The following is a 55,955-nucleotide window of genomic DNA, read 5'->3' as shown; positions in this document are numbered from 1 at the left end:
CAATGCTACGTAATACTTTTGGAGTTAAAAAATAAAATATTTTGTTGACTTTACTCATACCAATAAAACGTGTATTTAATTATCATATTAAAAATATCCAACCCTTTTTTAAATTTTATTTCAATTATTTTACGGATATATTTTTAAACTTACCAAGAGCTCTGAGGGCCCCTAAGCTCTAGGGGCCCCAGGGCACTGCCCTGATTTGCCCGATAATAGCTACGCCACGTGACCTTGACGGCGAGAATACAAAATAAAACGACGGTAGTTCCAAACAGTCCATCTGCGATTATTATATAATGTTTTGAACGCGGTGTGAGTGTATGTGTACCGTAATGTATGTATAGATTGTAGGTAGTAGGTATGCTGTTATAAATGTATATAATATAATATTATGGGGAACATAATCATATAAGACGTGTTTGTTCGTGTACTCGGGTACTTCGGTAATAAATTAAAAACGGGAAATATAGTAAATACTAAATATTATGTTACACTGTTGTCAATGTTGTCATATAACAATATGGTAATAAAGAAACAAATATCGTTTACAAACCATGAATAAATATTACCATAAAAGAATAATAAGAACTTAAACCATATGAATTATAATAAATATGTTATTATAATAATTTTAATACAATTTTATAAAAAATGGTAATATCACTGAACTCTATACAATACAGAGATAAAATAAAATACAATAAAGTAAGAATCAAATACATTGTAAACATTAAAACATTATTATAATTTATAAGCCGAAGACAAATCTTTTACTTGAAAATATTTTTTTGACAATCGATGTATTAAATGTATTCACATAAAATACTATATTATAAAATTCACGATTTTGGGCAAGGTATAACATGAATAAACGGATACTATAATGATGTCACACACTCACACCCCGTAAAATTGTCATAGTATAAATTATAATATTATACGTTCGTTCACCACGTTACAACATAATAATAATAATAAATTAATAATATTGAAAGGCTATTCATGGGTGGACAGTGGACACATAATATGACACACGTCACTCGCGCATCTGAATGTGCTTGAGTAACGGAAACGCGACGTATAGTGAAGCGTTTGGAGCCGAACAAGAAACCTTCTGAAACAATTATTGGAGTATGCATACTCCGTGTATTGGTGTTCATAAGTAAAAAATAATTTTATTGTCAATAAACTGAATAAATAATAAATAATAATAAAAATATTATTAATTTATCGTTATGACTTTAGCATAAAAGTGTTTAACGTCGATTTTTTTTAAAAATCATGGATAAGGTAACTCGTATTATGTTGATAATGTCAATGTATGAACTATGAAACATTTATTGTTCGTGGTGAGATGGGGTTTGAACGTTTTTTCTGACTGCTGTAGAAGATTCTGAAGATTTTGTAACCAAATCATAACGATGCAATAAATTTTACCTATAAAAATATATATATAAATCGATATTTTCATGTGAAATTCATTATATAGGTAGTAACATGTTTTATACCTATATACTTGATGAACACAATGTTTAGGACGTAACACGATTGCACACCTTATATCTTTTTTCTTTGAGCAAACACAAACATTTAAATAAATATCAATTCCAAAAATTTACCAACATTAATAATAACGTAATACACTAATACGTATTCGTAAAATTATTACGACAATAATAATACTTAATAAAATAATACGTAGTCAAAAAATTTTTATAATACACTACAGTAATTACGCGTCTAAAAAAGGAATAATATGCAGATATTCGTCTATAAAAATAAATAAAGAATAAACGACGGTAATAATAATAATTAATAATTTAAAAAAATAGTCAAGACAATCAAATTCTTATAACTTTTTACCACAAAAACGTGGTCCTATAGTGTATAAGCATAATAATAGTCATTTAAAGAGATTTCATTATTTTTATATTTTTTCCAAATATTTATTATACATGCAATATTTTCTTCTTGCTCTTTACGAGGCTTGTTAATATTTTGTTGTTTTATACTATATATTTTTAAGTAAGATTCACTTTGAATATCCAACAAAATATGTAAAACTCGGTGAATTGACGGATGAGTTGTATAAAACTGAGCATTACAGTGGCTATGAAAAGATTCTGGGCCATTGGTTGTTCTTGCCTCTGTTGAAAGTTCAATGACCCATAAAATCGAAGGAAAAGCAGCATCAGGTGATACATAATTGTTCAGCAAATAATCAGTGAATTCAAAATTATCAATAGGGCTATTTTCAATTAAATACACAAAAGCATCTTCTACATCTTCCGAGGGTAAAAATCCAAGTGCAAAAAATTGTTTTAACCAAACACCTAGTTCAGATTTTGGATTATAGCTTTTTAATAAATTATTGTCACTTTGAAGTTTTCTGAACCAAAATTGGCCTAAATGAAATTTGCAGGCCATAATTTTGCAGTTTGGGAAAAAAATTGTTATATTTAAATGTTTGTGTTTGCTCAAAGAAAAAAGGTAAAAAGTGCGCAATCGTGTTGCACCTCAAATTTTAATTAAAGTGAATCATATACCAGCTGATAATATTCCGGGCAATATGGAAAATTACCTGCCTATTATACGCGACCGCATTCATGAATAATATCGATCGACGGTACTTATTTATAAATTCTCATAACACATAGATTTAGTGAATGTATTTACACAATATGACGTATAATACAGTTTGTTGCGAAGTAAGGAGAAAGGAAATGTTATCTCTCGATATTATGTTTATAATAATAATGAAACACCATGACGTGGAGACTGCAATATATATACCTAATATATATTTTGCATTTAAATTTATAACGAGAGAATCGCGACTAAAACTGAAACTAAACAAACACCGATGACATAAACCATTACGACGGCGAGACCGCGGTTTACAGATATTATAGCGACATCATACATTATTCCAATATAATCGTTCTATACACATTTAACATTTTCTACACACTTGTATTATCATATGGCACGGCTGTGTTGTGTTTAACCAAATATTTTCGTTAATATCATTGTGTGTACACTATGCGCCAACACATAACTATTAACTATTATTACTATATTGTAATAATATAGTGTATTGGAGACTGGCGTGATTTCGGTTTTTTAATATTTCTTATTTCACATAATATTATATATAATATATAATATAATCATGTGTAATAAACTTGTTATCGACTATATCGACGCAGTGATGAACTTTGTACCTGTAGTTACCGCAACGCCTCACAGTCGTAATAACCATTAGGATGAACACCTAAAAACATCAATCCACCAAAATTTGAGCAACTATAACTTTCTAACGGTTAAATGAAAAATAATAATTTTAATGTTAAAATTTATAAAAAAAAAATAGCCCTACTATTTTTTAAGACATTTTAAATATAGGTTGCCATTTGAAAATCAAAATTTGAAAGTAATTTCACTATTAAATATAAAGGTGAAAACAATCAAAATGTTACATAGTTTTAGAAAAGCACGAAACAAAAAATTTCGAAAAAAAAATTGAAAAAAGTCAGCACTTTTTGAAATAATGAGTGTTTAAATGTGTAATGATAAAAGAATCGCCTTGTATATAGTTCTGGATAACATTAACATATTATTCGGTATACTGGACGTCTGGACTGGTAACATCGGTATGTTTATTTTATTTGTGAAAACATAAATATTATTTTTATTCATAATTCTTTATTGAAGGAATATGGTCAAAATTTATTTTTGGGCAAAATAGACAGTGGAGGAAAACGGTATTATATTTTTGGAGGAAAATGACTACGGCCGTTTAAACAATAGACCGTTATTTTCTTCAGTTTAGTGGTTTAAGATAAAATGTCTACAATCAATATTCAATTGAACTTCAATTTAGAACTGACATAGTAATCAGTGATATTTCTACCAATTCTACTATAGATACCTACTTTAGCGTTTCTCAAATGTTATTAATAAGGCGATACAGTTATTGTCTTAAAGGTACGGTTTCCCTGCAGCGTCATCACGTGGAAAAAAGTGCAATATGATTGGGCAGAAGGAAAGTAGAATTAAAATTTTTGGGCTAATGGGGTCTTGCCCAAATTATCTAATTAATCTTTATATCCTTATGACCTTATATCATAGCTATCCCAGGGCAACCTATCTTTGAATAACAATTTGTTAATTAATTAATTATTATCTAACCTATTGTTAGTAATTGTTTGGTTTTTGTAATTAAATGAACTATAAACTGCAGTCTCACACTACTTTTCTATACATAATTGAATATTTTTACTTCTTTATATGGATTAACTTGTAGGTGCCTCAAGCCCTTAACCCTCCACCATTTATTTAATACAATAAGTTTATATGTAATTTTAATATTTTTGATTAATTTTTTTGGAAGGTGCATTTGCAGCACTCAATTTTTTTTCATATGTCACATTTTTACTTTTACCAGCTATTTAACTATCCAATATGACCTATAGATCCCTAAAGCACATAATATATGGACTTTGAATAATCATTTATCAAAGAATTTAATATTGTTAATAATTTTTTTGGTTTAAAAATCAGATTTCACTGAAAAATTAATAGCAATATTAAAGATAGTAAAATTAACTTTATAAACTCACAAATAATCCACTATGGGTATACCTTATTTTCATGACATATTCCATTACCAATAATACATATTACCGAGTCGGTTGCCATGAAATAACAGTTGTAGAGGAAGATATAGATATCAGTATGTGGTAGAATCAGGTATGATAATTAAATCCTGGAGCATATCATAACAACTTATATTAATTATTAATGATAATAATTAATAAAAACATAATAATAGTATGTTTAGTTTTTGTCAATTGATTTTAATATAAATTATTATTTATTATTTTAAATATGTACTTAAAATGTGAACAACAATATTATAATTAAATACAATGTACAAATTTAAATGCAATACAATTCTTGATGACCTAATCCCATAAATAGTCAATATTTTATTGAATTAATTTTTTGTTAAAGTATGTTGCACTGTTCTAAAATAGGTAACAATAACATAAAAGTCATAATTTATGGTGTTTTACAAAAAAATGAAGTTTAAATATAATAACATAAAAATAAATATCAGAATCTCTAAACAATCTAAACACAAAATGTCAAATAAATAATAATAAATATTTAAAAATATATCACAAAGTAGTTTTAAATAAATTATAAAATAATTGCTTGATTAGCATATCGTTTTGGTAATAAAAAATAAAAAAGTGAACAGCCAAATTACAATAAATGGGAATCAAATTTATCATAAGCATCAATGGGTTTTTTTTTAATAATATGTAAACATTTTCATATCACATACATATTAATAATTGAACACAAAATTCAGATAATAAATAATAAATAATCATATACCAAAAGCAATAACTATATCAAGTCTCAGTGTATATTATAATATAATCACAGCTACATGCCAATATCATTTTAAAATTAGTACTTTTTTTACTCCAAATAAACTTAAGTAGATTATTGATAAACAATATAAATTAATATACATACATTTATTTATACTAATAATAACAATATTTTCCCTTCTCTTGAAAATGTTAGAAAAATTTATTTTTGAAATTTGTGGTATGTAGCCATTAATTAATAACAAGATTTAATTAATTAAACCACTTATTTTAAAATTAATTAAGTACATATCCAAATAAAAATAAAAAATCAATAATCATAATTTTTATAGATAGTTATAAATTAATTATAAACTGATTTATATAATATAATATATTATTTATAAATACTTAAAATAAATTAAGATCTCATCAATTAAATTATGCTATAAAGAAGTCAGTTACATTTTTTTTTTTATACATTACAATGTACCACAACACAGTCTAAATACCGAGATAATTAGTTTAAACTTTCCCATCATTGGTAAGTAAAGCGTAATGTCATGTTTTCTTCTTACTACAGCTTAAAGGGTTATAAACACGTTCACAGAGAGCCCTTAGTATATTACCAGGCACTTTTTGATGTTGACATATTAATTCTTCAATTGCACTTGCCACCTAGAACAAAAAATTAAAATTAAAAATAAATTACAATAAAAAATGTCTCCTATCAGACCATAAAAAAGGATATGATTTAGGTACACATAAATATATATTTTTTAAGCCATTTACAATTATTTAAAATGTTTTAATAATAATAAAAATATTGTTTTTTACAAGTATTACCTTTTTTTGTAAGTCTTCGGCTGATAAATCTGGATCATATGGAATTGGTTTACCAATATGAGTTCTTAGTTTGACGGGAAACCCTCCATATATTGGTACTATAGGCAACCTGGTCCATAAATATATGCGCAACCAGAATCGACGACCAATACCAATACAACGAAAAGCTTCACGAATATTTTGTGTGAATATTGGTATAATAGGCTAAAGCAAAATAACATATATTAATTTAAGAGATATCATATTATATTATGGCAATTACATGAAAACTTACTACTTTAGCATCTATAGCTACTTTAGCAAAACCAAATCGCTTTTTCCACATAAGTCTGTAATACCTGTCACCAAATTGAGCTTCATAAACACCACCAGGCGAGATTGCTAAAAGATTGTTTTCTTTTAGTATGTCTGAACAAGTTTGTACTGTACCAGGTATAACTTTTAATGGTTCAGATATTATTGACCAGCCTAAACATACATTGATAAAATAAAACAAAAGTTTTAAATGGTTTTAATTTTCAGTAAGTCGTATGGGTTGAAATTACATATTCTATTACGCAGGATAAAAATTTTCTTTGATTAAATATAATATAATTTTCTTTAATATTTATTGATTTTTAAATTAAATATAAATATTGTGAATTACATTTTATTATTATTATTATTATTATTTAATGACACGTAAATAGAAGCTAGGTAAAATTCTATGTATACACAGAATGATATTTTTGTAATTTTGTAGAATAGAAATTTATCGACATGCTCATTTATGATTTGTAAATTACTATTAAAATGTGTTTTATAGAAGGTATATAAAAGACATAATTAATTTGTTTAATAATTTTACTTTCTTTAAATGTTTTTGCAAAACTTTTTGAGATTTTGCATTTATAAATTAGTTAAGTAACTTTCTCTGTATACTTGTGTACATAATTTGTCACTATGTGCATATGACTAAGTCAGAATAAAACAATTTTGATTCAGAAAATCAGTAAGTGGTTATCCTAGTCCAGAAAAAACTTAAATGACGCAACTGATAAATCTTTCTACAAGGAAGTATTCAATCTGATTTTATTTTCAATATCTTAGTTCATACTTTGTATATTTCAATACCAGTCTTACTTATAGTTATTTTTTTAACAGATTGTACAACAAAAACAATAATAATAATAATAATAATAATTATTATTACCTGGTAATTTAAACAGAAAATGATCAGCTACAGTATGAACTAATTTTGCCTTGATCAAATATATTCTAGAAATCATGTAATATAGATCTATAGGAATAGCGCCATGATAATATACTAACAAAGCGGGACTATCAATAGGCACATTTTCAAGGCCATTTACTTCATATCCTAAAAAAAATAAAATAAACATTTTAATTAATAATGACAAAAGATGTTAACTTCAAAATAAATTACCATGCCAAATCCAACCATGGGCATCCCATAATGCAGCTACAGTTTTCAATGCACCATCCCAAAAATTATTTTCATATGCATTTATAAGTCTTTCCCTACAATAATACAATATCATGTATGGTTAAATAATTAATAATATTATTATCTGAAAATAAATAGATTTGATGATTTTACAAGTGGCATTTTTAAATAACTTTTACTTTTTAGTCATTATTTTTAAGACTAATTTTGTATTCCAATAAAAATTAGCTGATAAATTAATATACAAAATAAAATCAGTTGGATTATTTTGTTTAAAATTTGATATATTAAAAATGTGCTATGCTAAATACTATGATATATATATATATATTTATAATTGTTTTTAGAATAATGTATCTTACAAGACAATATATTATATTTATTTATATTAACAAAAGGCAAGCTATTTAACTTTGAACAATTGATTAGTAATAAATTTAATTTTAATTTCAACAAATTTAAAATTAAATAAGAAACTTTAACTGACATACATCATTAATAAAATAGTAATTTTTAGTTTCAATATTTTTCTATGAAACACTTAGAAAAACAAATATTAACCTGTGTAATATTTGTTAGTAACATTGACCTTATACTAGGTATAACTTAGTATAAGGTACCTATATGGCTATATGATAATAAATCAGTATTTATAACATTCATAACTAATATTCAACATAACATCTTACCAATTACTTACCACACCTATAATAACTAATGCCATGAATTACTATTTAATGACTAATGCCATTGTAAACATTGTATAATCATCAATATGATTGTATTTAAATTCACGACCAGTAATTTACTATATTGAATATTGATAAAATGTATTATATACTAATATTATACAAAATGACAAGATATGATTTACATTAGCTGACAACTTTAAATAAGTAAATTTTCAAGGGATTCTGTAAGTATATAGATATTTAAAACCATAAAATAATATGTATTTTAGTACCTATTACATATTAAATCCATATTAGATAGTATATTTTCTTATACAATTATAAAAACTTCATTTTATGATTTTTCAAGGATGTATTATAATAATAAATGTAAATAATTGGATATCACTCATAGCATGTAATTATTATGGATTTCCAGAACCAAAGAGCAATAATTTATAAATATTAATTACGGTCCACAAGTACAACCTAATCAGGTGAATCATTACACAATCATAGAAATTCTTGGATATTTTCCCTGAATATTATTTGATCTATAACCTTATAGTCAACATTGATATTTTTAAATTTTACCTAATACAAAACTTTTCTTTACTTGTTGGGTATTAAATGTACAATTTACTAACTATTTTATAATAATAGGTATCAATTAAATAATTTAGATATAATTTATTAAAAAACTTATTAATAAGGCAAGTTCACATGTTATAAAAACAACATGATCTAAGAATAGTAATAGTATGAATGTGGTGCAACTGAAAGTCAGCCAAGTTGCAGTAGCCAATTATGAGCATTTTAAACTTTCTACAAGTACATTCAGGCCACTGTTTTTCTCATTGCTCTCATATACAGCAAAAAAAATAAGCTTTACACTCCAAATTAAAATACCGGCACATGGTTAAAAAAAAAAAAAAAAATGTGATTTTGTAAAAAATTTTAATTATGCTGTTATTACCACTAATATAGTTACATATTTAACAGACAATAAATTTAATTTAAAAAAAAAATTTTATTTGGCAAACAATAAATTACTATAAACTGGAGCAAGCATATTATTAAAAACTTGCAACATACAAAATATTAATATTTATTTTAATCAATTGACTACACTTGACTAATTTAATTAAAATAAGACACCTGTTACTTTTACTGTTGATTAATGATTATTTAAGAATGTTTAATTCTATAAAAGTACAAGTTTATATAATTTAATATAAATTAAATCATGTGAACTGATATAGTTATAAAATGTTACCACTGTAGATCAAGTACATATATCTACTTACTTCAAATATATAATATTTAAGTCCTAATACTTCTTTTATTATTTTAATATAACATTCCTATAATGTATACTAAGGTCGTCTATCAATTTAAGCTTTTAAATACATATATTTGTACCTGTGAAGTCTATAGACGTAGAGTATAACACCAGTTATGTAAAATAATAGTACGATGGTGAGTGGCAACAGGAACGTCACAATGAGTGGCCAAAGCAGCCATGTCATCCAAAGCCACAAATCAACATCCACCCCAATGTAGCCGACTGTAATGTTCAAACGGAAATAAAATAAACATAACATAAACAGAAAACATTATGCTCCTCAATTATGGGACACATACCCGTAATTGAAGCAGTGTAGTTGTAGGCGTTGCTGAACAGCGTCAACATCGTTTACTTGCCGTCAAGTGAAAGATACCAAGTAGAACAGTTCGGTGCTATGATTTGTACAGTGCGTACGTGTATGGTAGAGGGTTTATGGGTCGCACCTCACGCCGTGTTTAGCGCTAGACATGTCTGAAGAAAACTGACCTTAGGGCACATACTACAACGCACCAACAGGTTACGGGTATGTGGTTTATTTTTTATGTTACCCGTTCCTTCAAATATTACATACATACAAATGCGCTGACGGAGCAACAACGGAACTCCGTCGCAATCAAATTCGTGAAACGGTATCAAAAGTGCGTCCGTCGACAAGTTTTTTTACAGAAGATTTTTTTTTTGTTTTCTGCTATTCTGCTTACTTTTGTTTCATTCTTCTTCGATCACCACCGCCGCCGAAAACGGATTTATTGTTGCGACGACACGATTATTGTTTTCCGGCGGCGTCGCACGTTACGAGTACGATGCCACTGAAATGTCGACTGACGAGGGTAGAGGACCAGACAGTCGCTCACGAGTGGCAAGTGGCAACGGCAATCAGCAAACGAAATACGAATACAACAACCAAGTAGATAACGAACGACCGTCGACCGAGTGCACACCGAAGAGCGCACTACGCACGATCACGCTGATAAGGCGATGAAGAAATTGGGTAGGGGTGAAAGTCGTCTTTGAAGTATTACGATAAATTTTACAACTGGACAAAACAACTATATACCTACTAAAAACAGGTGAGATAGCGTTGCGTCGTACACGTACTACGCGCGTAACTGCGACGGGTACGTTCGTCTTCGACGCTTCTGCGCTTACTTTGCCCTCAATGAGAACAGTTTGTCTTGATAATATTTGCACCACTTATGAGTTATGGACACCCACTATATCTCCCTATAGTAATCCACCACTACACTGTGATAGTGTACTGCACTCGGTGCACTCGCCCGAAGCCACTCGGCCGTACGTTGCGGCGTGCACACTGCACACAAATAAAAGACAATTTTCTACAATCGTGCAAACTGCAATGCAATGTATAATGTGTAAGCCGTATTGATTGTGTGTACGTGAGGCGTAGTAAAGTATAGATTATTAGTGTAATGTGCCATGAGTATCCCCAATGGCTAATGAGTGATGTGGTAGACATTTCCCTGTACATTCGATTTTCAACCTCCACTGATCGCTATGTTGCGCAAGCTCATACCAATAAGTATATAGGTAGTCAGTCGAGTGTATCTGTTCACCGTTGTCGCTTATCGATCGTAATTCGTTGGAATCGCAGATTAGTCTGAGATTACCGAATAACTACTTGGTTATTTACTATATTTTATTTAAATTTTTCATTTGTCTATATTAATCGATAGAACTCGATTTAATTAATAATTCTTAGATGTTAGCTAATGTCGAAATGCGTTATAAAATGTTTCAATCTTCATCTTTTCTAGAAGAACAATAATCTAGTCTACATTTTCGGGGGCAAACTAAAAACATCATAGTACTTTTTTTAATCATTTGTAAAAACGACAACAATAGGAAAAAAGGTAAATTTTAATATTTTGTTAGTTTGTTTAAATTTGAAAACGAACTATTGCATATATGTAAATTACATTTTAAATGTATAGGTTAGCATTTTCTATATTTGGTATGATTTTGACTATTTTGGGATATAAATAAACATTTGAAATGATATTGTAAAATATAGACATGATTTTTTTTTATAAACGTTACTTAAAGTTTAAAATTTGTACAACTATTGAAAAGATGCTAATTATTTCATTAAAAATTTATAAAATGTTCAATTTTTTCAGCTAAGGCTTAAACATTTGAATTCAATATTCCTTATAAGAAATTTTTATTTAAACCCAAGAATCTTAAAAATGTATAAGCAGACATTTTGTTTTTATAGACATTTATTACAGACTTACAGTTCAAATGTTGGCGAACTGGATATATAAACAAAAAATAACAAAGAAAGAGAGATTTGAGTATGAGTGTAATTGATTTAAAGAAAATAATTCAGCAAAATAGACTTTATACTGATAAATACTCATTCTCTCATAAGCTGTTAAAAGTTCTATTTTCATCGTCGATTTTACGCTTTTTAGTAGACATTTTTGTTAATTACTAAACAAGAAAATAATAATTTTTACAATAAGTGCAAATGTTATAATTATAGGTATTTAATGGTTTTAAGTTTATACTTGAATGAAAGCTCTTTGGCGTGGATAAATAATAATATTATAATAAATACCTACTATGTTTTCGTCAAAAATTTATCCAACTAAATACTAATAATAAATAATAAATATAAAATATAATATTTTAATAATAATAAAATAAATTACTATAATAGTCGATATAACCAAACTACCAAACATTATATTACAATATTAGGTAATCAGTGGCGTATCCAGAGGGTCACTATAGGCTATACCCCACCCTTATTGGTAGTATTTGCTAGGTACTTTTTTTTTTAAAAAGATTTAGGTATGTTTTTTATTCATATACATGAACACACTAATTTATAAACTTAGAATTAAGTATAGAATAAATCAGGGTCGCATTTAGAGGGGAAGCACTAGCTATAGCTGGCCCGGGTGCCAGTATTTTTGGAGGGGGCGCCAAAATGTTATGGTCAGAAATGTGAATTATTAAAATTTTATAATTAAAATCATTTTAATAACAGTATTTTATAGTATAATATTTAGTATTACCTATGCTATTTGAAATTTAAACAACCAATGTATTTATAACAATATAGACTATAACTATAAGCGATTTAGAATTATAATTATACCTAATAATAGTTCCAAAATTTGTTGTGGTTACTGGTTATGTCAATTAGTGGCGTATTAACGGGGGAGGGGGTCTGTAGATGTCAAAAGAAGTTTTTCCGTGTATAAAAATTAACTATCAAGTAATCGTCGTAGATTCACGTTTGAAACCATCAAGAAATATCTTATTGTGCAGTGTAATTTTCAAAGTATTATTTGAAAACAAGAATATTAGAAAGATAATTTTCTAATATATAATATAAATTCTAATAAAATAAATATTTAATTTTACCACATATTTGTTATATGTACCTAATTTCTTTTGGGGCCATATCTTAGTGTATATACAGTTATTTTTAGGTACATATTTTAGAACATATTTAGGTATTTTTTAGAGCTACAAGTCCCTAAGCCTAATTAATAATTATATCATAATATATATAAACAACTGTAACAGAAAATAATAATAATTTGATAAATTATTACTCTAAAATGTCGATATTTTGTTAAAGTATTAAGGAAAAACTATTAAACACTAATAACAAATTTAATAGTAGATAAAACGTATCTCAAATTCTTTTGTATAATTTTTTGAATTATGGCGGTTCCTACCATAATCTATGACTATCATAATATTCCGGGACATTATAGATTGAATTAGAACTAATTGACGTTGGATCAACTATTTATTCGAATCGCGATGTAGAGGAGATCTTCACCTGTTTAATTAAATTTGAGTGTAAAAACATTATTTGTATTTGTGTGTTGGTTTTTTACGATAGCTCAATTTTTTAGTAAGTTATGCGTGTATAACATAGCGTAAATTAAAAATGCTCATAACAATCATAACTCACTTAAAATCTGAATAATTGTAAAAAACCAACATACACAGATAATGTTCTTACCATCAAGTTTCATAATAGGTCGGATTCACTCTAATTTTTAAACTAACGGGTTTGCTAAACGTGATCAGCTACTGTGCGTAAATTTGCTATGTTGCGCACTTGTGAGACGGAAAAAACACAATATGCGGCCATGCGGGTGAGACGCCGTGGACCAATTGTTAAAATTATGACGGGGACCAATTGTCCACATACGACGTTTTTTCGTGGGGACCAATTGTCCTAGACCCGTTTATAATATTATTGTTTACATTATTTATATTTAAAATTTAAACCGACTATGGTCTACTGTTACTATATTGGTGAGGACAGAATACGGACCTTAGAAAAGTATAAAAATAAAACTATTACATAACTGCAAGTTTATACAAGCTTATACAAATTCACAAAATTGAAACCGTTAAAAGTAAACACATTTATAGTATTGTATTACTGAAATAATTCAGCTATTATCGCATATTTTACACCGTCGTGATCGCGTTAAATCGTTTTTCTAACGCCGTTGATTTCGAATTTCACGTTGTTTCTTCAGGAGAAGATCACACGTCACCGGAAGAAATAATAAATGTGAAGAATATTCGTCTCATTGACCAGTGGGTCGACCGTCGACGAGTCGTTAACAATAATAATTTTTCATTCTCGCTACCATGGAAGCGGATGCTGTGTGCCGGTCCGTTCTCAATGAGATCGAGGAGTGTTTGTCACAAATCAAACGAATGCCTTTGCCACCGTTTCCTGTTTACGAGAGTGAGTTTCAATTATTTCTGATACCTATATCGTCTAAGTATCTATTATTAAAGGTGTTAGCCATTAGGTAATAAGTTTCATAATCATTTATTTTTATGGTAAGGTACTTAAAAAGTATTATAGTCACTGGTCCAATCAGTGTGCACATTATTGATGATTTCAAATTTAAATTAGCTGTTAGCTCTATCATAAACTCAGGTTATTTAAATAAAATGAAAATACTTATTTACATTGAATCTAATTGTCAAAGTCAAGTAGAGTATTGTTATTACCTATAATCCCATCCAGTAGCGTAACTACCCTCGTCAGCGGCCCAATGCAAAATATATTTTTCGCCCTACCTAATATAAATTTGATTCTTTGACCTTTGTCATTAAAACTTTGATATCATTAAATTATGTTCTTTTTATAAGATTAACCCAATAAAATTATATTACATTGAATATTTTGTTTCAAATTAAATAAAAATGAATTTACAATTACACAAAACCAATATTATTTTATTTGTTAGTTTGTGCCCCGAGGCAACTGCATCTGTTGCTCCTGCGGTAACTACGCCATTGAATCTAGCATTAATATTTGATTTTTTTATCTACCAACATTACTTAAAAATCCATTTTTTATACTATTATTTCAAAGTGATGTACAGAACTTTATTTTTTTAGAGCAATATTACATGCAAATATGTAAAAGACTGTTTAAAGTATGTTTTCCACGCTGTGCCAACACGGAAAACACAACTATTATATAGTTTTAGACATGGTTGGTTTCTAGACGTATAGGTATTGATAATAGTTGTTCTGTTCCACTGTCTGCTATGTCTAGATACTACATACCAAAATGTTTTTGTTTGAATTAAAATATGTGTATGTTATTTTAATCATATCATTGTGACAATTTCGGTATTTATATTGCTTATAATATTGAAATATAACTGTCCACTATGTGCTCATAGTTTATTAACTCATTAAATATATTGACTATTATAAATGTATTTTAATTTTATAACTTTTTATAGATACTAATAAAGCTGCTGCTTGTATCAATTACCGTTTAAAAGAATTTGATTCTGTTGCATATTATCTTTCTGAAGCTCATGGAGGTGGAATTCGTTCAAAACTATCATTGATAATGAATCCAGAGTAAGTTCATCAACATTGTTCTATTATTTTTTTATTTAAAAGATTTCAAAATATACATTCTTGCGTGAGTCAATAATTAATAATTATAAATATGATTTTAAATTATTTGATTATTTATTAAGTTCTGTGCCAATAAGTATTTTTTTTATTTTATTACAGTACTCCTAGTAAAAAAGAACTCAATGACTGTCTATCCTTGAACTCAGAATATGTGAATAAAGGATATCATGGTCTTATTGAACGTTTAAAAGAAATGCCATCTGAATGGACATTAATACAAATTACTAAAAACTATAATCCCAAAGATATAGTAACACCTAGGCCTACAGATAAACCTACAGAAGTTGGTGAACTTTTCATATCTAGATATCAGTGTGGTCAAAAATACAAAAATATGTATGTTATATTAAATTTGTTTGGAATTTTTATATGTTTATTTTTATTGATAATTATTTATATCATTTTAAGTAAGCCTTTGACTATAAAAGTAGAAAAGGCCAAATCCAGTTTAGGACAAAAAACTATATTTGAAGTTTTGAAAAAAAGCTTAGAAGATACAAATGACAGACAAAATAAAGATCCAGTAGCTATTCGGAATTTAAGAGATTCTGCTTCGCAGTCAATTAAAGTAAACACACAACTTTATCTAATGAAATATTTCTAAATGAGTTAATAAAATAAATGCTAACTTATTATTTATAATTTTAATTTTAATAATTGTTCCCAATAGAGCATTTCTCAAGAAATTCATACCAGTTGGATAAAACATTGGATTTGTATGTTATTAGGCAACTATATTGATGAAAAACTTTCAGCAGAAGTTTATAGTATTATCGATAATGTCATAGAGTTAGTAATTTCTATCTTAAGAAAATTGTAATTTGTATATTATATACAATTTATTTATATATATAATATAATATTTTCAGAGAAGAAAATATGACTATAAGTGACCGAGGTAGAATGATTTTGTATCAGATAACAAATGCAGTTGTTCAACTTACAGATGTTGAAATAAACAGCATTCTTAAAGAAGTTGGCTGTTCAATAGAAGAAATGAGTAAATTAGAATCTGCTATTAATAAATATAAATTAAATGGTTCACATTTAATGTTGAAAAAGAGACATTCAGTTTTGCTTATATTAGATGAGGTATAGTGTTAGTGTAGGTTAAATAAAATAAATGTATATTTTCTAATTTTCTCATTTCACAGCAATTAGAATGTTTGCCATGGGAAACAATACCATGTTTGAAAAGACATCCAATATCCCGTGTGTCATCTGTACATATTGTGCACAGATTGTATAACAAACATAAGGATTCTATTCAAAACGGATTAATGTAATACAATTAAAAAGTATTTATGATGATATATTTTAACTGTGCAAATAATTTTTAGGAAAATTAAAAATCAAGGATACTATATTTTAAACCCTGATAAAACACTATCTAATGCAGAAAAAAGAATGTCGAGTTTTCTCAAGGAAAGAAATGTAAACTGGCCTGGTATTCAAAGTCAAGAACCTACTTCAGAACAGTTTAGTTCAATACTAAAAAAAAATAACATCCTATTGTAAGTAATCATATTTAAGATTATGTTTTTATTTACTGACCTAATATTTGTATTTAGATATTGTGGCCATGGCAATGGAACACAATACTTGCATAGTTTGGATTTAGACAAATTAGATCTACAATGTATCCCAATGTTGTTTGGATGTTCAAGTGTCAAACACACAGACAAAGGTGGACGGCCTAATTTTGTGGGTGCTTCATATGGATATTTAAAAGCTGGCTGGTAATATATTTCTTAACTACCACCACTTTATTTTTATAAATTCAAAACTGTTTATTTATCTAGTCCCTGTGTCATTGGTATGTTATGGAATGTAACAAGTTTAGATGCTGACAACTTGGCTAGAGCTATGCTTAATGTTTGGCTACCTGGAAATCCTATTAATCTTCAAGGTGATTTAAGAATATAAAATTTAATTATTCAATATTCGCCAAATCGATGTTTATAATATTTTCAAATAAATATATATAAAATTATGTTTACCTATTGGCTATTGGTAGTTGAGAAAAAAATTATTTTATTATTTTAATTAAGTTAATGTTGATAATATTTCAGAGAAATGGCCTAAAGAGTTTTTAGATCAACAGGATTATCATATGGAAAGAGAACTCTTACGCACATTAGCAATTGCTAGAAAAACTACCAAAAGTTTTTTCAACTATGCTGCATTAGTTGCCCGAGGCATACCAGTTATTATGACAGACTGATATTGATAATCCAGAACTAATATAATTTATATTTTAAGTTATTGAGAGACTCAAATTTTTTTATTTATAGTGAAGTTCAAAGTAATTGCCATTAAGTTTATACCTATTTATAGATTTACATAATTATTATAATTTGTTAAACTATATTTTTAAGTAATAAATTGTTTATACATTTTTTTCTCATACTTTGTTGTGTATGTTATAAACTTTATAATTTCATGAAATCTCTATCTTACCAACAATAAACTCATTAAGACCTAACTAATAACCAACTATTTATAAAAGAAAGAATATTATAATCATAGATATTTTATAAATTGTTCAATTACTTAAGATTACAGAAATATTTCAGTACCTAAATTTAATCTATAGAGTTGTAAAGAGAAAATTCTAAATATAACTAAATAATTGGATGAAAATTAAAATCTTAAAAAAATTATCCTATTCTTTTTTGTTAGTATAGTTCAACATTTCTGGAGATTACAATATGCTGATTTCTAAAAAACATAGATAATATAATAATATTACTGATAATAATTCTTAGTTCACTGCTCACTAGTCATTCCTTTTGAGATTTTATGTTTTTGTTCGTAGGTATTATTCCTTCCAATAAATATTTTATGAGTCTCTTATGATTAAAAATTCACTGATACAAATACTATACTAAAGGTATCTAAAGGTATCTATTCAGGGTTTAGCAAGTGAATATACAGAATCTGCATATTCCCAATTGACACCTTGCCTTAAAGACCAGTTTCACCATTGTAAGATGTCGTACAAGGATGATCAGAAGAACCGATTTTCATCAACCACGGTATATTTTTTTGCAGGACAGTGTTTAAGTAAAATTGAACTTTTTTATTTATATTAAAAATGAGTATTAAACATAAATTAAAACTAATACAACTTGCTGTAGCAGTAGTATTAAACAAAATGAAAATCAGAAGATTATATTACTTATAACAATAATTAATAATATGTTCTGCTCTAAATGCACAATGGTACTATACTAAAATACTATAATTATTATAATAATGGTGGAGAAGTAATGACTATACTAATAACTGGAAGATACGAGAGAAACGTCTACTTAAGCAAAATATAAAAAATATGTGTTTACTGTTTAGTACTAATTTTAATATTTAATAATAGATAATATTCAATATACGTATTATAAAATGAATGGTAGTACCTATAGGCTATAGGCACTATATATTTGCTAGTAATTAGGGACTGGGGCTTAATGCAAATACGTGTATTTAACTTTGAAGAACGATTATAGATTAGGTACCTATGTAGGTATCTATTTGACTATTTATAATCGTGCTTAAAACAATAAATTCTCATTGGGAATCTTGGCATAACATAACTCGTGGGTTTGGATTACAATTAATGCAATTGTTACAAGGTCGAATTTTTTTCGCTTACATCCGCAAGACTGCGTGTACTAGTGGCATATTTAAAATTAAATTAATTGTATTATTATTAATTTCATTATTATGATTATTGATTTTTAAATCATTATTTTTACTCGGAGGTTTTATGTTAAGAGAACTCAGACCTGTATTCAAGGTTTAAGGAGTACTGCAAAATATTACATAACTTGAGAAACTCCCGTTGAAATTGCTCTAACCGACAGTTACCGTCATATTACTATAATATGTGTCTTAGCCCTTAGGTACTGATAAAAGTAGACTATACAGATTACAGAATAGATCCAAGAATTCCAGATAATTACATATTTTGTCATTACAATTTTGTAGAAAAATATTGTTTCTTAATATTAATAATTAAGAATATGTGTCTATGTATAAAAAATAATAATATAATAATAAGTAGTTTTTTTTTCATTAAAAGATTAATGAATAACTTAGTATAATATATTATGTTATACCTACCTACTTTACTTATTTTACTTCTTATTTTTTTAAATCTACAGATTAATCATCTATAATAAAATTATATACAAAGTAATAATTTGTGGCGGATGGCGTGGTACAATAAACTATTAGACATACGTTGATTTTATACAAAATCCTTCTATTTTTAGATAATAAATAAATAATTTAATTTCTAAATACACAGAATCATTATTATTATAGCATTTTCGAATAATAATTCTCCTACAGTTTAAACATTTTTATTCCGCCGATGAGACATAATAATAAATTGTAACCATAATATTATAATAATCTATCTATATCTATACTATTATATAAAATTGTAAGGGTTTTTCTACGACCGCGCTAACCGAGAAAACTACTGAACCCGGAACCGATTTGGCTGAAATTTTTTACTGTTATACCCGACACTCTGCTGAAGGTTTTAGTACCATTTTTGTCAATAAAAAAAAAGTATAAAGTTCATAAAAAATTAAAAACAATTGTACCTATATTATATACATATATTGTGCGACACGGAGGCCCGCGGGTTTACAGCTACCTGCAACCTGACCTTTTTGTTCGTCAAATTGTATTATGTTTGATATGAATAATATTGTTCCGAGAATTTTATCGCACGTACACCGACAACATGTATACCCAATATTCGTATTAATCTATAGAAATATATAGTCAAACATTCAAGTACGTTGGCGTAGATCTTCGTACAGTGCTTTTCACATGAACAATTATACGTGGGATTTTCTCGAACTGGGGACCCGTATCATTTTATTATTTGAATTTCAACAGGAGATAAAACAAAAAACTTCATATACTCAGGAGTCTTATAAAATTTTTTATCAACCATAAATTACTCAGCATTTTTTTTTTATCTGTATTTATTTTTAGTAAAAATATATTTATCATTTATACCGCTAGAAAAATTTCAATCCGTTTTCATTAACCGTTTTTTATATTTACTTGCCGATCACATTAAACAATAATATTTGAATAAAAAATTCTACATATCACGGTCCGAAGGCAAAATAAACAACCAATCACGGGCGAAGTCGTGACGGGTCGGCTAGTATTATAATATTTATATTCATTGGTATTTGATATCGCTTACATATAATTCTGCCATAATCTTTAAAAAATGGATTTAAACCATAATTTTGTGAAGAAAATTAACTTTTTTTGTTTAAGAAAATGCTTGTATTGCAAGAAAATAAAAATATTCAAAAAAATTAATAAATGCATAAATTGTCATAAGATATGTCACCGTGGGTGCCCAAAGAACTTCTTATAAACAAAACAGAAGAGTAAATCGGAAACATTAGAGCTAACGGAGACAATTACGGTATAAAAAAATTAATTTTTTGAATTTAACACCTTATCTTTATTCTTTATGGTCTTATACTTTTATACTTTGTGACTGTAAAGAAAGGAGAGTTTTACGTATGCATTTTTTGTCTTTTAAAAGATATAGCGGAAGTTTTTATGGAATAATGTATACTTTGAGTGATTGCTACACAAATCAACAAAAAATAATGCATTATTCCACGTTCTTAACAACAATTTAGATACAATTACTAAGCTTTATCTAAAAGTACTATAATTTTTTTTGTAAAATTATATTTATTGTGATATAATTTTTTATTTTTTGATTGTTGTTGCTGTTTATTTGGTGAATAACAAAGACTGATATTATTGTTTATATTGGTTATAACTTATAAGTTTATAGCACAGAATAATTGGTTATAATCATGATGTAGACTAACTCTATTTGTGAATAAAATCAAATATCGCGTTATCGGATGAGAGCGCATAACTTATTCTTAGAAAAACCAGCGAGGGTGATGACTCTCATCAACATTTGTAGGTATATGTTCAGGAATAAGGATTCGTACAATTTTTCCGTCAAAAACTACTAATTTTTCATCGATCAGTCCGATCGTTGTATTGGTGCGATAACACTTCTGAAAATTAATTTGAATTTAGCGTTAAATATAATTGGGATCGGTCGGGCCACTTTTTCAGTTTTATTTAATAATATATGTTAAACAAATAAACAATGCTACAACATTTAATATTTTTCAAACAATTTAAATAAAATTTGTGGAATTTTAAGGTCAAAATTAAAAAAATGTAGTTCGATCGATCTCAAATAGACTTCATGCCGAATTCATATACATTTTCAGAAATCTTATTGCTTCAATACAATGATCGAACTAATTGAAGTTAAATGGGTAGTTTTTGACGGAAAAATTTGCCAGTATTTAAATAGCCTAAGAGTTTTTTTTACATAAAATATACAACTATAGCTGATCTGTAAATTTATAGTTAAATTTTTTATGAAAAAATACTCAAGTCAACACGTATAAAATATAATGCAAGATAATATTTATCATTTTTTTGTATAATAATTGTGTAAAAATAATATAATAAATATTTATGGTAAGGTAACGCTCTACATAACAGAAATAAGATAAAGCAATAGAGAGAACCCCCTACTAAAAAAGAGATTAACCCTGTAGATCGCGCTCCTAATAAATATACAATACCTGAAAATAATTCAATCATAATATTGTTTAAAGGATATACACGGTGTGGAACAGAATGTACAAGTTATAGACAAGAATAGTGTCGCTCTGGGAGAGAATAAAAATATTTTATTACCAAGCGCAAATGTTGAGTATGTACCGGAAATTGAAATAATACAACAGAAATTGAAAACGTTCAACGAAGTATAGAACGTAACGGAGAAGTTTTAAGCTCAGAAAATTTTATTCTGGAAGAGAATAAAAATACATCATTACCAAGCACAGACGTTCATTATATACTGGTAATTGAACTTATCACAACAGAAATTGAAAACATTAAACGAAGTATATTGAACTTGATCTGAACACAAATAATTTGCAAAAAGTTATGGACGAAAAAAAAAGAAATTTTTTTTACAGTTACTTGAAGGAAAACTATGGATAACCTTGTATTGGATTTTTGAACCTTAAGTATAAATCACAAAAATGTTATGAATTTTCAACTTCAAAATTCCTTGCAAATTTTCGCGATTTTGATATATTTCATAAACATTTGAACTTTAAACGCTTATAAACAAAAATTGTGACTAACGATTTTTGATTTTTTTTTACTACGATAAGTACAGCTTATAATAAACCTAGCTTGTATTACATTTTAAAGATTTTTTGGATAGTCAAATTTTTTTTATCAACATTTTAAGAAAAAAAACTTAGAAAAGTCGAAAATTTAAATTGTCAATAAGTAGTTTAAAAAAGGTCAAAATATTTTGAAAATTTAATAGTAAATAGATAACCATAATATAAAAATTTGGTGTAAATTTCAAGTATTTACAATGATTCGTTTTTGAGTTACAGCAAAATCAAAAAAATCAATTTTGTCCAAAAGTGGTTATACGTAAAAATTCCCGTTTTCCGTTATTTTTTCAGGGTTTTTCCCGACGCTTTTGAAAACTACTGGAAATTTTTTACTTTTGAACCCCCAAAGTACCAACTAGATGAATTTTCCTATTCAAAGAGGGACTGAAGTCAAAAATCGATGCATTATTACTACTCCAAAATGTGATAACAGACACAAAAAAAATAAAAATAAAAACACACATCATTGTTAAATCAATACATTCATCACTCCGTTCAGAATCTAAAAATTAAAAAATATTAATTAGAACACGAGTTATTTAATTTGTCAGAATTTTGTGATAAACGACTCTGTTCATGTATCGCCACATTGGAGTGAACCGTTTGCTCAATAGTCAATATACTTACCCCCATTGTGACTATTTAGCTATTAGCACTAATCAGTTAAGTCTATAAAGTGGAAATGTGGAATTTTTTAAGTTTTCAAATTAGGTAGGTATTTTTAGGTAGGTAACATAAAGGCGTGGGGAAAAAGACCGCGAATTTGATTATTTCTTTTTAGATTTTAGTTTATGTTGTTATCAGGTTGTGATTGTATGGCTTCGGTCTTCCTGATAATAATGTTCAATTCACAATTGTAACTCGTTAATACCTAACTATTGTCTATTAATTATTAGTTATAACAGTATTACTATCTATATTATGTCTGTATATTTCGATTATTTTGTTAGTTATAATGTGAAGGTATCTGTTTTTCAACGAACTTAACGAACTCATTATTTGTTAATATTTTTCGTATACTCACCATCCATTTAATAGTTCATCGACTGTGTCGTTTTTAGTTGTTGAATAATATTTAAATAAATCCAATACCAAGGTGTCACCTGTTCGAAAAGTTTCATTCAAATATTCTACATGCTTATGAAGTATGAATGGAATGTTTTTATTCTGAAGTTGGAGTCGGCGACTGAGATATGAACATTGTAGTAATTAATTCCATTGGTATGTAACTCCTTCAAAATGTATTTGTCATGCAATGTTTAATTGCAGTAGTTTAATGTTGTTTAAAGCAGTGTTTCTTAAACTTTTTGAAATCACGGGACACCAAACAATAATATTTTTTTATTCGGAACCCCTATCAAAATTATCTTCAAAAAAGGAGAATACTACTAAATATGACAATAAACGGCAACAATGATAATGTATCTAATATTATACTAAATACAGCAAAATGTAATAAAATTATTTATTTAGGAGGTATTATAACATTCAAAAGTAATATAATATTTGACTTGTATTATAATTATAATAACTATTATTATTATTATAATATTGACTTTTCTTATATTGTATTAGTACAAAATAATATTGACTATATACTATTATTTAATGTACATTTCATAGTGTAGTTAACTAAATGTAATATTAAAATATATTAATATTTTTTATAAATAAATAATAGATTTTTCATAATAATTTTTTTGAATATTTTGAAGAAAAAAAACACTTAAGTTTTGCGTAACCCTTAAGTGATCTTCGTGAAACCCCAGAGTTCCTTGGAGCATCGTTTAAAAAACACTGGTTTAAAGAATATAAAATAGAGTAAAAAAATGTATTGTTATGTAATTCACAGCAAATGCTTAGGACTATGTTTCAGAATATAACATGTTTTTATATAATTATATTGAAGTTATACTTATAAATGTGGTTAAGTTAGGCTGATTTAATTTTAAAAACTGCATGTAGATACCTATATTTTTATGTAAATATTATGCTAACACAATTGATTAAATGTAATATTGAACAATTTTTCATTGCCAATTTATTTTATTCACTATGAATTATACTTTTTATTTTTATTTAATGTTAGATATTTAATTTATACAAAAATATTATGTAACTACCTACAATATTGGTACAGTGTACAATGTACATGTTAAACATTTTTAGAGTTGTAAAAATTATAGAATATTATGTTTCACAAATTTTTATTCAATTTTTTGTTTCAGATTTTTTTGAATAGGAATTGAACTTATATTTACTACAGTGGATTTGTTTTCTACAACAATGCCTCATCATTATGGTCTAGAAATTACTACACAGATTCGGCCTGAAAAGAAGCTGACTAAAGATGCTATGGAAAGATATTTACTTGATCGCAACGACTTGGTTTTAGTTATCCTTCACGCTAAAGTTGCTCAAAAGTCTTATGGCACTGAAAAACGTTTTTTTTGTCCACCTCCATGTGTCTATCTTTTTGGCAAAGGTTGGAAGTTACGTCAACAACAGTTGCTTAGAGAAGGAGTGACTGAAACTAATTCTCAAATGAGTGCATTCATAGGTATTGGCAGTGCAGATCAAGATTTACAACCACTGGATCTTAATAATATTAAACAGTATTGTGCTGCTAAAACTTTATTTATATCTGATTCTGATAAGCGCAAGCACTTTATGCTTATGGTTAGAATGTTCTACAACAATGGATATGACATTGGAACCTTCCACAGTAAACGAATCAAAGTAATATCTAAACCTTCAAAAAAAAAACAATCCTTGAAAAACGCTGATTTATGTATAGCTAGTGGTACAAAAGTAGCACTGTTCAATAGACTTAGATCACAAACAGTGAGCACCCGATATTTACATGTTGAAAATGGAACCTTCCATGCCAGTTCAACAGAGTGGGGAGCTTTTATCATTTACTTATTGGATGATGATGAAAGTGAAAGTGACATGTTCAATGTTCGAGATGGTTACATTCACTATGGCAGTACAGTAAAATTAGTATGCAGTGTTTCTGGAATGGCTTTACCCCGACTAGTAATCAGAAAAGTTGATAAACAAACAGCATTGCTAGAAGCTGATGATCCGGTGTCGCAATTGCACAAATGTGCTTTTTATATGAAAGACACTAATCACATGTATTTATGTTTATCCCAAGAGCGTATAACTAACTTCAATGCCACACCATGTCCAAAAGGGCCAAATAAAGAAATGATCAACGATGGAGCTTGTTGGACCATCATTAGTACAGACAAAGCAGAATACCAATTTTATGAAGGAATGGGACCCGTAAATTCTCCTATAACACCCGTACCAGTAGTGCATGGACTTAACACTAATGGTGGTGGTGATGTGGCCATGTTAGAATTGAGTGGTGAAAATTTTACACCACATCTACAAGTATGGTTTGGAAATGTTGAGTCTGAAACTATGTTTCGTTGTCAAGAGAGTATGATTGCAGTCGTACCAGATATCTCTTCATTTAGAGGAGACTGGTCATGGGTAAAACAGCTAACACAAGTACCAGTTTCATTGGTAAGGAATGATGGGATTATTTATGCTACGGGATTAACTTTTACATATACACCTGAGCCAGGTCCAAGAAACCGTGTAACACCAGCTGACAAAATAATGCGAACATCTACTTCAAAAAATAATTTTTCACTATCACATATCATGAGTTGATTATAAAAAGGGTATTTTTTTAAATAGTATTATTTATTTTACAGCCAACAGGGTATATGACTGATAATTGACTGAATGAAACAACTATACAATGTTTTGACTTTTGATAGTAAAGTAGTAATAATTAGTGGAGATGTTTCAGGTAAATAATTTATTTAAAACTGTATATCTATATCAATTATAGGTTTAATAATGTTTTAAAAACCATTATAGGTTGGGAAAAAATATGTTTGTTCTACCATTAAATAATCTGGTATTGGACAGTTATTAAATGATAAATAAGATTTTAAGTAGTTGGCCCTCATGTAATTGCTGAGTACTTGAAATATCTCTAATAAAAATTAAAATGCCTATTGAGACAAATATACATATTGTAATTTCTTTAAAAAACTATATTTATGTAATAATATTGCTCAAATTTTACTTTGTATTTCAATAATATTTTTATTTGTGTATCAGATTTTCTGAATGCTTAAAAAATAAAAATCACTTATTTTATATAGTTATCTATTTATCACAAATGTATTACAAATTGTTCAAAATGATAATAAGTAAATTTATTGTGAATTGTAAATATATTATATTAGGCAGCCAACTTTATCATTTGTTATTGTTTACCACCAACAAATTAAAGTTTTTAATTTACTAAAATATTATTATGTACACATTTTAAAAAATAATCAAATATTTCTTGTAAAATATTAAAATATATTATATGGGAGTGTATGTGTTTTTTTTATTTTTAGTTAATATTCATAAATAATTAATAATTTATTTTTCCCAGAAATATTAACCTATATTTGTTGTTTTCAGAATATACATGCTGCAAAGACTTAGCTGAATAATATGTAGGTTGTATATTGATGATAAATTGATAACCAGTCGCGTAGCTAGGGGGGGGGGCTAAAGAGGATATAGCCCCCCCATTGGTAGTATTTTTTATATTGTTTTGAAATATTTAAATTTAAATGTGGAAATTGTCTTACAAGTTTTAATTATTTAATATAGTAAATACATTAATGGCAAAATCAACGTTAATATGTGATAATTTATCAGTATTTTTGTTTTGTTGTTGTTATTGATTTTCAATAACTCAAGTTAAAAGTATTTACCCCCCCCCCCCCCTAAAAAATTCTGGCTACGCCATTGCTGATAACATTAGGTATGGGCACGAACTAAGATATACTTATATACGTATATCTTAGTTCATGGTATGGGGTGTTTACTGTTGTTGAACTTATAACTATGTATTTCTAAATGAGACAAAGTCGTATTTGACTTAGGGTACTTGAAGTGAGTTATACGGGCTGCTAGAGTGATCTTATAAAATTTAAAGTATAAAAAATATTCATGTTAATATATTATAAATTCAAAGTATGCTTTTAAAATAATCAAATACCTATCTTAGTTAAAGAATTGCATTTTTAATTCAAATAATAGGTATAAGTCTTACCTATAATTAATTATTATTAGAAACTACACGTTTCATATTTGGGCTTTTGGTGAATTGTGATAGTTACTAATAATAATCTATAGTACTTGTATTGAAAACTGTAAACACATGAATTATGTATGATACTTATGTAGAAGGAATGAGCATAATAAATTGGTTACTATTATTCATTAGTAGTATATAACAATTTGTCTTAAAACGATTATTGTTAATTTGTTCAAAAATTATTAATTATGGTCCGTAGTGGACTTGAAAAATTCCATTTTAGTTTAAATTATTATTTTCTACACAATGAATCTTAACATTTTAAGATCCGTTTTGAGCAATTAAAAGACATTTTAAAATTTCGAAGTTTTTTAATTATTTTATAGGTGTAAATAAAAATATATGCTCAGTAAATAAAATTGAAAATCTAGTACAAGGTTTACGAATCCGGAGAAAATTGTGCTTAATGTAATTTGAAAATATCGAAAATGTATGCACGCATTTTTTATATATACCTACATTAAAAGTTTGAATTTTAATGAATTGGGTATATTTACACGAATAGGTAATTTTAGTTATTTTGTTGTAATTCAAAAAATATTATTTTTAAGTAGGGGTAAGCTTTTCGTACCAAATACTTATATTTATAATTATTTACATATATATATATATATATAGGCACACAATAAAATTTTCAAAATATTTTCATTAGGCATTGATTAAAATGTATAATTTAATCAATGGATTAGGTAATTTTAAACTATTTATATCGATATCATGCAAGTTTTATAGATTATAATCTTGAAACCTTGGATATCATGAACATATTGTCATATTGAACGTAATCACGCTGCTATTATCCTTAAATATACATATACCTACATGCTGATTGCTGATCATTCTTCAATAATCATTTCAATGGTTTTTTCATGTAGATACATACAATATCAAATTTAACTCATAACAAATGTCTAATAATTGATAAGGTTCATTCAATATAAAGTAAGTTCCTTGTATTTTTTATTTCAATTAATGTCTTTTTTTCAACAAAGTTTAGTTAAATACTAAATATAGGTTCATTTTTTTATAAGTAAAAAATAAAATAAGTAATGTCTTATTATATTTATTTATTATCAATTTATTTTCTGTACATTAATGATATTATGATAAATCTTGAAATTTAATATTTAGAATATAATAATAATATAATATTATAAATGGTAATTAAAAATTAACGGTTTATTCTTGAAGCATACTTACAATTTAGGTACCTACAGTAGTTTCCAGTATGTTAACAGAAGTAGATTCTTCTGTTTTATAAATTAAATATTTTTAAAACACATATGAGCTGAAAGGTAATTACTAATTACTTATAAAGTCTTAAAATAAAATTACAATAAAACTGACTTGGTTCAGATGTACAGTCATTTATTGTGGTGACTACGCACGACTGTACGAGGTTATTAATTGAATTAAGTACCTACCTATGACTGTATCAGATTAATTGATCGGCTAATTTACTTTAGAGCACCATTTGTTCACACCCCATTTTTGCATTGTTTTGGCTATAACAAAAAAAAATAAAAACCAAGATTACATTTAATCTTAATTTCTTTATACGTTAATTCAATACATCGAATAATGTATAAATATGTAGACTTTTTTGTACGAATTAATCAAATAAAACTCAAAAACACAGTCGTGGAAGTAAATAATGGCTTAGAAGCAGTTCGGAAAATGGCCATGAACATTACGCTCTTGTGAATCTGTGTTTTTTTAGATGGAACTAATGCACGATTTATTTATTTAATTCTATATTCACAGTGAATTAAATATATGCAATATGCGTAATGACTGTATAGTCTGCAATGCAATTTTTAATAAAATCGATTTGGTTATTTAGCTACGATTAAAAAATATTGCAATCGTTATTTTTGATAAAACGAACGTGGATGCAGGACAATTTGTTTCTTATATCACCAATGGCAAAATTGTTTATAAAAATAGTTTCTCTATATCAATGACTATCAGAATTAAGATCATGACGGTGCTTTTGAGACAGTAGTCAAAAATTATTTTAAATCAGTTTAACGATGACCTAATTCGTGGCTGTATGAATAATTCTCGTCTTTATTGAATATTATTGAAAAACTCTAAATGAAAAAAGTTTTTATTTTTGTAGCTTGTCCTAAGTTCTGAAAAAGTGGTGAAAGGAAGTATTGGTGTTCCCAGCTTAACATCGTTTTTATTTGATTGATTTCCGCAGTTAATATTTTAATAACGAAGCCAGTATCTGCAATTGTTGCGTAATAGTTTTGGACTAATGTATCACACAAGACAACTAATTTTTCTCTTTATGAAATTTATTATTTTCTTTATTAACTCGTTTTCATAAGTGAATACGTACATTTAATGGTTCTATCAATTATAAATTCTTGTTCAATATAGTATTCTTTTGCAAACTCTAAAAAAAGATTTACAATTTTAAGTATTTTCTTTGATAAGTAATGAAATTTTTTTTTTAATCACATCCAATGCCAGGAGCCCGAAATTTTAAGGGCCCCAAATTTAAATAAATTACATTATTTACTGAATATCATAATTTTACATTTTTTTCAATAAAATATTTTAATATCAATCTTGAACGAAAAAATATTTGTTTAATATTCCCCGGTTAACACACAAACGAAATTATATCGTTTTCAAGTAGTGAAAAATACAAAATAGAAAGTAACTTCCCAATAAATAAATACATTAATAACTCAGTTAAAAATCAGTTGTAAATCATATACAAATCAATAAATACATTGTTTGGATTTTTCTACAACTTGAAAATTAAAAAAAAACATACAAGTCTATACTAAACTATAGTCTATATGCGAAATTTTATAATGTAATAATTAATGGAAATTAATTAATTTTAGAATATTTACACTTAGAAGTGTATCTATCGGAACGTTCATTTTCTAACAACAATTTAACTAAAGAACAGCTTAGAAGTATCATGGGTCAGAAACGGTTAAACTCCTTATCATTAATGAGCATTGAACACGAACTACTATTAAGTTTATATTATGAAAATATCATAGAAGAGTTTGCGAATTTAAAAGCTGGGAAGAAACCATTAAAAAGTAGGTACTTAATAATTGACAAATTTATATTAATACTATTTTATATGACAATTATTTTTGTTTTTGTTTAAGAATTACATTTATTTTTTAACCCAAAAACATATTAATTTATGTATTATTTTGACTGCATATTTTAAAATTATAATAAACAATAACAAACAATAATAAGTAACAGAGATTCAAACAAAAATGTATTTTTTATTAAAAAGTTTAATAATTAATCAATTATTAATTAATAATAATAATAATTGATGTGTTAAAAATGTAAATACCTATCATACTTAAGTATTGTAAGGCCTACGAAAAATGTTTGGCCCGAGGCTCCACAAAGCCTTAAGGTGGCTCTTGACAGCTCTAAATTATATTGTAGTACTTAATATTATAATAATAATATTATAATTCGTGGTCTGTATAGTGCATTAATGTGTTGTACTATCATTATACAATCAAAACTGATAGCCAATAGGTACGTGACAATACAACTAAACGACATAAAGCCATTATAAATAATTTGTATAATGATAATTTCACAATTTAGTATTAATTTAATATTTATTGTGGTATTAAAAATTGAAATGTTATAAAACTGCCTAAAAGTAGTTACGTCATAAAATAAAACTATAAATTTGTATAAATTATTAAAACAAATTCTATATCTTCTGTTTTAGCTAGGCCAATGGAGGAGGGTAATAAGTTATTACTAATAACTGTTCACAACACCTACGGTCATTCAAGTAGAAAGATAAATCAAAATCAATATTATACAAATAAATTAAAAATTATGGTTATAAATAGATCCTAAATGATGGGCCATCTCAGTTTAATATACGTTTTTGTATGTAATTATAATTCATCTATTTCAAATTTACTATACTAATTACAGTCAATCGTCCTAAATACTAATTAGGTAAATAGATTTATATCATACACCTATACTAAAATATGGTACTAAAATTTATTTTATTCTATAGTTGAAAATATAAAAAATGTTACAAAAATTATTTACTGTTAAATCCATTTATGGTTTTCTTTAATACTATAAAACAAAAACAAAAATAAGTTATTAAATATAAGTAATCTATAATTTAAAAAAAAATTCTTAGCCTTAAGTTATACTTTATTCTTTATTTTTACCATTCTTTTCAAGTTTCACTAGTTAAAGAATTAAATAAAAAGCGTTAGATATATAAAAATTATTTATTTGTTAATAATGGATTTTATATGGATTAAATTGTTGTGTTAATGATTATTTTAGTTTTTAATTTTTTTAACAAAAATATTTGTATACTACATTTTACATTTTAAATCCTTAGTAATTACTTAACGTGATAAAATGGTATGGTTATTATTTAAAAAAAAATATATTTTTTATAAAAATAAAAGCGTCTCAATATTTTCCTAATCATTGTGTAATAGTAATAAAATGATTATTACAAAAAAGAAACATTATTTTTTTCAATTTTACTTCTTTAAATTCCAAATATGAGGTAGTGATGTAGATATAATTATATACAGTACTGTGGTGAATATTGTTAATTTAATATATGGATATAAATTTCATTCAATGTACTGGTTAGGTAGTTTTTGAGCTTAAAACTGTTACATGCGTTATAGGTTAAACTTGTTTGCTTATATCTATAGATTTGTTACTGAGATCTATAGATATTTACAGTAAAAACACAGTCAGAATAATCTGATCTTTGATTATCAATAATTTGAACCTAATAACGTTCATTAATCAACTAAAATTATAGATAATTTATATTGATTTTCATACTTATATCCATTGTTTTTAAGCAATTTTTGTATGGATTATACTCTATTATAAATAAATACAAACGGTTTATTACATCATTACATAATACTGTTTGTTTATTATTCTATTAAAATGTATTAAATTTTATTTTGTAAACTCATTTATGATTTCTGTACCTTATAATAAATTTGGAAAAAGAATAATAATCCAGTGATTGGGTCAAACATATTTTTTTTCTAAATTAAGTCCTAAGTGATTAGTTCGTTAAAAATATCTAGTTGCTTAGTTCTTATTTTTCAATATTAGATTGTTTCTATTCAATCTCCTTAATTGATTTCGATGTGTATACAAATAAAGTATACAACATTTTGTATTGATTTAGTTAAATCAGCGTAAATATGATTTATTATTTTTTAAGTACTATTATCTTTTATTTATCCAGAGGTATGAATAACATTTTTTCCTTTATTAAATAAGTACAATAATCAAATACGATAATATGCGATATTTTTTATATGAGTAACTACCCCCCCCCCCTCCTAACACTAAATACACTAAGAAATTTATACATATTAATATATTATACATAAATAATATTAATAATCAAACACTAACAACGGATTAAATAAGAACTGTCAGATTCTATGTAATTGATGATTCTATCGATTAATTACAAAATACATTTTATTTATTTAACTATCTAAGACAGCAAATTGAGTTGTAAATTTGTAAAAAATAATCGCATACTAACCATCATATTGTTCAACTATTTGTGCTGTTAAAAATGTGATGTTCATAAAATTACAATTAATCAATATTTTATCAAATTATAATAAACTTTGTTAACACACATTTATAAAATTGAATTTTCATGATAAAATATTATGGCCATGGTCATTAGTTTTTTCTTTTTTGCCAACTGAGCATACTATTTGAACTAATATTTTATACAATTTTATAGGTTTAAAAAAGGTTATTCTTTACATTTGTATTTAGTTCATTTGATTCAAAATATTAAAGTTCTATTATAAATTATTAAATAAATTCTAATTTTTAATAAAATCATAAATTTTTTCTATTATAATTTAAAATCTAATATTCCTGGAAATAATAAAACCATGAAATATAAAGTTAATAAGTAGGTATGTATTCATGTTAATATACTCGGCATTAGTTAGATGTTAGATTTTTATTTTTAGTTAAAAATATTCAATATCAAATAGATCATCTTACTTGTACACTCTAAAAATATTAAAGTATAATTGTAAATAAATCAAATACTAGCTTACTTAGTAAAATAAAAATTTTTTTCATATTTTCATGAATACATTTAGTCATAGTTTCATGCGATTTATTTTATTTTATTTTTAGGTATAATAAAACATTTATTTAATAGCCATGGTGTTATTTTTTAGAATAAATATGATCTTATAACTATGTAATTATGACTTGGAATTGAATGTTTTATGTTATTGTTGATAATTTAATGTTTGAACCAAAGGCGGTTTTATGTTCAATTTATTTTTTAAAAAGTTGACCAATTATTTTTCAATAAATATAGTTTATAGGTACTAAATGTAATCATTATATTTATCATACATTAAGTAAGATGTTATTTTATATTGTTATGAGTTTACCTTGAACATCTATAAATATATAAACGTAATTATTTGATAAGTGTTATAGTCTTATAACTTTTGATTTATGATTTGTAAATTGTTACAAATGTGATGTAGGTACATTTTCATTAATAATAAAATAATCTTTTTTAATACATTTATAATTTGTCTATAGAGAATGTAGTCACTTTTAAGAAACTCACATTAGTAACTCACATAAGTTTCTTACAAATATTTAGATTAATTATAAATATGTATCACTTGGGTGTACTATTTTATTTAAAATATATTTGTATTAATCATACAATGTTTTGTAAATAATTATTATAATTTATAATTCATTTAACTATATGTACATGTTGTGTAATGTATTTTAGTACTATATAGAAATTAGTGTACTTACCAAAAGCACCTGCATATGTATAAACATCAGTATTTAATTATTATATGTATTAAATTAATTAATATACTATGATTGGAATATAGAATCAGTCCTTCATTAGTAATACATATAATATAATATATAATACGTATACATATAATCCTCAAAAGTGTTTTGTAAATTTGATATTTTTAGGAATGATAATTAAATATCAAATATTTTATGAATGTCAGTTGTTTTCTCCATTTAAGTAATTTTGATACCTTATGTATTAAGACAGTATTAACTAATTTTAAAAGTTATATTTTCTACTAAAAGTTTATAAAATAGCTTAAATATTTAAAAAGTGTATTTTGTTTAGAATGAATTTTCCAAAACTTTGAAAGTGGTAGTATAAATGTTACAAATTGCTTAAGTTTTAAAATATGCAAACAATTTCTGACTTGGAGAAAGTTTATAATGTATTAGGCAGAAGGATTATATTACCGATTCCTTTGAATATTGTTTAGTACATATTCTGCTTATCGTCATATTGGGAAAATTGTATTAAAAAAGTAATACTACGATAAAAATAAATACATTTGTGGTCTTACCTGTTATGCTATTCACTATATAAATATATTAAAACATTTTAACGATATGTATATATTTATTAAATGATATTACATAACGTCATGTTTACAAAATAATGGTTATTTTATGTATAGTTATTTATTTTATAATATAATGTATATAAAAATAATATATTAATAGTTTATTATAGGCTTTTATACTAAAAAAAAATTATTAAATGGAGAAATAGCAAATGTAATTAATATGCTATTACTTCTTAAAATGTATATAGTTTGTATTTCTTAAATAATTTATTATAATTTAAAATAAATATAATGCAATAATACCTAATTTAATGATGCAACCTGTAGGCTCTTCTTGTCCTATATAAATATTTGATTTATGGTTATAATGAATGTTATGATTTGGTTTAAAAGTGATAATTAAGATTAATATATATGTAAAAAAAAACCTAGTTGATGAACTAAAAATTGTTTATGAATATTATAAATCACAAACTCATAACACTTTATATTATTTATTAATATATAGTCTTTATTATATAATTATTTAATAAATAATATTATTTAATTAATAATTTTATGAATTTTATATTGACCTACAATTATTTGTATTGATAGAGTACAAAAGATTTAAAACAGCACAGATATTAATGAGTTATGGAAAAATTTTTCTAAGCTTTGAGTATCAAGGAAGATTACTTGACATTTATTTTTCTATACTTGATTTATCACCTTAAATTTAAAAATTATTCTATTAAAAAAATATAAATTAAAAAACTGTCATATTTCGATTTTTGAAGAAGTTATAATTATAATATAAATTATATATATATAAATAAAATGTGGGATAGTCGATATTCAGTAGGGATAATAAAAAATGCAAATCTGTTTTCAGATTTTTATAACTTCATTAGATTAATTGGTACGTTGTCAAAAATACGTCTAAATTTCTATGTTCCACGTTTGTTAGACGAAGTACAATTACAATCATGTTTGCTCATGATTGTTTTTTAAATTCCAAATTTAAAGAAATTAAAAAATACACCATGATTTTGCATTGCAATACAAAACTCTCTTGGTCTATAGATTATGATGACTTAAAATGTATTGTTTTACATAACTTATCATATAAATTGTATGAAAAATCTTTATTTGTCGCATATAAATTAATTAAAATTATTTAAACAAAAATCCAAGTTTGACTTATCAATGATATTTCTTTTAATTTTGATAAATTATAAATGTAATTTAAAAGAAGATTCATGACTTACTTCTTTTCTCTGAAAATATAATTACATTATTGGTATTAATAGTCGTCATACTTATGAAAGATAATTTTAAATTCAGAATGATGTAAAGGATTGGTTTTACAAATGTATAAAGGTATGTTTTTTATTTTAATTATACAATTTATTATTTTCATTGTATTTAGAATTTTTAACCTGTTATTTAAAAATGGATAATAGTGAAAGTGGTTTTTGACCAATAAAAAATTGAAAGTTTAATAATATATTGTTTATAAGATATGTTTTACAGCGGCCTGAACTATATTAAAAATTCATAACCAAAATGTATATAAGTATTATTATTTTTAATTTAATGTACAAATAAAAAAAATAACACAAATTTTAGTTTAACGTAGTTAAAGATATTAATTACAAGTATTAATTGTAGAAACTTAAAACACTTAAACATTATGTAAAAATAATTATTGTAATGCATATATATATATATTTAGATTAATGGTTAACTAGTTAATTATGCTCTTAACCTAGTCACACAATTCTATGAATTCTATGGTATATGTTAGTAAATAATAATATATTTGGAGTTTGGACATTTTAAACGTAAAAAATTTGAATTTTTATGTACGAATGTATATACTATATCTCACTTAGTAAATTACAGTATTCTAATGGAGTCCTAAATTCCTCTGTAAAAAATTTAATTTTAATAAGATGAGTTGCCTTTTATGTCTGATAAATTTTAAGAAAAAACATACAATATAAAAATAATAAAATGTCTATATTATATACTTTTAATAACCCTAAGAATAAGTACTAAGTTTAAAGTATAATGCATACTTCCACATTTTATTTGTATTAAATCATCGTAAAATTCGCTTATAAAATCTAAAAGAATAATTTTTGATAATTAGTTTTGATAAATATTGTTCATTGAAACTTTTATGTCACTATACAATATACATAAATATTTTATAAATTCAAGGTTACATGAAATACGTACACCTATTGTTTTTACAGCCGTTAACGGCATTAACTGAGGAATTATATTGATTAGTACGTGGTTGTAATGATGCATTACTTATACTCATTGCAATCACTCCAGCACACGATTCGTTATCCTTAATTTTATCATTATGTTACTTATTAAATTATAAATAGTTTACTTTTTTACTATATTGTATCGATTTTATAGGTTTTATATGGAAGAAAATTTAGTATGACCTAGTTCGCTGTTTCATATTTTATAAAGGGATTTATTTATTTATTCAGAAAAACTGATGGCGTAACTTAAAAATTTATAAAATGTAAAAATTGTAATAATTGTAAATTCTAAGTGTAAATGTAAAGCAACTATGTGTCTCTAATGAGCAACTTATTGTTATATTACTATCATTCGCAGTTCTCTTAACCGCCCATAATTATTGGTCATTGTAAAAATACGAACAGATTTCGATATTTTCAAAATCAAAATAAAGTCATATATTTAAAAATAAAATATTCATTCACATTTCTTTTTCATTATTTTCTAGGTTACATTAATTGCTTATGTACCAACAGCCGTTAACTAAGGAGTTGTGTTGACTAATGCATGGTTCACTATGGTTGTGATGATTCATTACTTATCAATTATCATTATTGCAATCACTTCAGCACTCGATTCGTTATCGTTAATTTTATCATTATGATTTATGTTACTTATTAAATTATAAATATTTTACATTTTACTCTTTTGTATCGATTTTATAGGTTTTATAAAAATATGTATGGGAGAAAACTTAGTATCATCTAGTTTGTTGTTTCATCAAGGGTTTTTTTTTAAACTAGACAAATACTTGATAAAAAAAAAAATTAAAATACTTACCCGGATCGGCTTGGACGGAACTAGTAGATGTATCTTATAGGAAAATATAGAAATACATTGAAAATGTATTAATTAGTATACATTGGATTATTATAGATTTAAGTACTTATAGGGATAAGTAATCCTCATTGACATTACTTCAATACTCGATTCATTATCGTTAATTTTATCAATATGTTATTTATTAGTTATTAAAATATAAATATTTTAAATTTTTACTCTTTAGTATCGACTTTATACTGTTTATTGGTTTAAAAAAAATATGTATTGAGTATGATCTAGTTCAATGATTCAAGAAGAAGTTTTTGAACTAGATAAATACATGATGAAAAACGAGTATAATTACCTTCAGTGGAAGTATTATTTTTTTCTTTTGCATATGTCATATAATTATCACGATTCTCTGGAAAAGTAATTTTTCTTATGACTACAACTAATACACCAACCCGCCGTTAATAGGTACGTATTACAATATACAGATATATAGAACACATAATATAAATTATTTAATGTATCCAACATCCATTTATTTGAAATTTACAAATAAAGGCCATGAGAAAATGTGATAAAAATAAGTATGCAATTACCAGTGGAAGCACTGACGCAAAATCACTGAGAAATTACTTTTTAAAGTATAGATTTATATATATTATTATACAATATACTTTAACTGTCAAATTATTTTCAGTTTTATTTAGAAAATGTACATTCAATCATTTAATATTAAAACCACTTTGAAAAAATGGCTTTTAAGATATATTTAAATATAGAATACTTATCAGTTATCAGTGTTATCACACTACACATATTCCTTACCAAATGACATTGCAAAAACGTAATTTCTAAATCCAAACGTTTCTATACATAATAATTAATTATATTAAACATTTATTATTTGCTTATGTTGAACACTATTATTTCTATAATGATTACATTTAATACTAATTAGTAATCGGAGACAATCATTATAAACTAATTTTTCCTTACTTACAGGGTTGCATACAAATATAATTAAAAATATATTTACCATCAAACCCAATACGTGCAAGTTCAGCTATTAGAAATGTTGCAATATTAAAATTATTTAATTGACAGACATAAATTTAATTAAAAAATGAACTAAATTAATGTGCGTAATGTATTATATTTTGACCGTATAAAGATATTATATTATTATTATATACATTTTTCAGTCACTGCGAAGATACAGTGTGCAGTCTATATTGTTGTGCAACAATACTAAAATCAGTGCAATTTGCAATATTCCCCATGGCCTATGTAATGCAGTTATTCTATGGTTAAATTTATATTTTTATAAAAATAAAGTGTATTATTTAATAATAATATGAAATCCCTTACTTAAGCACACTAAAAAAAAAAAATGTTTATTAATCAAATATATATTATGACAATGTCATAATAATTGTCAGGGAATAATAATGTTGATGATTAAATATGATAATAAATTAAGAAGTTTATTGTAAAGTTATTTAAAAGAGAGCCCTTTATTTTTATTTGAGATAATCTCTGAAACCAATACACTCGATTTATATGAAGTATTTCGTCAATTTTTTGAAAAGAACATCGATCAGTTTGTCCTTTATTCACTGTGTTAAATATGTCGGACTTTCCACAAAATATAAAGTATAATATGATTTAATGAGTGAACTCAGTGGTTCACGTTTATTTGTATGCATTTGATTAATTTATTTTTCATACCATTAAATATCATTATGAAACAATTATGTTTCTTGTTGTAGGTATATTTTATATACAATACGTTTACACTTACTACTATGTATTAAAAAACAAAAATTAATGATAATAATTGAATTTTGTATATAATTATTTGATGGTTAACATATTTGTATCCATAATTATCTGGCTGGATAAGATGCCTGACGGATTTGAAAATAATTACTCGTAAAATTCTAATATTCTAATATTTTTATCATTGGTTTTTGAATTTGTTTAATGATGACAATAGGTATTATAGGTATATCCATAGCTAATTAAATAACAACATATTATGACTAAATCAATTTGTAAAATTCATATTTCGTATTTATTTATTATACTAAATTATAAAAATTACATTTATTATATGTCAACTATTCATATTTTATATAAATTAATGTATAATATGTTCAATAAATAATTAAAATAAAATAGAATATTATAACATTCAGATAAAATATAATTCCTCAAATTTATGTAAATGTGAAACAAATTGGGTAGTAATTATTGTGTAATAAAACGTAATTTTCACGAAATGAAACGATTGGTATCATTAAACGTGTGCGATTAATGTTGGAATAGGATATAGTGAAATTTAAGGTTACTTTTATGTACAGAATATTCCAGAATTTACATAAATTATAAAAACTAAGTTAAAAAATATTGTGAGTTACTATAAGTAATATAAGCAAACAATTTAGTTCTATATACTTTATTTATATATATTTTTTTAAATTTAATCACTCAATCTGTTTATAAATATTTCAAACAATAATGAATACCATCGATTCTAAATTAATATAATTTTGGTTTTAATTTAGATATAAAACGATTGTTATTACCTTTACCGAAGACATTATTGCAGCTTATAAAAAATATTACAATTGCTGTTATTAAAATTTTATAAGAAATCATTGTTAATATTCTGATAACTAAAACAAAACTAGTAGTAAATTTGTACAACAGACTATGATTGTTTTAATAATCGGTTATACATAGAACTCTTGTTTGTTTATTATCAACTAATCAAACAGTTAGTGTATATGTACAACTACATAAATACCTAAAGGTGCTGGCAAGTTGAGTCAGTTAGTCTAAAAATAAAGATGACATTCGTGGGTTAATGCTTGAATCGATTAATTTATTGATAAGGACGCAAAATTTACTATAGTGAATTTGTAAATCATAAATTTTTCTGATGCAAAATATACATAATATTTGTACATTTGTATCGACTATGAAAGAAAATATACTCTCTACAACATTTACCAATACAACATGTATACAATCTACAGCCTCTATACATGTTGACTCTATTCAAATTATTATATATTATTATAATAACACACGACTATTAATTCGACTATTATGGTGGAAATTCGAAGCGGACGAGCTCCTCAGCCACGGAAAACTTATCTTTAAGGAATATGAAATTTTACTCGGATAACTAATACTATTGTTATAAAGTTTTCCCAACCACATTACAGTATACCTAAGTAGACTTATGTTTAACATTTGTGTACAGCTGTTATTATGTTATCGTCTATAATGTTTTTTTGTATTATGTGAAATGAACTAAATATTCTACAACAGAAATTAAATATTATTAGATACGAGACTTAGAAACGAAAACAAGAAGTGTCATAAAAATGATCAAAATTCAATAATACAAACATCTCATAATTATATGCTGAAAACCTTTTATTAAAAACCATTTTAAGTGCATTTTATAGTATAACTTTTGGCGTTTTTGCATTTAAAGTACAATTATAATATGGATAGTATTCGTTGTTTTTTAAATCGTTTTTTTTTTTTATTCAAGTTAGAATTATTATAGTTCAAACAAGTAATGTTAGCATAAATATATATATATATAGATCCATTCGTTCATTTCAACCATAGATAAAACATTGCTTGTGTAAACTATAATTCTAAATAAGAAAAAAACGTTAAAAAAAACCATTGAATATTATCCACGTAGATAGAACTAAACCTTAATTTACAGGCCCCAGTTTTTGTTACAAAAATCTTCAATTTCAAACCATAAAACAAGAAAAAAGGTCATCCCTAGGATGTAAGGCCCACCTAGATTTGACATAATGTTATATTACAATTAAATTCAAATTCATCGGCGTTGTGTCTATATGAATTTGGATTTAAAATAAACAGGAATAGATTTTTGACGGATCTATAATAGAGGATATATTTTAGATTAAAACATGTATATGTAACTTAAAAAATTTGAATTTTCGTTAGATATAACACAATTTATTTTTGAACTGTTCTAGTTCTTTAAACACTTCTCGAGTTTTAAAGAATTTATGTTCAAAATTTGTTGCTAATTGTTTCAATAATTTTCAATTCTAGGACCCCATATAAATATATAAGACAATATAGAGTTATATGTAGTCAATATGAGCTTTGACAATTTCTAAATAAACTTATGTCTTATCTTATATGTTAGACTATAATAATTAGGCCAGGTTGTACAAAAAGTTGATTAATTTAATGGTTTACTAAAAAAAAAAAAAAAATAACGATGTATCTATCAATGGTAATTAAATTATGTTTAAGGAAACATTTACTCACTTTTGATTCATTAAATATTTAGTGATTGGTTATGTGACTCGGTATTAGTATTATAGTTATATATTTATTACATAATTGAAAACAAAAATAAATCATTGTTTTAATAATTAAATGCTATAAATCAATAAACTATTACATAAACATGTGTATTATTATTTTTGATGTACGTAGCACGACGTATAAACTAAATAAATGTCAATATTTAGTTTATAATATACCATATAAATCAATCATTTCGTATAATGTTATATGTGGTGCACCACAGTAGCGGACGTTGTGCCGTGGTGTCAACGATATATTATAATGGGATCACTAGAGAGCGCGACGAATACCTTTTCGTTGCTAAAATATTAATTGTACAATATTCACAAAGATCCAGTTCATTTCATGATTGTAATTCTAAGACTATTAATAAATTGATTAAATATATTAATTTTAAATGAAAAATTGTTTTGGTAATGTGATAATATTTTTCAATTATAAAAAACTAATTTTTTTAAGTGTCGTGTACAAATTTAAGTAATCTGAACCTTAACCATATAGAATCGGTTTTTGTCGGTATGTAACACGGCGTAGTGTAAAGGCAAAACAGGTGCATAACTGCGTTGAAGAACAGCGTTTAATTACCTATCGTTGATATAGGTATTGAATTAGTAACTGCAATATTTATCAGGGAGCTATTCATATTATTATCATGTTTTTACTTTTATTCGTTTCAGCAAAAGACGTATTATACTAGTTAAAGCTTAACAATATATAAAACTCAGGTTTAAGTTTCAAAAGGTATTTATTTTAAATCACTCTAATACAATAAGCATAGAATTTAGAAATATCTATTCTTACTTTCAAGATAATTTTTAAAATTTGTAATTAAATTGTAATATCTTATTTATTTAGTATAAGCGTGTTATGTTCTGAAGAACCACATTCTGTATAAACATTTGAGATGGTGTACATAATGTTGTAAATTATGAATATGGCAAATAAATTTAGGTACCTTAAAGTACTTATCAAAAACGAAGGGGAGTTTTCAAAATCATCTGTGTCATAATTATTTAATTATATTATATAATACTTAGGGACCTGATATTAATGCTTTAAATATTTATAAAAAGGCATTTATACCATATAAAACACAAAAAATGCACTAAAAAATTTACAGGACACTCACAAATAAAATTAAAAATTTACACTTCGTTGATACTGAATTAATAAAATCATAAACGCAACTAAAACTGATGCTAATAGAACTTGGTATCGGATCATGACGTATAATAATAAAGATAAATACAGAAGTATTAGATTTGAAATTTATGATACCCATTAGGAGAATATTTTTTTTATCATTATCACTACCGTCTGGTATAGGCTGCAATAGAGTTTTATAATCTCAATAGTTATATCTTCCTACTTTCATATTGTTATGAAATATATTTACAGATTACGCATTCAAATAGTTCTGACACCATTTTAGACAAATATGAATAAATCACTTTATTCAACTATTTAATCTACCAATACTGGTAATATTATATTAATGAACAATACAACTTAAATTATCCTTAAATATAAATGCTGATCCATAATAATTGCAACGGATTTTGGTGTAGATACATACAATATTGTTATAATAAATGTATATATGTAATATTATTAAGTTAAAATTTAATTCATAACTGTGGTCTACTCATTGTTAAAGTTCCTCGTATTTTATTATTTCAATTGATGTATTTCTTTCAACAAATTTTACTTAAATACTTATAGGTACGTTTATTTTATAAGGAAAAATAAGAATAATAATAAAAAAAATAATTTTTATAACATTTATTTATTATAAATTTTTTTTCTGTTTTTTCCATTCATGATAATTATTATTTAATCTTAACATTTAATATATATAATATGATAATAATCGTAATGGTATAATAGTATTTTTGATTATGATAAAAATAAAATAATAAATAATTTAAAAGTTACGATTTTTTCTTAGAACATACTTACAATTTAAGTACTTATATTAGTTTCCAGTCGGTTAACAAAAGTAGATTCTTCTGTTTTATAAATTACATATTTTTAAAACATATATGAGCTGAAAGGTAAATACTAATTACTTAAAGTCTTAAAATAAAATTACAATAAAACTGACGTATTCATTTATTATGTTACGCACGACTTTACCATGTTATTAATTGAATTCAGTACCTACCTATTACTGTATTAGATTAATTGTTTGGCTAATATTAGGTGTCATATTTTTTATAGCACCATTTGCCTGCACCCATTGAATACGTTAAGTCGGCTATAAAACAAAAATTTAAACCAAGATTATATTTAATTTTAATTTCTCTATACGTTGAGTTAATACATCGAATAATGTATAAATATGTAGACTTTTTTGTACGAATTAATAAAATAAAACTCTTTAAAAGCGTAAAATATTCAAAGGGAATACTTTTCAAAATAGTCAAAAATAAAAAATATATCAATTACGGAAATATTGCAATCGTTATTTTTGATAAAACGAATGTGGATGTAGGACAATTTGTTCTTTATATCACAATTAGGTAAATTGTTTATTCAAATAGTTTCTCTATCAATGACTATTTATCAGCATTAAGATCAAGCCAATGCATTTGAGACAGCAGTCAAAAAATATTTAAAATTTTTTTAATGATGACCTAATTCGTGCCTGTATGAATAATTCTCGTCTTTATTGAATATTAGTGAAAAATTTTAAATGATTGCTGTTTTGCAAGCCAAAACTTTTTTTTTTTTAGCTTGTCCTATGTTCTGAAAAAGTGGTGAAATGAAGTATTTGTGTCCTCTACTCAACATCGTTTTTATTTTCTTGATTTTCGCAATTAATATTTTAATAACGAAGCCTGTGTCTGTTTAGTAATTGTTGCTTCATAGTTTTGGACTAATGTAGCCTTCAATCCAAAAAATTTTTCTCTGTATGAAATTTATTATTTTCTTTATTACTTCGTTTTCATAAGTGATTACGTACTATTCCTCATTTGGTTAACTATGGATTCTTGTTGAATGTAGTATAGTTTAGCAAACTCTAAAAAAAAGATTTACAATTTTAAGTATTTTCTTTGATGACTAAAATTAATCTAATATAATTCATCATGTCGTAGTTAATGATAGTTATAGTTATAAGTGATAGTGATAGTTATAATTTATAAATACATAATAAGTTAATGGGACATATCTTCAACTTCAAGGTTGACATTGATAACGAATGGGATTTCATTGGTACTTAAGGAAATAGGTGGTAAAAAAAGTAAAAGTCTAGAATTTTTATTGATAATACAACTAGTTGGTCATATATTATATTTACATATAATAAAACTATAAATTTGTATAAATTATTAAAACATATTCTATATATTCTGTTTTAGGCCAAGTGAGGAGGGTAATAACTGTTCACAACGCCTACCGTCATACAAGTAGAAAGATAAATCAAAAAAAATTTTATACAAATAAACTAAAAAATATTGTTTTAAATATATCCTAAATGAAAGACCAATTCAGTTGAAAATAAGTTTTTGTATGCAATTATAATTCATCTATTTCAAATTTACCATACTAATTACAGTCAATCGTTCTAAATACTAATTACGTAAATGAAATCATATCGTACACTTTTTTTGAAACATTTCAAATTTATTAATATGTTTCAGAATTTTTTTATCAATGATTATTACTATCTGTAGTGGGGAACGTTCATTTTCTAACTAAAATTTAATTAAAAAAGTTTAAAAATATTTAAAAAATATAATTTTTTAATAAAAAACGTTATTTTTTTAACAACTTGAAACTATTTAAAAAAATATTTTCATAAACATGATTACTTTTTGAAATAATGAGTGTTTTATGATAAAAGAATCACCCCCTATCATCATCATTTCGTAGTTTATGATATTTTGTATTCTTTTATAATTTATAAACACATAATAAATTAATGGGACATATTTATAAATTTTTGTAAACATTTTTTTGTTTCAAGTTAAAAAAATAGACACTATTGTCATAAATTTTTATAAAAAAATTAAAATACACATTTTCACAAAAGTTTATAAAAAATTAAAATATTGGGCGGACTTATTAATTGAATCAATTATTTTTGATACTAATTTTAAGTGATGAATATATACTGATTTGTCCATGAGTATGTTTATTTAATTATTATTATTTTTTTTATGTATATGTGGAGGTATTATAAATGCTTCAATCATTAACTTAAAGGTTGACATTGATAACGAATTGAATTTTATTGGTACTTTAATAGGTGTAAATAGGTGGTCAAAAAAGTAAAAGTCAGGTATTTTTATTAATAATTAATAGTTATATATTTATTATTAATAACATATTATATTAATGTTATGAAATTTGGAGTCAAATATACCACTATAATTTGTGAATTTATTTACCGAATAGATTCATCATATAATTATGTGTTATTCAAATTAATCAACTCATTTTGAAATATTATCGAGTACAGTATAATTCAATATATGGGTGAGAAATAAAGAAATAATTTTTGTCAATAACTGGTTTAGCGTAAAAGTTTCAGTTTTTTCTTATAATATTAAGAACTGCGCATTTTCACTATTTCCCAAAAAAATTGATATAATTTGTAATCACTTATCAGAAGCCAATATACTATCATATCGTCCATATCACAAACTAAACATTTTTACTGCCTTAAAATATGATGACAGACATATACATTAAACACATTCTTCGACCTGCCTAGAATCTTAAATATAATATGAGATAAACTTAGTGAGAATGACATTTTTTTGAAACATTTCAAATTTATTAATATGTTTCAGGATTTTTTTATCAATGATGATTACTATCTGTAGTAGGGAACGTTCATTTTCTAACTAAAATTTAATTAAAGAAGAGCTTAGAAGTACCATCGAACTATTAACGTATTGAAACAGTTAAAGTCCTTTAAGTCCTTATCATTAAAGACTAATGAGCATTGAAAATTAACTATTATTAAATTTAAATTATGAAAATTTCATAGTAGACTTTGTGAATTAAAAATCCGGGTAGAAACCATTAAAATGTAGGTATTTAATAATTAACAAATGTATATCTATACTATTTTCTATGACAATTATTTTTGTTTTTGTTTCAGAATTACGTTTACTTTTTAATCCTAACATATATTAATTTATGTACTTTTCTGACTCTCTATTTTAAAATTGTAATAAAAAATAACAAATAATAATAAGTAATAGAGATTCAATGAAAAATCTATTTCAAATTTACCATACTAATTACAGTCAATCGTCCTAAATATTAATTAGGTAAATGGATTCATATCATACACTTATAATAAAATATGGTACTAACATTTATTTTATTCTATAGTTAAAAATATAAAAAAATGTTACAAAAAATAATTTACCGTTAAATTTATCTATAATTTTCTTTAATTCTATAAAACAAAAACAAAAATAAGTTATTAAATATAAATAATCTATAATTTAAAAAAAAAATTCTTAGCCTTGAGTTATACTTAATTCTTTATTTTTACCATTCATTCTAAGATTCACTAGTTAAAGAATTAAATAAAAAAGCGTTAGGTATATAAAATTATTTATTTATTAATAATGGATTTTATCTTGATTAAATTATTCTGTTAACGATTATTTTTAGATTTAATTTTTTTGACAAAAAAATTTGTATATTATACATTTTACATTTTAAATCTTTAATAATTACTTAACGTGATAAAATGGTATGTTTATTATTTAAAAAAAAATATTAATATTTATATTTAATTATAAAAATAAAAGCGTCTCAATATTGTCCTAATCATTGTGTAATAGTAATAAAATGATTATTATAACAAATAAACATTATTTTTTTAATTTTACTTCCTCAAAGTCCGAGTATGAGGTAGTGGTGTAGATATAATAATATTCAGAACTGCTGTGAAAATATTTAGTTGAATATAAGATTATAAATTTCATTCAATGTACTAGTTAGGTATTTTTTGGGCTTAAAACTCTTACATGAGTTAAAGGTTAAACTTGTTTGCTAGTTGCTTATATATATATATATAGATATAGATTAGTAACTTTGATCTATAGATATTTACAGTAATCAGAATAATCCAACCTTTGATTATCAATAAGTTGAACCTTATAACAATCAGTAATCAACTAAAATTATAAACAATTTATATGCATTTTCTTACTTAGATCCATTGTTATTATATAATTTTTGTATGGATCATACTCTATTATAAATAAATACAAACGGTTTATTACATCATTACATAATACTGTTATTATTCTATTAGAATTTATTAAATTTTATTTTGTAAACTTATTTATGATATCTGTACCTTATAATAAATTTAGAAAAAGAATAATAATCCAGTGATTGGGTCAAACATATTTTTTTTCTAAATTAAGTCCTAAGTGATTAGTTCGTTAAAAATATCTAGTTGCTTAGTTCTTATTTTTCAATATTAGATTGTTTGTATTCAATCTCCTAAATTGATTTTTATTTGTATAAAAAATAAATTACCCAATATTTTGTATTGATTTAATTAAATCATTCTTAATATGATGTATCGTTCATTTTAACCATATCCTTAAGTCATGTTCTCTTTTATTTATCCAGAGGTATGAAAATGAATAAAGTATTATTTTTTTTTATTAAAAATATATTATTTTACAATCTCTGTTAAAAATAAATACGATAAGCAAATATTATAATAGATATATAAACTTAACTTTGAGCGTTTTATAAGTTAATCTATCCAGTAATAGGACCTAACCATTTTGAAATATCTTCTAAATGAGTAACCTTCCCCTCCAATACACTTAGAAATATATACACAAACATTTGAATCGAAATATATTGAAAAGCTTGACAATTCGAATTTTTTTTATACCCCTAGAAATATAAAATATATAATATAAAGTAATGTAAATTGGAGTTAGATATCTCGAATAATAAATAACTCGAAGGGATTTTTTATCTCTCTTCCACTTGAGTTATCTCGACTCATTAGATTTAAGTATGGATTATACTCTATTATAAATAAATACAAACAGTTTATTACATCATTACATAATACTGTTGTTATTCTATTAGAATTTATTACATTTTATTTTGTAAACACATTTATGATTTCTATACCTTATAATCAATTTAGAAAAAGAATAATAATCCAGTGATTGGGTCAAACATATTTTTTTTCTAAGTTAAGTTTTAAGTGATAAGTTCGTTAAAAATATCTAATTGAATAATTCTTGTTTTTCAATATTGGATAGTTTCTATTCAATTTTCTAAATGATTTCGATGTGTATACAAATTAAGTACGCAACATTTTGTATTTTTTAGTTAAAAGTTAAATCATCCTAAATAATAATATGGTTTATCGTTCATTTTAACCATATCCTTAAGTGATGTTCTCTTTTATTTATCCAGAGGTATGAGAATGAATGAAGTATTATTTTTTTTATTAAAAATATATTATTTTACAATCTCTGTTAAAAATAAATACGATAAGCAAATATTATAATAGATATATAAACTTAACTTTGCGCGATTTATAAGTTAATCTATCCAGTAATAGGACCTGACCATATCTTCTAAATGAGTAACCTTCCCCTCCAATACACTTAGAAATATATACACAAACATTTGAATCGAAATATATTGAAAAGCTTGACAATTCGAATTTTTTTTATACCCCTAGAAATATAAACTATATATAAAGTAATGTAAATTGGAGTTAGATATCTCGAATAATAAATAACTCGAAGGGATTTTTTATCTCTCTTCAACTTGAGTTATCTCGACTCAACTGTATAATATTAATGGATATGCGTCATTTGGTTATTAATACTTTATCGATTAATTACAAAATACATGTTGTTTATTTAACTAACTAAGTCAGTTCATTGTGTTGTAAATTTGTAAAAAATAATCACATACTAACCATCATATTTTACAGCTATTTGTGCTGTTAAAAATGTGATGTTTATAAAAACACAATTAATCAATATTTTAACAAATTACATTAACATTTGTTAATATACATTTATATATTTGAATTTTTATGATAAAATATTATGGTTAACATCATTAGTTTTTATCTTACAATAACTGATCATAATATTATTGGAACTAATATTTTATAAAATTGTATAGGTTTTAAATGGTTATTCTTTTCATTTGTAATTAGTTCATTTGATTCAAATTATTGAAGATCTATTTTAAAATTTAAAATAAATTTTAGTTTTTAACAAAATCATACATTTTTTCTATTGTAATTTAAAATCTAATATTCCCAGAAATAAAGAAACATGAAGTATAAAGTTAATAACTAGGTATTTATTCATGTTAATATAATCGTAATTAGTTATATTGTTATCTTTAGTTAAAAATATTTAATATGAAATAGATCATCTTACTTGTGCATTCTAAAAATATAAAAGTAATATTGTAAATAAATCAAATACTTGCTTACTTAGTTAAATAAAAAATGTATTTAATATTCATATGATTATATTTAGTCATAATAGTTTTACAGGATTTATCTTATTTTATTTTTATGTACAATAAAACACTTATTTTTTAGCCATGGTGTTATTTTTAAAAATAAATATGAACATATTTTAACTATGTTATTATGACTTGGAATTGAACGTTTTTATGTTACTGTTGATAATTTAATAATTGAATCATAGGCGGTTTTATGTTTAATTTTTTTTTTAATATTTGACCAAACATTTTCTAATAAATATATTTGATAGGTACTTATATAATCATAATATTTATCATAAATTAAGTAAGTTATTATGAGCTTACCATGAATATCTATTAATATATAAACGTAATTATTTGATAAGTGTTATAGTCTTATAACTTTTGATTTATGATTTTTAAACTTTTACAAATGTGATATACGTATAATACATTTTCATTAATAATAAAATATTCTTTTTTTATACATTTATAATTCGTTTATAGAAAAAGATGTCACCCTGAAGAAACTCACATTAGTAATAGACAATATTCTTCAAATATTTGGACAATAAATAGGAGTTTAAAGAGAAAAAGAAATACATGAATGATACAAAAAAATGCATGAATTATACATACTCGTGAATAACTGCTATTAATGCTTCCACTAAACATTATATATGGTTTGTGAATTACTGGATAATTTGATGATAAGTACTAGGTAGGCTGATAGTAATGATTTATCAAGTAATTTGATTTAATATAAAAAAATATACGTTTCTGTGTCTGTGAAACTGTATACCTGAAAGAACAGGTATTTGCGATTTCCATTTGATGAACTATAAATCGTATCATTCGTAAAAATGTTAGCATAGGAATTATGTATAAGTTTTTGCCTTATTGGATGAATGTGTCACTAAAACTTAAACCGATTTATTGAGAGTTTGAACAAACTGGAGAAATACAATTTGCCACTTGAGGTTATTCTTGTATGAGATATAGCATAGTTTATACATATCTATCACTTGGGTGTACTATTTTATTTAAAATATATTTGTATTAATCATACAATGTTTTGTAAATAATTATTATAATTTATAATTCATTTAACTATATGTACATGTTGTGTAATGTATTTTAGTACTATATAGAAATTAGTGTACTTACCAAAAGCACCTGCATATGTATAAATATCAGTATTTAATTATTATATGTATTCAATTAATTAAAATACTATGATTGAATAAAATCAGTCCTTCATTATGAATACATTTAATATAATATATAATATACATATAATCCTGATAAGTGTTTTGTACATTTGATATTTTTGGGAATGATGATTAATTAACAAATATTATATGAATGTCAGTTATTTTCTTAATTTTAGTTATTTTGGTACCTAATGTATTAAGACATATTAATTAATTTTAAAAGTTATATTTTCTACTAAAATTCTATAAAATAGCTCAAATATTTAAAAAATGTTTTTTGTTTAGAATGTATTTTCCAAAAATTTTAAAGTGGTAGTTATATTACTATATTTTACAAATTGCTTAAGTTTTAAATATTTTATTGAACAATTTTTGACTGTTTCTGATGTATTAGACGGAAGGATTATTTTAATGATTCCTTTGAATGTAGTTTAGTACATATTCAGATTATCGTCGTATCAGAAATTCTGTTCTAAAAAAGTAATACTATGATAAAAATAAATACAACTGTGGTCTTACCTTTAAGGAAATTAGCTAAAATATTTTAATGATATATAAAATATGTATTAAATAATATTACATAATATCATGTTTACATAATAATGGTTAATTTATGTATAGTTATTTATTTTATATAATGTATTTAAAAATGAAATATTAATGGTTTATTATAGGCTTTTATATTAAAAAAAAATTATCAAATGGAGAAATAGCAAATCTAATTAAAATTCTATAATTTCTTAAAATGTATATAGTTTGTATTTAATAGAAAATGTATTATAATTTAAAATAAATATAATGCATTAATACCTGCTTTAATGAAGGGATCTGATTCCTTGTCTCCTATATAAATTTTTGATTGGTGATTATAATGTTATTATTTAGTTTAAAAACTTATAAACAAGATGATTATATATGTTTATATATATATTTAATTCACAATTTTATGAATTTTGTATTGACCTACAATTATTAGTATTATTAGACTACTAAAGACTTAAGACAGCACAGATATTAACCCGTTATGGGAATAATTTTCTAAGCTAGTAGAAGTACTAAGGAGTACTAAGGAGTACCAAGGAGGTTTACTTGACATCAAGTTTCCTACACTTGTGATTGATGACTTATAATAATAATATAAAATATATAAATAAATAAAACGCGGGTCAGTCGATATTCCATAGAGATAATAAAGAATGCAAATCAGTTTTCAGATTGTTTTTCAATTTCCAACTTTAAAGAAATTAATGAATACACCATTATTTTGTATTGCAATTCAAAACTCACTTGGTCAATATATTATGATTGTTTAAAATGTATTGTTTTATAAAACTTATTATATAATTTGTATGTAAATTATTTAAACTTAAATCCAAGTTCGACTTATTAATGATTTTTCTTTTAGTTATGATAAATTATAAATGTAATTTAAAATACGATTCTTGACTTACTTGCTTCCTCTGAAAATATAATAATTTTATACTTATTAAAGTTAATTTTACATATTTTAAATTCAGATTGATGTAAAAGATTTATCGGTTTTACAAATTTATAACAATATGATTTTATATTAATTATCTAAAATATTATTTTCATTGTATATAGAACAAAATATTTTTAACCTAATATTTAAAAATGTACAATAGTTAAAGTGGTTTTTGACCAAAACCTTGAAAGTTTAAGAATATATTGTACATAAGATATTTTTTACAACGGCTTGAACTTTATCAAAAAGACATAACTAAAATGTATATGAGTGTTATAATTTTTAATTTAAATTTTTCTGAAAGTGCATAAATAAAAAAAAAAAAATAAGAATTTTAGTTTAACGTTGTTTAGGACAAGTATTAATCGCAGTAACTTAAAAAACTTAACCATTATGTGATTGTATTATATATTTTTTATGTAAGAATAATTGTTGTGGTATAGTTTTATATTTAGACTAATGGTGAACTAGTTAATTATGGTCTAAACATAGTCACACAATTCTATCAATTCTATAGGATGTTAGTAAATAATATTATATTTGGACATTTTAGACTCAAAAAATTGAATTTTTATATACGAATATACTATATAATAACTTACTAAGATAAGTACAGTAAGCTAATGGAGTCCTGGTTTTCGCTGTAAAAAAAAAATTCATTTTTTTATGTCGGGTTGCCTTTTATATTTGACAAATTATAAGAAAAAACGTGCAATATAAAAATATTAATATACCTATATAGTATATTGTATATATAGTGTATTGTATTATAAACTTTCAAGAAAAGTATAATAATTTTAATTTTATTAAATAATTATAAGAATAAGTACCAAAATCACAGTATAATGCTTACCAATACATTTTGAACCTGTTAGATCATCGTAGTATTTGCCTAGGTCATTTAAAAGTGTAATTTTATCACCAACGCCTTGATCGGAACTAGTAGATGTACCTTATAGGACAATATAGAAATATATTGAAAATGTATTAATTAGTATACATTCGATTACATGCGATTCATTATCGGCAATTTTAGCAATATGTTACTTATTAGTTATTAAAATATAAATATTATAAATTTTTACTCTTCCATATCGAGTTTATACTGTTTATAGGTTTTATAAAAATATGTTTGGGAGAAATTGAGTATGATCTAGTTCACGGATTCAAGAAGGGGGTTTTGAACTAAATAAATACTTGATGTAAAATTAATATAATTACCTGCAGCGAAATTATTAAATTTTTCTTCTGCATTTTTCATAAAATTATCACGATGTCCTGGAAATTCAATTTTTTTTATGACAACAACTAACACACCAACACGGCATTAATAGGTACGTGTTAAAATGTACAGATAATAGTTAATAAAAATCAGACATATTGCACATATAATATACATTATTTAATGTATCCATATATTTGAAATTTACTAATAAAGACCATGAGAAAATGTGATAAAAGTAAGTATGCAATTACCAATGGAGGCACTGACGCAAAATCACTGAGAAATTACTTTTTAAAGGTATAGATTTGTATAAATCATTATACAATATATTTCAACTGTCAAATTTTTTTCAGTTTTATTTAGAAAATGTACATTATAACATTTAATATTAAAACCAATTCGAAAAAATGGCATTTAAGATATTATATTTAATGTATAGCAGAGGTGGGCAACTGGCGGCCCGCAAACCTTTTTTATATGGCTCGCGGTACATTTTCAAATTAAATCATACAATTATATAGACTTCTATGTTTAATTAAAATGCATATTTTGAATGTCCTTTT

The 55,955-nt window shown here is 24.9% G+C and overlaps 3 protein-coding genes and 1 long non-coding RNA gene across 4 annotated transcripts; 2 read left to right on the top strand and 2 right to left on the bottom strand.

The window, feature by feature from the left end:
- Positions 1-5,766: 5,766 nt before the first annotated feature.
- On the bottom strand, positions 5,767-10,881 carry LOC132930077 (monoacylglycerol/Diacylglycerol O-acyltransferase). Its single transcript, XM_060995742.1, has 8 exons — positions 10,271-10,881; positions 9,996-10,170; positions 9,774-9,918; positions 7,660-7,754; positions 7,426-7,593; positions 6,508-6,701; positions 6,234-6,437; positions 5,767-6,065 (listed from the first exon to the last, which is right to left on the bottom strand). Exons 2-8 carry the CDS (start codon positions 10,042-10,044, stop codon positions 5,949-5,951), a joined length of 972 nt encoding a protein of 323 aa, XP_060851725.1. The 5' UTR covers positions 10,045-10,170; positions 10,271-10,881; the 3' UTR covers positions 5,767-5,948.
- A 3,082-nt stretch (positions 10,882-13,963) lies between these two features.
- Positions 13,964-18,063, top strand: LOC132930440 (uncharacterized). The gene is made up of 12 exons (XM_060996316.1): positions 13,964-14,111; positions 14,238-14,452; positions 15,471-15,594; positions 15,754-15,990; positions 16,063-16,222; positions 16,325-16,443; positions 16,524-16,746; positions 16,809-16,936; positions 16,995-17,168; positions 17,226-17,393; positions 17,457-17,563; positions 17,727-18,063. The coding sequence occupies exons 2-12, from the start codon at positions 14,353-14,355 to the stop codon at positions 17,876-17,878; spliced, it is 1,692 nt and encodes a 563-aa protein (XP_060852299.1). The 5' UTR covers positions 13,964-14,111; positions 14,238-14,352; the 3' UTR covers positions 17,879-18,063.
- Positions 18,064-23,780: 5,717 nt separating this feature from the next.
- On the top strand, positions 23,781-27,350 carry LOC132930065 (suppressor of hairless protein-like). The gene is made up of 2 exons (XM_060995722.1): positions 23,781-24,158; positions 25,166-27,350. Exon 2 carries the CDS (start codon positions 25,224-25,226, stop codon positions 26,622-26,624), a length of 1,401 nt encoding a protein of 466 aa, XP_060851705.1. The 5' UTR covers positions 23,781-24,158; positions 25,166-25,223; the 3' UTR covers positions 26,625-27,350.
- Positions 27,351-54,686: 27,336 nt separating this feature from the next.
- Positions 54,687-55,445, bottom strand: LOC132928985 (uncharacterized). The gene is made up of 3 exons (XR_009662076.1): positions 55,389-55,445; positions 55,021-55,119; positions 54,687-54,808 (listed from the first exon to the last, which is right to left on the bottom strand). It is a non-coding gene; the product is annotated as an uncharacterized LOC132928985 (long non-coding RNA).
- Between the last annotated feature and the right edge of the window lie 510 nt (positions 55,446-55,955).

This window comes from Rhopalosiphum padi, chromosome 4, assembly GCF_020882245.1.
Source record: "Rhopalosiphum padi isolate XX-2018 chromosome 4, ASM2088224v1, whole genome shotgun sequence".
In the NCBI taxonomy this organism is placed as follows: Eukaryota; Metazoa; Arthropoda; class Insecta; order Hemiptera; family Aphididae; genus Rhopalosiphum; species Rhopalosiphum padi.
This window is presented reverse-complemented; position numbering and strand designations above follow the sequence as displayed.

Coding starts and splice junctions, on each gene's coding strand:
- LOC132930065 (XM_060995722.1), top strand. CDS start 25,224: ATGCCTCATCATTATGGTCTAGAAATTACTACACAGATTCGGCCTGAA.
- LOC132930440 (XM_060996316.1), top strand. CDS start 14,353: ATGGAAGCGGATGCTGTGTGCCGGTCCGTTCTCAATGAGATCGAGGAG. Junction 15,595..15,753: donor TCATTGATAATGAATCCAGA/GTAAGTTCATCA, acceptor ATTTTATTACAG/TACTCCTAGTAAAAAAGAAC. Junction 17,169..17,225: donor AAAAAAAATAACATCCTATT/GTAAGTAATCAT, acceptor ATTTGTATTTAG/ATATTGTGGCCATGGCAATG.
- LOC132930077 (XM_060995742.1), bottom strand. CDS start 10,044: ATGTTGACGCTGTTCAGCAACGCCTACAACTACACTGCTTCAATTACG. Junction 9,919..9,995: donor CTACACTGCTTCAATTACGG/GTATGTGTCCCA, acceptor TGAACATTACAG/TCGGCTACATTGGGGTGGAT. Junction 6,438..6,507: donor TAGCTATAGATGCTAAAGTA/GTAAGTTTTCAT, acceptor ATTTTGCTTTAG/CCTATTATACCAATATTCAC.